Consider the following 68600-nt stretch of genomic DNA (forward strand, 5'->3'; position numbering starts at 1 on the left):
AAAAATATAATAGGAGGGATTTTGCTTATATGAAAAAATGATTAATTTTCACACAGTTTTATATACGATCGATACAATGAATTTGAATAAGGACTTGTGGTGGACTGGTGCTTTGGCGGGCGTCGACTCATCAGATTAAATATTAAATAATTTTTTTAAAAAACAAAATATTAAAGAACATGTCAATTTGTTTGAGAAATAACAATAGTGTCTTAAACCTGCATAAAATTAAAATAACGTAACAGGACAATTTTATATAATGTCTCGTAAAACTATTTTTGAATTTTGATCCCTGAAAAGCCAAAAAAACTTGAAGAAACAGGTGGCAGTTATTGCTAGTTCTATATTTGAATTTCCATCTCATTTTCACTTTCCAATAGAGTTTGCACCACAGAAGCCATTGTTGGCCTCTTGTTTCTATCTTCATCCACACAACGAACTCCTGTTTGAATCAGAATTGCTGCTTGTTTTCTGCTAAATTTGCCCTCCAATCTTGAATCCACGATGCTTTCAATCCAAGATGAGCTTCCTATCTCAATCTTTTTCCTTGTTACCCGTGCAAAATTTGCTAGGGCGGATTCATTTTCGTGTCCACCTTCATCTTCCACGATCCAATTTGACAGCCTGATCCCCCTTACCATTTCCAATATCACCACTCCATATCCAAAGACGTCTACTTTTGCAGTGATGGGATGGTTCAGTGCCCATTCAGGAGCCATGTAGCCTTTTGTCCCACGGATTCTGGTGAATTCTGAGCCAGGTCCTCCTCGTTGTGAGAGTTTTGCCAGGCCAAAATCTGCTATCTTTGGTAAAAATTCAGGGTCAAGAAGTATATTTTCAGGCTTCACGTCACAGTGTATGACCCATTCTAAACACTCATGGTGGAGATAAGCCAACCCTTTTGCAGTGCCTAATGCCACTGCATATCTTTGTTTCCATCCGAGGAAATTTGAGTCGAAAAGATGCCTGTCGAGTGAGAGGTTTTCGACGTATTCATGGACTAAAAGGTGTTGTCTCCTTTCAGAACAAAACCCCAGAGTTCTTACAAGATTCATGTGATTGATCTTTCCAATGGTGCTGATCTCTGCCCAGTATTCTTCTTGTCCTTGAAATACATCCCCTAACCTCTTTACTGCCACGACTCTTTCGTCTGATAGAATGCCCTTAAAAACAACTCCCGAGCCTCCTCTTCCCAACTCCTCCTTGAAATTTCCTGTTGCTTTCTTCAGCTCACTGTATCTGTAACATCTAAACTGACTGGATATCATGCGATATCCAGCCTCAACTGAGGCTGGAATCCCGTGTTTTCTGAATAAGAACCACCATCCTAGTACAACGAAAATCAGTTCAATTGTTCCAATAGCTATAGCAAAAGAGTAAATATACACCCATTTCACCCTTCTGTTGGCAAAATCATACATAGAGGGCGAACCCTCGAGAACAACTGCGTCACTAGATCCACAATTCGTACTTGAGGCATGAAAAATATTGGGGTTTTTCGTCTGCAGTTTTCCTGGGATCTTGATGTATATACTTGCAGGGAAATCGGGAGAAGCATAACCATTCAAAAGTGCACTCTTCACATAACAGTACCCTTGTCCCAATAGCCGATAACTGAACCCTAGACACCGAAAGTCCTCCAAACAGAGTTGACTACACTGCTCAAATGTCACTGGAAATGTGGTATTCAAATCATAACCGTAGAAATCTGTATGAGGGATCTCCAAGAATTTCACCATTCGAGAATTCAACAGGCCTTCATCAAACATGGCCTTGCATCCGAAATTCCAGTCACTCGAATCTACCACCTTGAACCCAGGAGGACACACACACATAGGTTCCGGTGCATAAACACATATGGCGTTTCTCCCACACACGCCTCTTACATTACAAGGTTCTATAAGAGCCTGCCATGTCACATCCCACAAGCCGGTCGAATTAACCAAGCTATAAACTCTTAAATTCCCATCATAATCCATTGTCAGCCTCCTTTTTACTCCATAACCAATATCAGAAGCATTAAACTGTAAAAGATCACTTGACAAAAACCTGCCCATATCATCTAAAACCGCGATTCTGCTTCCGTTATAGTTAGTTCTACCGTTTGTGTAAATATTATTGTCAGGATTTGGCCAATAAGAGATAGATGTGTCAGGGCTATCATATATCAACCTCAAAACGTTATCACTACCAAAGTACAGATTAAAATAGCCCGTTTCATAACTACCATTTCTTAAAAGAGATGTTAATTTTGTAGTCTTGGTGAATCTTTGATACGGTAAAAGCGTATCAGTGGGAGAATCAAAACTTTGCCAGAGGATATCACCTCTAGGATTTGTCAAAACAAGATTCCCTGAATCAAGAACCTGAGCTGCAGCAACATCAGTAGAAGTTGTATTGGTCTGCCACACGATGGTGTCATCGATGTCCGTCAAAACCATCGCCCCGTCTCGTCGAAACGTCACCCTTGAGCCTTTGCGGTTGACTGGTCTGTCACGATTAGCCACCCAAACAACAGTTTTGTCCCTGGAGTTTGTGAACCAGATTGCAAGCCAGTAGGCATTGGTTCCGAGGCCGTAAAATCCACAAGTGAAGGAGTTGTCGGGGGAGGTGATGAAGTCTGATTCTTTTCCGACGGAAAGGGAACCACCTCTTTCCAAAGATACATGCGATCTTGAAGTTGCAGAATGAATAAAGAGCGAGAAAAAGAGAAGGAATGGAAGACAGAGAGATTCAAGAATTGGGCTCTCCATTTTTCTGAAATGTGAAAATGGACAAGGGAAACAAGCGTAGAATAAGTCGTAGGTCGGCTCCATATTTGAGCATGTATTTAGAGAAGACGTTTGAATACTTGCGGACATGGACGATGGACCCGGCGGCTACATGGTCTTGTATTAAATGATGTGTAATTCTATGAAAATAATATTTAATTTACTTCTAATATAATTTACATGTTATTATATTAATTAAAGTTACAATGTTGACTATTATTGTATGATTATAAATATAATAGTTATTACAATCTCGTATAAATAAATATAATAAAAAAATATTGTAGGACAGTGTTATTATTTTAATCGCCCAATAATTCCTTTCAGAGATATGACGGATAAAAAAGTTGACTTGTGATGACAGTTATTTGACTGTAACTGAAAATTTTGACTACTACACTAAATTGAATATTTTAATTTTCTGTAAATTAGACATTCCGTTGACCCGATTAATCAATCACAGTTATCATCAAGAAAATGACCGATCCATCAATCGGGAATTATGCTCGATAGTTGTTCACTAATAATCAATGATATAGTTGTCAGACATACACCAAAAACATATACACCAATTTAAGTTTCTCGGGTACAGATTAAAATCTTGTTTTCAACACTTTTCGTGAAAGTATGATCCAGGAAAGCACTCGATAAAATACGAAAAAAATCAGCATAATCCCAACATTAATCCACCTCGTATCCATGTCCAGTCCTCTACTCTTCAACACATCTTTGCCGGTGAGCAAACAATCCAACTTTTCTCGACTACCTGTCCCAATCTTTGTCAAGAAACATGTGTTTCTTTTACTCCAATACTCATTAACAACAAGAGAATCCAAAGGGTAACGATAAAGAGAAACATAATACATAAACAACCAATACTTTGGAATGAACTCTTTAGGAATAAAATACCCAGAAAATAGAAAAAATGCACCAAGAACAGTGCCGATTAAAGAATTACCAGATATGAAATCTGGCGAAACAACACTTAGTAACAGCACAAGAGAGCTTGCCATGAGAACAATAAGCCAAACGGTGAACGTGAAAAAGGCGAAAGCAGAAGCTGAAGGATTTAATCCCACAATCCAGTATAAGGGAACAGAAAACAGAATAGAAACTAAGAATAAAAAAGGGCAGAAAACTATTGTGTTGGCTATCAAGTATGATGAGATTTTGTATGCACCTCGGGATGCTTCTTTCATTAAAACATGATGTTCTTGAAGGTAAATGGGTAAAGCTTCTATTGTGGAAGAAAGGAGAAAGCTGAGACTAAATGCGAAAAGGCCCAATACTTCGGCAACCCCTCCCCCTTCATTTTTCCTCACTTTTATATAAACACTGCCCAACCCAAACCCCCCTACAAGCGCTTGCATTGTGCGTGCCAACAGTAGTTGCTTTGTTCGGAAAATGATCTTCCAAAACCGTAGGCAGAGGACCGATATTTCTAACAACCACGAAAAAACAGACTCATTGACAGTCTGTTCGTTGGCAAGTTTTAGTTGCAACATTGAACAAGTGGGACGTTGTACAACTCTCTCTACTTGAGATGGAAGCTGTTTTGAGCATGATTCCTCAAGACTGGAGATGATTTCCATGGAGAACTCGAGAGGGTTTATCTGTGGTGGGATTTTGTATCCTAATCTTGTAATGGCTTGTTCAAGTTTCTCGAGGGAGCCGTTATGCACGACAGAACCATGTGAAAGAATCAAGAAATTAGGAATGAATTGCAAAATCCTGTAGCTTGGTTGATGAATGGCCAAGATTATGGTTCTTTGTTTGAACCTAGCTATCGAAGAAAGCAGCTCGATTACTTGAAGTGCCGAGCTGCTGTCCAGCCCTGAAGTTGGCTCATCCAGAAGTAATACAGGTGGATCATGGATCATGTCCACTCCAATGGACACCCTTTTCCTCTCCCCACCTGAAATCCCTCTATTTTCTTCATCTCCAACAAAACTATCTGCAACATGCATCAGTCCCAGTTCTTGTATCAGGCCTTCGATCCTCTCATTTCTCTCTCCAACACTCATTTCTTTGAGCCTAAACTTGGCGCTGAAAACAAGTGTTTCTTTGACCGTTAAAAGAGGGAGCAGAGTATCCTCTTGTGCCACAAATCCACATATTTTCCTCAGCTGGACTTGGCTCGTTATTGCATGATCATTTAGTGTAATGCTCTTAGGATCAAAATCTATGTTGTTTACTCTGCCTGAAACTATTCTTAGCAGTGTAGACTTACCGGTGCCACTAGGGCCGACAATGGCTAGGATCTCAGAGCTCCTGGCTGTGAAAGAGACAGATTTAAGAATATGGAGAGTCTTCTCCTTCACACCGTAAAAACGAAGACGAGAAATCGATGCATCTCTTGTTATAGCGTAGGATAGATTAGTTACATTGAGTGCGTAGACCATTGTGGATTGGTGGTGTTGGAACGGGGAGTAATTACAGGAGGAAGATTGGCTATTGGACTCGTCTGGTGATTCAGATGTTGAGAAGAGTACCACAGAGTCATTTTCAAGGCTCGACCTTGGAGCTTGAAAGCATTCTGCCATTTTCAGCGCAGTCAAGGTTTTGGATGCTGTCAGTTGGTCTACTTGATGGGAGTCTGGATCTATAAGGAAGATGCGGTTGAACTAACCTCGCTGGTTGGTGAAAAAGCTTCCTCTTGTGGTTGAACAAAATTAGGTGAGAGTGGAATTTGATTTATTTAAATCAAAAAACATGGTGCAGATCGACCTAACTCACCAAATAGATGAACGATCCATTCTATATTACAAGATCTAGCGAACATAGGCCAAGGCTTTGCCGTTAAACTTGTCCGAAATATTTCAGCGAAGATTGCAACCATCTTAATAAACCCAATATCAAGAATTTACATTCTGCAGCATATATTTCTAAGAGGCACCATATTTAAAAGTGTGCATCTTGCATACTGTTGAATTACACGTGAATATTAACAACATTTATCCCCACATGTAAAATAATTCACCTAACGGAACCAAAGAATTACAAGATATAATTACAAAATTAAAAAAAAATAAAAAAATCATGTATCATCACCAGTTTCCAATAGGTGTGGCTGATTCTCGGACTTGAAAAGTACCAATTTTTGAGACTGTGAAATGCTATGCCTGTGGTTGAGGACATCAACGTAACTTTGTATACGATATCTATCTGTGTTTGTGAGAGAAAATGGAGGATTCAAAATGAGGCAAGGTGCTTCTGCTAGAAGGAATACAAGTAAATCCACTGCTTTTGAGTAGATAGCCACAGCATTCTCTATATTGCCCATATATTCCTCAACCTGCAAAACACGCACAGGGAAAATGATTTTGATTTTCGTCATGAATGGGTTTCAAATACTTAAGGAAAAGTTTCAAATCTCCGGAGAAATACTTTTCTTATGTCAAGAAGAAGCAACCTATGCAAAGGAAGACAAAATTGAACTTACTGCTCCACGTTTGCCCAAGGCAAGGGCAGACTGATAAATGAGCTCCATTGCATCTGGCATCTCCATATTACCTGAAATAAAGAAACGTTCATATACACCACTGCACAATATACAACCATATGATGCGATTAAATATAAACATTTGCATGTAGAATAGGAAAATGTTGATGAAATAAAACCAAGTGTTGCATTTTAAACATGATTTCTAGAGGTTGACATCTTTGAGAATCAATCTGCAACTGTGAGCACAAGTACATTTCCAGCTTCATGTTCATAAAAAAAGAGTGCAGTGTCACTCTCTTTCACTTCCTTTTCGCATTACTTTTATTTCTAATATGAATACTTTTATTTTTGGTAAGGGTGGTGTTCCTTTTTTTAAGTGTCCTTAAAGTACTTGTAAATGTGGGTTGGCATCATTGTCATACCAGGCTTAACCACTTCTGCAAGTTCCTCGGCCATCCGAAGTTCCCCGAGAAATGCTTGCTCTATCTGAGCACAGATATCATCTGGCCTGTTGCTGTTACTCATATCGAGACACTCTTGCGTATCTGGACTATGCCGCATCTTAGAGAGGTTTTCGAGTTTTTTGGTCTCTTTGCTTGGACTTCCTTCAATAGCAGAAGCTGCATGAGTATGACAAACATGCAATGCTTGCTTCCATATGGCAAGAATTACAAGCTGAATTGAAAATGCTTCCAACTTCTTCCCTCCTCCAATCTGGAAAAAGACAATGGCAGCATCAACTAGGATAAATATCATATTAGGAACCCAAAAACCTGCTAAAAGAATCTCAAAATTCGACTGTTCATACAGAGCACATAATAGATTCATACCAATATTTGAACACTGGCAACAAGAGTTCAATAGGATTAAATCCCAGCTTTATCACCGAAGGGCATTTACAAGAATGAAATTCAACCAAACAAAGATAAAATAAGAAATATACAGCATACATTGGCAGCCGCCCAAGACACATTGACCACTACGTTCGTTATTTTGAATACCATTATTCTAAGAATGACAAATTTTCTAATCAAAGTAGCCCTATAAATGGATTATCGAGCTAAATCAAGTGACTAATTTCAGCAGCTAAACAAGTCAACACATCATTATTACTCACATACCATGGGTGTAAATACAACCTTCAGCTAATTATTATGTACTACCTTTTCAAAATTATTTCATTTCTTCGTGATCAACCATTTGGGGTTCAATGTTATGCAGCTAATGAAGCAATTAGCACCATGTAATGTTGTAGTACCTTTTTATTTGTCAGAAAAAATTAATAAAGAAGGATCCATCGAGAACTGAGGCATAGTCCAGATGAGAAGAAAATTCCACTAGGTTTTAACAAATGGTTTGATTTTGAAAGACCAGGAATCGTTTTGAAGAAGAATTAGATTGTTTAGTACAACAAAGTTAAACAGGATTAAGATACTAATTCTGATAAAATGTTGAGGAACAATAAAAAAGAGCTGAGGCGAACCTCATAGTAATGTTGCTTATGTGGAAAGCCCATAAAACCAGAAAGAGACTACCAAAATTATCGTTAGACAATCATACTAAAATCTAAAACCCTAAAGAGGTTGTTGAAGAGAAATTAGAAAAAACAAATCATGGAGCATCAAAGAAGGAATCAACATTTTAATCTGTGATGGGTCCTTTTTAATCTACAATCCATTGCAGAAGTATCCAAGATCCTAAATGTTACCTTCTCATTTACTAACTCGGTGATGGCAGATGCACAACATTTCAATGAATTGATCCTAGTTGTGCAATGAGTTGACGACTGCTCTGAAGTGTCTGCTACATCCATTGATCCTTGTGAAGTGCCAGCGGTGGACATCCGATTATCTAGATTTCTGATGTACCCAACTCTACCAATTTCTGAAGCATTTATTGGCACTGGAGCACTTGTTGAGGAAGTCACATTTCCAGATTCAGGAGACGGACCCTCAGTTTTAAATGGCAGCTGAGTTGGCATGGAAGCACGTCCTGAAGACGATAGGTCCATTGGAGGGCCCGACACAAATACATAATCCCGGTCGATTGACTCCAATGAATCCATGACTGTTCAGTCAATTCAGATTAGATCACAACAATAAACATTTCCCATCAAGACAAACATTGATCTAAGTACAAAAATGAAAGAAGAGGCACCTTTTGGATGGTTATCTAGTAATCCAAGATCTAGAGATTCTTTCAAGTTTCCTTCTGAAAGTCGCTGGCTGCCAAGACTGGAACTCAAAATTTCTGTTTGTTGTGGGACACTGATATACTTGGAAGGCAAATCTGTTCTATTTTGGAGATTAGAAATTTCCCTCTGACCAGGTTTTGAATTGAGAGAAAACCCATGTATGGGTTTTATGGAAGGTCTCGTGAACGATGGACCTTGATCAGGGCCACCGGAATCACCATCTAAACTGAAGGGTAAGCAATCTTCTAGTGTGTTTCCTTCCGCATTCCTCTCAGCAACAGGGAGACAAGCGGTTACTCTTTGTGGTTGACTATTCATGCACACAACAAAGAAGAGCATTGTTTTAAACAAAAAAAGAACCACTATATGCAGGATAATGAAATCTCTGTTCACCTGAACGATTCATCAGTCTCCCTTTGAGAAAGATAGGGATGGTTGAAAAATTCTTCAAATGTCAATCGCTCCACTGTGAGTAGAAAGTAGCAAACATTATTTTTAGTAGAGAACGATGGCTAAAAGAAACAAAGAATATTCAGATACAATCCATTAACAATCTAGGTTGCAGATCTGTTTAAAAAGAGGGTAAACAGACGGACAAATGTTAAATGCGCATGATGCAACATATGTTTTCGCGACAACCGTGACAACTATCATTATTTAAGGCACTACATCAAAGTAACAGTCCTAGAACATGTTCTGAAGTTAAATAGCAAACTCATTAGAGCTTAATACAATTCGGTAGCTACTTATTTGATGTGACGCAAGAATAGCACCTGGATTTCGCCTCAGCAGTTTCTTGCACAAATCAATGCAGTGAGGATTCAAATTATTTGCCTCAGGAGGAAATTGCAATTCAGTTGATTTTATGATGTTCTGGAGCAGCTGAAAATGCATATTATTTTAACGAGGAATAACTTTTCATGAGAAAAAATAGTACTAAACACAGAGATAAACTGAAATTATATAACAACATCAAGACAAACTTACCTGTATCTGATTGGTTCCCGTGAAAGGAGTTTTCCCAGTGACAAGTTGAAATAGAATTGCACCAACACTCCAGAGATCTGCCTGCATTATTAGCCCATATTTTGCAATGAATTCAGACAGTGAATGACTAATTAATCAGCAAAGAATGGATTTCACCTTGGCATCATACTTCTGAAGCTGCATTATCTCTGGAGCCATGTATAAAGGTGAACCGCACAGGGTTTCCGCAAGACCTCTAGGTTGAAGAGATCTGGCAGAAGAAAACAAAAATGACAATTGAAAAGTTTAAGGTATCGCAAACAATCATTGTATTATAATCCATGCCAATAAAGCAAGTAAAAGAACTTTAAGCATCACAAACTTTGAACAAAAGGTCAAGAACATGTGTTGTAGAGACAAATCTGAAAACAATCAGAGAACATTGAAGGCCGAAAACACCCTAAACATAATACGTTTAAAACTGAGCCAAAATTGCTGTCTAATCCATATGGTATCATACAAGATAATGACGCAATGCGCACTTATTTAATTCTATCATCAATCAATGGGGATTTTGCAGCTTCTGGTCCACATTCATCATGGATAAGCAAAGATTAGGAATCTACATAAGGCCAGAGGATCATTCTTCATCTGGGAGAATGATTTTGGTTGTGAAATACACAACATTAAAAATAGAGTAGTATAATCAGAAACCTAGACTGGATAATGGTCTCAATAAATATGTTTTATCGAAAAACTTAGCTGTGCAAGGACCTACAATGCAGAACCAATATATGATTGAGTTTTGTAAACAGTTTTGCAATCCTAAAATGCATGTGGACCATGGTACAAAACATCGGTATATACAAAAGCATGAACATCTGAGTAGAACCCTTACATACAAGGATCTAAAACAAAATTTTAAGTTTTAACCATGCATACGTGACATTGACTTCCAGAAAATGTCAAGAATGAGGTTCATAAGCCGTAAACAAAATTACATATGTTACAGCCAGTGAATATACCTTGCAAAGCCAAAATCAGCAATCTTCAAGACACTGTTGTCTTCATTTGTGGACAAGAGGAGATTCTGTCCCAGGAATGTAATGCAAAAGGAATGTGTCAGTTCAATATGAACATTTGGCTCTAGAGCAATTATAAATGTCAAACCCAGTGTGAAGATGGTGCCAATACTACTAGAGTTAATTTAGCAATGACTAAAGCTTTTACTTGAAACAATGGAAATTGATGATAGAACAAACGATTTGTAGTGAACAACACCCGCAAAAAAGGGCCAGAAAAATGTATGAGTTCAATCAAGTGAATTAAACATCCAGGAGGTGCATGTTGATCAAAACATAAATAAATATATGTAATGAAGAAACCTATCAAACTTATACACGGAAACATAGAAGTGCTCAAAGGGAAACTATAGTATAAATAAATATTTAATCGTCTTCCAGAAGTTGATATTTGAATTCTGAAAATATAAAGGTTTAAGATTACCATAATTAATAGAAGAGCAAGACACTAAGGCAAATAGATGTCATAGATCCTGGGTGCAAACAGCTAGGTCAGGGATGCAATTAGTTCAAGTGGAGTGAATGATATGCTACAATCTAAGTATCTAAAAAGAGCTTAATCATGTTTAATCCAACATATACTTTACAATCTATTAAATGAAAATAAACAAATAGTCATTCTATATAGCAAATGAATTACTATTGCTATGTACTTTAGTTTGGTTTTATGATCCCCAAATTTGAAGCATGCAGATAAAGCGTCTTGCACGTCAAAAACTCAGAAAGATGGAGCTTTATCGTTAAGGCACGTGCTTCATTGAAGGATTGCACCTTAGCTTGAGTCTTAAGCTCCAAAGGTTAAGCCTTGCACTTAGACACAGACCTCGTGGGGTTTTACAAGCATGTTAATTACTATCTTTTGAGAAAATATTTCTTTGGGAACTCTTTGAATCCATATAAACCATCAAAAGCTTTCCTTCACAAAATGTAAACTAGAGTACTAGACAAAATGAAAACTAGAATAAAAACAACTCTTCCGACATTAAATAACTGATCATTGAAAATTTTGATGATAAAATAGCCACGAAGTGCAAACTCTTCCCATATAAGTCTTCAAGAATAACATCACATTACAACAAATTTCATTGCAGAAAGAGTGCAAGTGGAAAATTAGGGACAAAAAAGTGAAACTTTGATAACTTAGATGGCGCTTGTGGAAATATTGAGATAAATGAAAATACGAAAATAATACCATGATTTTACAAATCAAGGGACAATTAGTTATTAACATAATGAATTATATGTGCGGTACAAGTGCCCACTGTTATTTTAAAGAAAAAAAGGGTATCAATATACAAAGGAAGTGAAAGACTGGCATTCGATGTAAACCTGGGGTTTTAAATCCCGATGTATGAGGCTGCATTCACGAAGAACTTTCAGACCCTCCGCTGTAGTATGTAGTACGCAATTTAGTATATGAATTATCCAACACCTATAACAGAGAAATGAAGAAGAGATACCTAGTTGCTGCATAAAGTGCTTTGCAGTTGCTTCGGGGATCCTTCCTTGGCGTCTTTGAATAAACATTGAAAGGTCTCCTCCTTTGCAGTACTCCAAAATAATATACATCTTTCCGGATTCCTAAAAACATACATGATAACATCTCTGATATAAAACAAGCACAAACCATACTATAAAGTATAAACTACAAAGGGAAAAAAGAAGAAAAGAACAAGGTCTCTTCATGGTTCCCGAAAGCTTTATTGGAACAGATGCATGAGTAATGAGAGTAATTTTACATTTTATGTGATGCACAAAACAAGGTACTAGATGTTGAGCCCCGAATAACATTATGCTTGACACTCTTCAAAATACACCAAAAGCCATTAAGTTACAATCTAAGGTATTCAAGAGAGCTAGATTTCTCAGAACGCCGAATACCCCACAAAGCAGTGATAAAAAAATACAATCTACAGAAAATCAACGCACAGGAATTTTTCATGTAGTGTTGGAGGCTCCAACCGCCTATCCACACTCACGCAATCATGACAAAATACACAAATCACATGAAAGCATAAATACGCAAAGTGGGAAACAACATTTGTCCTTTACAAAGACGGCATAATGCCAACATTAATTGTTATTTACCTTCCAGCTGAGCGTTGGAACCTCTTAAAATCTAATAATCTATATCTAAGTTTGTTCTTACCTTGTTCAATCTCTAAGTCGAGATCTCTATTGTATTTGCACAGTAAAAGAGTGCTAAACAAGAACAAACACAAAAAACCAAATGACATGATTAAAGCTAAAAACCATCCTAGAATTAACTGCTTAGTTTCCGTTACTCAGCTTTTTTGTCCTGTAGTGGTTATGGCAAGACTACTCTGCTCAGTTCATTATCCCAACATGCCCAAAACCGACCGCATTATACTCTAACAAGATGCACATCAATCTCGAAGTTCATTAAAGCCAGAAAGGAAATAACCAACTCTCTTAACTTCTATTCAACTCATTGCGAACAAATTGTTTCAAGGAACGGAAACAGAAGGTTCGTACGTACCTCGATCATGTCGTGTAAGTGGATGATGTTAGGGTGATTAATCCTCTTGAGGATGAAAATCTCGGACTTGAGGCTCTCTTGAAGTTTGGAGTTCAATCTAGCGGTGATGATTTCTTTAATCGCGACTTCAGTCCCGTTCACCCGGTGGCGAGCGTGCCACACCGTGGAGAACGACCCCGCGCCTATCTGTTTACCCACCTGGTAATCCCCTACCGTGTAATACCTCCCAGCGCTACCCCTCGCCGATTGAGCCATTGGGATCGGTGACTGTCCAAACACGCGCGCCCCCAGCCGGTTGAGCTTAGAACAAGACGAAAAACAGCATGAACAAATTGGAGATTCAGGAGTGGACCCTTTGCTGGTCTTAGTTTTGGGGATTTGTAGGGTTTCTTTTATCTTCGATTTAGCTGTGAAGAAGAAGGTGATGGCGATTGACTTGCAGAATTTAAAGGATTAGTTTAACTTGACTGATTATTCCAATTAAGATTTAATTCGATGATTAATCATGTAGGCACAGGTTAAGGACTTTGCTTGACGCTACGTTGTGCCGTGTGCGTGCTGCGCACCACCCCACGGTAATACACACTTGAAACGTGGCGAGATTTCATTGGATTTTTATTTTTTTACTTTTATTTCATTAGTAAAATATTATTAATATATAAAATATCTTTATATATAGTATATAAATAAAGATTTCAAAAAGTTTAGTTATTATCTAGAAAAATGTGCAATTACTGGAAAATAAGTTTAGGTTCCTTAAAAACTAATACGTCCAAAAGTTTTGAGGTTAAATTCAAATTTAAATTTAAAATAATAAAAAGTTTACAGAACTGATCACATTAATTGACATAATTCATTTCTACACTCTTGTCAAGAAGTAAACGAACGAAATGAAGCTGAATATAACAAAAAAATTAAGGTTAGTAGTTGTTTTATTCGAGCTCGATTCGAAGATCGAATTTTAGAACTTTTTACTCGAATTCGGTTCGAATTTGAGATCAGATAGAAATATTCAAATATGTTTGAACTATTTGAACTATTGCTCGAAAATAAATATTCGAAAGACTTGAACTGTATTTATTTAACATATATGTTGTGATGTCGTTGAACCACCAAACTTAAATTACTGCTTTAAAATATAACAAGTGCAATGATAATTAGGATTAAATCCACGAGAAATGAGAAATTATCTTTTGAGTAAAAACAAATAAAATGAGGGATAAGGGATATGAACTATATAGAACATTGAGATTAAAATTAGCACGCTATGAGAAATAATAAATTTAAAACGAGAAATTAATCAATCAAGAAGAGTGGAATAAAATGAAGAATTCAATATTAATAGATTCTGATTCAAGAGAGTTTCATTGTTCAATTATATCATTAGTCATCAACTAACATATTATTTATTCATGTAATTCCAAGTAACTAACCTTAGAATTACAGGGATAGTCGCTAAAATCTTCGTGTTTTCCTAATTTAATTTATCAAACTCAGTGTATAGTCCAAACTGATCATTAATCAATTTGGCACGATAGCATTCAATATTGATTAAAAATAGCATTTTCAATTTGTGAAAACAGTTAATCCTGAAATCTAACAATCGAGATAGATGCAATTGATAAATTTAGTTTCGTCAATTTATTTAGACATTTATAAATCCAGTTTCGTCGATTTATTTAGACTAAATATGTTATGATAACACAACACACTTAATTTATCACTCACGTACCAATTTTTCGTGATGATTACGGATCACTGAATTCATGGATAGCATTAAAAATTTATATATCAAATTAAATTGTCAGATTAATCGACATATAATTTTCATATAAATAAATCATAAACCAACAAATACTTGAATAAATAAGAATATTAAATTAAAGCGCAAAATACTCAGTGGTAAAACTAAATTTTATAAATATCTCTTGAATTTGAAATAAAAACTTGGCTTAGAGTTTTTGAGAAAAGATGAAAAATTACTATGTCTTTCTTCTATTTCTTTCACATGAAGTTGGTGTGGAGTAAAGAGAAGTTTAAAGATAAATCCAAAAACAATAATGAGTGGGTCTCATGTGAGACTGTCTTGCGGATCTTAATCTGTGAGACTGTCTCACGGATCTTAATCTGTGAAACGGATCAACCCTACTCATATTCACAATACAAAGTAATACTCTTAGCATAAAAAGTAATACTTTTTCTTGGATGACCCAAATAAGATATCCGTCTCACAAATACGGCCCGTGAGACCGTCTCACACAAGTTTTTGCCAACAATAATAAAATCCAATAATATTAAGAAGATATTAATTAGATTTATCAATAAGGAAACTATATTTTTTTGGAATAAAAATCTATCAAATTTTTCATTATCTCAATCACATATCTCTCTCTAAAAGTCTTTAATGAATTAAATATCACGATTAAGACTCCTAAACTATAGTATTATTATCATAATTTCGAATTTCACTCATTTCAATTCTCGCCACCTTCAGTTTTTACAGGCAGCTGAAAAAGAGTCACAAGGTGTGCCCACGCATTGTGGAAAATTCGCTTATGAATTTTTCTGTTTCAAGTCATTCACAAAGTTCATCTTTGTAACTTCAAATATGATATAAAAATCATATTTTTAGCCCAAACTTATCCCAAGAATATAAAAATTCTCCTTACAACAAAATAACACAAATATGTATCAATTAAGTATATCGGAAGTGAGAACAATGAGAAATTTAATAACAAAAATACGAACTATTATAATCTGATCAATATAATTATATTATATTAATAAACTATTAAGTCTCGTAAGCGGTTCGCGAACTATCAAACAAAATAATTTGAGCTTGACTTCGGCTTGAAAAAAGTTCGAATATGTTCGAGTTCAACTCGAATTCGATAAACTAGGATACAAATAAATATTTCGACCGACTCGAAAATCTCGCAAAGTGACTCATTTCATTTACACCCCTACTTGTACATCTCCCCATGGTTTTGATCCCATGCCACATTTTTGTTCTAAATCGATATAGTCTTTGAATTTTTTCCAAGTCAAAATCAAACCACAAATGCATGTAAATCAATCCAAAAACGATATCCATATTACGGTTATATCCTTTTAGGTCTGAGCAACGGTCCAATTTTTTTTAAAAAAACTAACTAGATATATCATATGCTTCATTTAACATCATAAAAGAAAATTAAGATATATATATATATTGTGAATAAAGTGCATGAGATCTTACCTTAGTGTAGTATCTCATTCGTAATAGTTTATATTTCAATACATGAGTAATATCAATGTTAATAATGTTAATGTAATAAAACATCATGAATAATTAGATAATTTGTTATGATAATTGTAACATTTTGAAATCAACTTTAAATAAGACCAAAACGTTAATTATAAAACTTAAATTAACATGATCGCTAAACATCAATTTTTACATCGATTTAGCTTAACTAATCCAAATACTTTAAACGTAAAATTCACAAAATCTATGTAATATAATAAACTTCCCGCAGGTAACACGTTTAATTTGCTTTCTTTGGAGATTGACAGAAGTTTGATCCGTAAAGCTGTCGGAATCGGCTTTAATTAGGAAAAATGATTTCTTAATTTTGGTATGCATTTTTAAGTTGGATCCGCAAATCATTATATTATATATATCCACTGAAAGTGACATTAAATTGAACTCAGCTGAGAAGTACTGCATATTTTAGGATTCAGCGCTTTTAAACCGCCGTGCGAATCTTTCTTATACACATACACGATCGAGACGTACTAGCTACATGACATTTAGTTGCTGCATTCCTGGGAGGTTGGGATTGGACTAAGATTAACAACATCCTATGGGAGGTGGATAGGACAGAAAGGAACTGCATTCCAGTGGGTTTTTTGGACATGGACATGGACTTCAAATGGTGGGTATTCGGTTAAGTCTGGATACTAAATCAAGAGGGATCAGGGTGGACGAAGTGCGTATAATATGTCGAACCCAACCGGAAGACATACTACACTCATTTTGGTCGACATGCAAATTTGCACGTGAAGTTTGGAAGAAAGACAGAATTTTGGCTCACACTGGGGGGTTTATGTGTGGATTTGTTTTATTGGCTTGTGGACAATGGAAGAGATTGGAACCTGGGCATANGCCTCCATATTAAATTAAAAATGAACCAAACATGAGATAAGGGATGATTATTTAANTCTTCGATGAATCTGTTCACATATACCAGAAGATGTTCTGGCTCGGGCTGAAAATTAAGACAAGGGAGACATTCAGAGAATAATTTTTATAATAAATTACTTGTTTGGAAATGAGATTGGTCGAGAGTTTGGTATAAGGTAAGAAAATGAATAACAAACATTTTTAAAGTTAATAAATCGAACATGCGGTGTACTCTACATCAACGATCGGGTACTCGGATTTTTTTTATTATTCTTATTTGCATTAACATAATTTGTAAAGTAAGAATTTATGCAAATTTCTTTGCAACTTGGTAAGGTATAATTCAAAATTCTAGCAAGTGTTATGAGGGTTGACTTCAATATGACAGTAACTATTTTTTTGTCATATTTGTTGATGATGATAATAATTCCAAAGTTTTGATATGAGACTTGGCCCTTGGGTTATCACAATGATTTCAAAAGCGAAAAGAAAAACCAAGTGTTATGAATTATAAATTTTATTATTATTATTATTATTTTACTAAAAATAGAAAAACATATTATTTAAAGCAACAGATATAACTTTCGGACAAATAAAAAACAGTGTCGGTTTGTCTAACTGCCCATGTAATAACTGTAGTTGCTGGGCAAAGATTTTACCAGGAAAAGGGGGCACTCTCTTCTTCTCGGCGGTGCTACTGCGCCATTGCCGCTAATTCTGTCTATTCTGAATTTAACTCATATTATCACAAATTCATTGAATATTCAACAATTCTAGTTCTGGGTATCGTACTTCATCCGAAATATGGAAACATCTGAAGAAAAATCATTAACCAGAGACGGTGATCAGGGGTTTTCACGCCAGGTATTTTCTTTTTTCCATTTATTGATTTTGCCGATTATCTTTTCTCTGATGTATGGTTCTGCAATCGTTTTCTTGTTAGTGGGATCTCTGAAGGTTTTTGGTGGGTTTTTCTGGGTCGAGATTTTGAGTTCGTGATGTTCTTGAATTGCAATTAAATATTTGAAATTCTTGGAGATTGTGCTCTAAATGTTTACTGAAATTCGTCTGTTCTGTTTGTTTTTCTTAATATCTTTGGATTCGGTGGCATTTTTTGTTTGTGATTACAGATAGTTGTCAAGATCCCCACTCTCTCTTTTTTTTTTTTCTCTATTTGGTATTTGGTTTCTACTCTTTCTTTTCTTTCTGTATTTGGTGTTAGGTGTTTTATTAACAGTAATAATTTAAAGTAGTTTATACTATATATAAACAATAATCAAAAGTCGTATTTGTTCGCATCAATATTGGTTTCTAATTTTAATTCACTGAGTGGGATTGTGCAAGTTTGTGATTTTTGTGATTCTTTTGACAATTTTTATTCTTTTTATCATTTCTATCAGTTTGAGGAGTCGAGTGAAATAGTAGTCGAGGAACTGGTAATTGGGCAGGAAAGGCAAAATCTTTTTGTGCAGATTCCCAAGACAACAGTAGAGGGATTGGCAGAGGATTCTGTGACCATAAACATGCCAATTTCGCCGATCCAAACACCCAAGAAAGTAAGTTTTTCGCCGCTACCAAGCCCCAGTCAAGCAAAAGTTTTTGGATCTCCAGGTCCTTCATCGTCCTTAGGAAAATCAGCTGTAAAGAATCTCCTTCCAAAGCTAAGCTTCAAATTTCGTAATTCCAGTTCAGAGACGGAAAAGGCTGCCATGCTAATGCTCGGAGCTTCCCCTGACGCACGTGGGAAGCCATCCATTACCAGGGCTTTTTCTCTGACAAAGATTTTTACTCCAAAAATGAAGAGAACGTCGTCTTTACCAACTTCACCTGTTTTGCACTCGAATCCTGAGTCTGTCCATGGAGGAATTAGAAATTTTGTAGTTGACGAAGCTGTAAGTCCCTCACATCGTAGCTGAAGAGATGAGATTTTTCTCAGTCTTATTGTTTAAAAAAGATGGGTGTCATTAATCTGATCATCTCGTTCTACTAGTCCTTGTGAAAGTCTTGTTGCAAAATGTACATTAATTATGATATAACACTATGGATTGTGAAGCTATTCAAATCTTACAGAATCCATCATCTTGCAGAAAGGTGGATCCTTGCTATCCATACATCGTTCTCGATCAGTACCAGTGTTGAATAAACATGGAAGCACAAAGCAACTGGACTATTTAGACAGTGTATATCGTGTGATTCCATCCACTCCACGTGTCCCAGAACAGACCTCTGCAACTGCAACTGCAACGGCTAGTTCAACATTTGATCCAGGTAAAAAATTATTAGTGTACCAAGTACTTGGCCTAAATAGGATTGCAGTTATTGAGACTTCGAGCTCACAGTTTTAAGTCTGAATCTGATGTTTCTTATGAAAAAAACAGTTGAATACAACGTTGTTCCCAAATACTTAATGTCTGGTGACAAAAATAATAATGGACTGGTTTTAATACATTTCTTTCCATTTTTACTTTGTCCCCTCATCTTATGATGAGCCGAAACCTTACCTTTGTCATTCAGATGCGAATAAAAACTACTCAGAAGACATCCCTCAGGAAGAAGCTGTGTGCCGAATCTGCTTAGTGGAACTCGGTGAGGGAACAGACACCATGAAAATGGAATGCAGCTGTAAAGGCGAACTCGCCCTAGCCCACCAGGAATGTGCGATTAAGTGGTTTAGCATAAAAGGTAACAAGACTTGTGAAGTCTGTAAGCAAGAGGTTCAGAACTTACCAGTGACACTTTTACGAATCCAAAACATTCAGTCCAGAGGCTCTGCAACTCGTCCTCTTGAAATAAGCCGATACAGGTGAGTAAATATCCTTTTCTCGGCTGAAACAATGGGGAAAACTCAAAATAAACCAGTGGAAAATTGCAAAAAATTGCAGGGTTTGGCAGGATGTTCCTGTTCTTGTGATTGTCAGCATGCTTGCGTATTTTTGTTTTCTTGAACAACTTCTGGTAAGTCGAAATTTGAGAAACTTTACACTATATCTTTCTTGAGATGAACTCTATACTCTTAAAGTTTAGGTTAACAAAATGGAATCTAGTGCAATTGCCATATCATTGCCGTTTGCCTGCATATTGGGTCTCCTAGCATCCATGATATCGACCACCATGGGTATGGCGCATCTCTTTCTAGTCATTTTAAGCGTTAATTTGTCAATTTTGTTTCCTTAGTTTTTTTCCCCCTTCTGTAGTAAGGAGAAGATATGCCTGGATGTATTCCACTGGTCAGTTTGCGTTGGTGGTGATTTTCTCACATGTTTTTTACTCTCTGGTAAAGACATTCTTCAACTGAGATACTGGTCAGCTACTTTCAAATTTCTATCGTATGAAAACCGATTTTTCTTTGGTTTAATAACATGTAGGATTAATCCAAAATCCGGGAAGTTACCCACAATTCTTGGTTTTTTATATTCGATTTTCTTGACCAGCATCATGTTGAAATTCCTGAAGCTTTTCGTAAAACCTTAAACATTTTGTTGAGGTCAAGTAATGTGCATAGATTATTTCTCACGCAAAACTATTTGATATGGCGATTCTACAGCTTGGCGTGCAAGCGGTTCTCTCTGTTCTTCTTGCCACAGTAGCTGGTTTTGGAGGGGCAATGTGTGGAACTTCCATTCTTTTCGAGATTCTAAAGCGGAGGAGAAATCGGAATTCATTGTTGAATTCCCAACGTGACTCGGCACCAGAAAATCATTCCTCGGATGCTGGGGATATGGCTCAAATGGACACACAACAAAATGGAGCTGTGAATCAAGGGAACAACCTTGGCAGTTAAGCTCAAGCCAAGGAGCCGAGACGAAAACTGTAAGATCAAGCGGGAAAATCATAGTTAAAGATAGGAATGCTTTTGAAGTTTTTTCCATGTGGATGTGAGTTTTTACTATGTCATCTTAGATATTTGTTAATATATTAGGTTATCTCTGCTGAGAAGAAAAATCGAAATGTAGTTTGTGAGTTGTTTAACAATTCAAAATATTTGAGTTAGATTCTTAACACTGGTTATAGTTTTTGATAAAAATGATTTCGGTTATACAACCTACCAATACCAACTTCGGATTTTTTTTCTCATTTCTTCGCTATCTATGAATTTAACCACTTCTATAAAATCGTAATATTTTGCAAATATGATATGATTTTCACGTTTTTTCTATGCTCAACCCGGTGAATGACAAAATTCTAACCATCAGAAAAGGAGTGGGTCCCATGAGAATATTTGAACCCGTTAATTCAATGGTTTAAGATGCATATGCCATATTTGGAACACAAATTAATTGGCTAAGTCGGATCCGTTATATGCTTTTGCATTAAATTCAACATAGTGTAATTATTTTGAAACAATTGTAAGAAAGAATATGTCAATTAAAAAAGCGTATATATGTATATTATACCTACTAAATTTTTTATTTTTATTTTTTAAAAATATTATAAATATAGTATGTGGCAGAATTGGATGGGTTGTTTTTTGCTTTGATAGGTTGGCATGAAGGTGATGTAACCGTTGATTTAATGTGGAAACCAAAGGGAATAAGGTAAGGTTGTCCCGTACCTCTTATCACCGGCAGTCGAGCACACGCAATGAATTTATATTTTTCTACTATAAAATATTTTACTAATATTTGTTAAATTAGAAACTCAAAATAAATCATATTATTAAATTTTGGATATTTTTTGTGGTTGGTTTATATTATTTCCAATTTTTTGGAATTATGAAAATGACTTCACCCAAAATATTATTCATAGTAACTCGTGTTTTACTATTATTATTATTATTATTAAAACATATGTTTGCTATATCCTCATAGAAAACGTCATGCTTTGCTTGTAGAACACTAAAATGTATTTTCAATTTTATTCATGCATGAAATTTGTTATGACCTCTCCAGTTCTCCCAGCTTTTTTCGAACTTCTCCTGAAAATATTGGGTGTACGTACACTAATTGAGGTTACACGCATGCTTATATTTGTATGATAAATTACAAAAATATCGTAAAATCCAATTCGATCTCTTTTATTTATTTTATCTATATTATCTTTAAAAGGAAAAATATATCATGCGTTTCAATCTATATATTGTATGAGCATGTGGAAATTGTGTGTAACAATCACTAATACACATAGAGAGATTTGTTCATGGTATCATATAGATCATAGTGTCTATCTCTTGAAAAGAAAATACATGTTACTGATTATTATCAGTGGAGTGGTTCATCCCCATACCTGATTTTATGGAAGCAAATTTGGCCAGTTGTTGCGGCAGGAACGGCACGACATCGCCGCCATATCCGCCCATTCCAAGAAAATCCCTCGTCAAACTACGGCTCACGCCATGCAAATGGTCCGAATGCAAGATCCGTGAACTCGTTCCTTGTGTCTGAATCATCGATGGTTCTGAGTTATTGATCGTATTAATTTCGGTGGAGGAGTTGAAATTCATGGCTGAACCAGCCAGTCCATTTTCCTGTTGTTTGCTGAAAACCCGATGTAATTCACTTCTGTTTTGAGACGGGGGAGGAGGAGAAGAAGAATTAAGCATCACTCCAGTTGTGCTGCCGAAGAACTGAGGATTGCTTTTAGTTGAGCCCATTTGAGCTGCTTTTTGTAGAAGTGCAGTTGCAGACATTGATCCTGATGAGGATGAATAATTTGAGTGATTGATCTGCTTTTGATCAGAGTATAGTGAATGTAATGAATTGGCCACCATCGTCTTCGAGTTCCCATTGCTTATAATCGCTGGCTCCTCCTTCAGGCTTGGTTGGGGCGGCCACGGCGATAGGGAGAGATTTGCGTAATATCCCATCGATGAGTTTAATCCGTAAATGTCACTGGAAGTTATCGACATCATTTCAGGAAAATTGGTTGAACTTGAAGGCATGAAGAGATCGGGATTATGATCAAACGTCCAAAGAGAAGATCTAGGCTTCTGCTGATCTTGATCCATGAAGAGAGAATTTCCAGTGGTAAATTCTGGCCTAAATCCGCCCGCGGAGGTGGTGAAACCAGTTGGCAGATGAGGTTGAATATTAAACAGATTTGGATTTTTGAGGTCATTTCTGAAGTTGTGATCATTAACTCCACAACCAATTGAAATTCTTGAATTTTCCTCAGCTAAGGCATCACAGAAAGCTCGGTGCGTGATGAAACTATCTTTCCTGTATTAAAAATATATTATATGAAAAAAGAAATTTAAAAATACAATCAAAGAATCTACCAATTTAAATACATGATGTACACTACATGTGCTGAGACAATATTTATTACCCAATCATTTGCTGACAAGAAATCAAAAACTTGAAAGGGCAGCATACATTTAATTCAATTCGACATACTATATGTTCATGTTCCCAAATTACCAAATGTTGTGAGCAAATTTATTACCTGGAAAAGAGTGTGCCACAGTCACACTTGTACTCCCTAGTGCCACAAGTTTTCGAATGAGCTTTCCAGTCGGATTGAACCGCATATTTCTTGGAACATTTCTCACACTTCCACTTCTTTTCGCCATGTTTTCGGCTGAAATGCTTCTTAATTCCGGTAAGATCACCAAGGGCTCTGGACGGGTCGTGGTGGACGCAGGTATTTTCCGGGCATATGTAAACCTTTTTCTTGATTTGATCTTTGTTGGCTCTTTGCTTGAGCTTCCATGGAAGATTGTGGCCTCTTCTATGAAGCTGCAGATTTTGGTCTCTTCGAAAACCCTTGTTGCAGATTTCACAGAAGAATCTGTCGGTAGCCATAAGTGTCTTTGGTGAAAGAGCAATAACTTCTGCATCCGGATCTGTTAAAACCCGAGAAAAATAAAATGAATACTAAGCTTAATTAGAAGAAAGTTAAACTAAAAACATCATCAGCATAATCTAGATGAACAAATATTGGTATAGAGACATGAAATTTAATTAATTATAACCTGGAGTTCCGGGTAGATTTCTTCTCTTCTTGACAACAATAGGTTTGGAGATATTGGAGCTAGGGTTAGGGCTTAGTACTTCAGGTTCTTGATGAAAGAATTTCGCAGAAGCTGGATTAAGAGAAGAAAACACGTCACCAGACATCATTGCAAAAAGGTTGAAGCTCAAGAAATCAAAGATTTTGAATTATCTTTCAATCTGGAAGCTTCGAAACGGTGCAAAAAAGCAAAAGAAACAAGCTGATCAGTCCAACAACTTCTTCAAATACAATCAGATTAATTCTTTGGTGTTATTCAAAAATCCTTCTCATATCTGTATCAGACTGAGCCAAAAGAAGAAGAAAGAACCCAAAAACACAAAGTGATAGAAGTTTGCATCCAAAAAGAATTATACAAACATAAAAATTAGTATTTGTAAATTTGTGAGTGTTGTTATTGAGGAGAGATTTGTTTGATTTGAAGAGAAAACACCAAAAATAATTGAAAGCTAAAGAGAATATTTCCTCTCTTTTTTTCTAACCACCAAACAGTACTCTTTTCTCTCTATCTATTGCAACCTTTCTCATCTGTCTTTTTATCTCTTATTTTCAAAGTCGGTCAGCCATAGATTTAGCTTGCTATACCTACTGGAGTGGGCCCCCTCTGTATCCCTCTCGACTAAATAATTCTTTTTAAAATATAAAATTTGCTGCTTTTTTTAATATTAGTTTTTTTTTTTAGCAAAGAAACCATTGATTTTAGTTCTTCATTGTATAAGGTATATATATACACATTGGCTGTATGCTGCTTGTTATGCGTAAGACTGCTTATTTTTTTATTTATTTAAATATAAAGTTAGAAAATAAAAGTTCATTTTTTTATTATAACTACTTTTACAGAAATGCGGAATCAGTTTTTCCTTTCATTCATATTTAATGAATTAATGTAAAAAGAAGCATCCAAATTGAGTAGATTGTAACTTCGGAGGTATTCTTATTACCCACTTACATAAACAATGACCAGAAATGTAAGATAACTATAAAATGAAATAATCGGAGCATTGTCTCGGTTGCCTTAAAACTAAAAAACTAAGATAACACAAAACCGATACTCGTAGTTTATCTGACATAAATATCACAAGTTCCAAACGAAATATCGGATTTGAGACACAATTATTAACAAAAACAAGTGAATTTATTAATTCAATAGATCATCTAAAATTCGTAAATAACGCTACTACTTTGATTTTTCGCACATAAATCATCGTCACATATACTTTGATAGTCGATCTCTAAAATCAGTTAGACAATAACATATAAAGTATGCGCGTATATATAAAATAGGAAAATATGTTCATAAAAAAAAATAGGGCAATCGATTATTTTGTTTCCAAAGTTTAATCAGCATTTTTTTTCCAACTTTTTGCCTAACACGTTAAATTAATTAAATAAAAAAAAAGGAAACCATAGAGCGAAAGTAGTCATAAGTACTATTTATAAATTGAAAAAGTAAAAAAAGTAAATTACCTTTTATAAGTCCTGCTATCAGAGAATAAAATGATTACACCATAATTAAAAGTTAGACCCTTTTCGTGTATTATTAATATTATGTGTTGGAATCTACAAAATTAAATACTACCTGTCAGCAAACGTGTCATCTATATATATATATATATAACAAGATTTTTGTTTCGAATTTTTGGATCATAAAGATTAAAGAAATTAAATTCACGTTCATTCGAAATACATTTAATAAAAAAAATATTTAGTTTATCATTTTATATAAAATTTATCTAATATACATTGAAAGATAATGATAGTAAATTTTCACGATATAATATTTTTTTTAAAGACATCACTTGTCTGGTAGGATGATAGATTTTTAAAAAATTACATAATTATTATTTAACTCAAATTATTATAAAATTGAGTCAAACAAAGTATGTAACAACGTGACTATTTAGAACAAAGATAATTCTTATATTATATTATATTATTTATATATATGTATACAGATATTATATGTATGTATACAGTGTGTGGAATATAAATTTTGAAATTCCCAAGGAGGTTGGCTGAGCCACCCGTGAACCTCTTCTCTTGTCTCTCTCTCCCTGTGTCACGAATGAGGCTGACTTTTGGGTCCCATTGGCTTTATATATTAAAAAAAATGTTTAAAAAATGATATTTTAATTATAAACCAATGACACTTATGAAAAATTAATGATTAAATACTTATAAAATAATATTTTAAAAGAAAATTAGATTCGATATTTACCAAATAATTAGAAGTGATCAATTTCTAGTATGTGAAATTGGAATTAATAAATTTCGGACAAGGAATATTTGACATTTGTGCTCATCATGTAACTGTTTTTGGCTGCATGCACTTGGATTTTACCACGAACCGAATTTCAAAATCAAAAAATTCATTTAGTAATGAAGGCTAACATATATATATATACACAATTATCTTTATAAAATATAACAATAATATCAAAATATCTCATATCGTTTCTGATTAATTTATCATTTAATCACGACAAATTATTATAATATATATAGTCAATGAAAGAGTCAGAATTATTAATCTATAAAGAAAAAAAAGTTAAAACAATGAAATCTTTAATTTTTAAAATGAATCACCTGAACTAATATTAAATTAATCGAAAATTATCACAAACCTAATATATATATAAAAATGTTACACCGGACTTTATGTAACTCCGCCATTGATTCTTATATATATTTAAAAATAAATAATTTATAATCAAATTGGTAATAGCCGCGCACATGCACACGTAGGGGACATGCACATGGTGACCTAGGCTTTAATTTAGTCTCAAAATAATTATTATACAGCCACTATTTATTTTACGATTATTAGAACAAAATTATATTAAATAACAGTACTCAACGAATTCAAGGAAAATTAGTAAATTGTAAAATAAAAATATTTTACACACATTAATTTACGCACTACTATTACTGTTATTATTATTAAATATCGCCGATCTGTCACCAAAATCTCAAGTTTAAAATTGGCTGAGTATAAGTTACAATCATTGTATGGTTTATGTATTTCAGGTCAAAAAGTTGGCTAAGTTGTATATTATTATTATTTATTATTTTTAATTATTAAAAATGATAATAAATAATAATAATAAGCTTACGATGAGAGTCCATCACAGGATAATAATAAATAATAATAATATACAGTGCTCGTCCACGTAAGCGAGCGTCCGCGCTTACAAAACGCGGATGTTCATTCACGTGGAGCGCGGATTAAAGTAGTTTTGCAAAAAAAAATATTTTTTAATTATTTTTGAATTTTTTTAATTTTTACATTAATTATAAAAAAAACCAGAGATTATCATTTTTTTTATTACAACTCACGCGGAGAGGGGGGATCGAACCCGGAGAAACCGGCTATTCCGACAGGGGGTGAGATCACTGGGCTACAAGCCCGGTCTCTCAGAGATTATCATTTAATTACTTCATGTAGGGAAAAAATGCATTCGTGGAATTAATCGATAATTGGTCCTGATTTAATTGGTTCTATATATTCTTTATCATATAAAATATGTGTGGAGAGAATGAAATTGTAATAGAGACAGCAAGTTGAATCAATGCAGGTCTAATTTACTTGTGGTCATCGTACACGATTCCATTTCCATTTTTTTGGGGCTAACCACACATGCTCGTGTCTATTTTTAGAATAAATAAATATATAATTTTATAATCAATACAGGAGTATCCAATGCAACTTGTTTATCTCAATAATATAAGTTATATATCTTCATTTTTTTAAAAAAGATTAATATGATTTTTTAAAAAAAAATATGAGAATATTGGCCTTGTAAATTTTAAACCTTTTAATTTGAATAAAAACCAATGTTCTACATATGATGGACATTTAATCGGAGAACAAGTCATGGGATAAATATCTCCAACCAATTAATTTGTATCCATGTGTTTGTTTGCGTTTTTTTTTATGACATTTGAACCTTTAGTTATTATTTTTTGTTGTGTATTTGATAAATCATTAAACTGATATATTAGCCTGCAAACCATGAAGACAAACCGTGTGCGACATTTTCGTCCATGAAAATATTGATAGGAAGAATCAAACATATGATCACTAACCAAACATTCACATACTCTATCAACTCAATTATACGTCCATTTGTTTTATTGGTCCCAGGAGACAAGATTCAAAAAAGAGGCATTTATTTAATTTTTCTGCATCTATTTTAGATTTAAATTCTACAATCAGTCAATAATTCAGAATGTGGAGGAGACGGAGAAACACATTATTAAAAACAGTGGCCTGTCAGAATTTTCACAACAGAAAAACATACGCTAATTTATGAATATTTTCTTCAAAAAAAAAATTTGTATGACAATATTTTATTACATTTTAATATTGAACAATTCTTGATTTCGGATTAAATAAATGTGCACTCTCTGATGCAACCAAAGTAACATGGCTATGATTGTGTCTTTGCCTAGAATTGTCTGCTGATATAAAATCCCTCTTGCGTCTGTCCTACTTTTTATTTAATTGAGGAAATTAATAAAAGTATCTTAAATTTGAAAGCTCATATTTTTTTGTTTTTTTAAGACATTATAAAATTTAATTTTTTTTAAATTTGAGATAACGGACTGGATATAATCTAATCGATAACCACTTTCGATTGATTAAATAGAAGTTGCAAAGATACATATTTTTTTTAATTAAAAAAAAAGATTTAAAAAATTAATGTGGAGGAGAATGAGGTTTCTTACTGGATTCGAGTGACCTTTTTCGGCCCAATTATAACTGCAATCGAGCCCATGTTTTTCTGGACCAGGTAGATTCGATTAAGTGGCCCACTGAAAATAAAAGGAAAATGATATATATGTTATTATAGGGGGCATTCCGAGAATTGAACTCGGGACCTCTCGCACCCTAAGCGAGAATCATACCACTAGACCAAATGCCCTGATTCTGAGCACCTACGTCACGTTATTAATATTATAAAGTATATATTAAAAAAACGATAATCTCAACCCTCATAAATCATATTTCATTTCGATTTAATTCGTTAGGAACTCTCACAAATAGTCACGATATATATATATACACACACACACACTTGTTCCTTAAAAAACAAACCGAACATGTATCAGTACTTGTAATACTTGCAATTGTTCTGTGGCAATTTCACAAGTCGGTGGGAAAGGAAGACAAATTAACAACATATTTCGCACGCACTTGTGAATCTTTTTCTCTTTATTGATAAGCTTGTGATCGAGATTGTGAAAGATGTGAATAACCACAGGTTTGTACTCTCCACCACAGCTTCAAGAACCACCTTCACATCTATGGTATATGTCAGATGATGGTCCATCCAAGATTATTACAATAGTAATTTCTTCTGCATATCTTGGGATATATTATAAATAGACTTGACATTTTAAAATTTACCAGCTAATTCTCTTCCATTAGTCTTTCATGCTTACCAACCTAATCAAAAGCTCACACTTTTAATTTATTCTTTCAACATTTTGATTCTTATACCAGATTGTCCAATTAAGTACAGCTCTTTTAGATTTCATGCTCAAGAATCCCTTTTCATGGCTTCTGAAAACTACGTCATTTTCCAGATAAAAGCCATGGACAAGCTCTGGTTTCACCAAATGATCCTATTTCCACGACCCTAGCCATTCCTTTTCCAGGAAATCCCTATAAACGCTGCCCCACACAAAATCACCTGATTATTCATCCAAAAACACCTCCCAGACTTGTGTTATCTCATATGAAGAGGCTTCACCTGTATCATCTGCGGTACTATTGAATGATACAGCTCAGCAGGTAAGTGATACGATATTTCTGGATAAAAACAAATTAAGCACGCATATTTTTGTGTATAATTTTTTTATTCTTTTGTTCGATAATCTGAAGGGAAAATCTAGCATTCAAAGAAGTGATGGCGGTGAAGATATTACACAGGAAACAAGATTGGCTCAAAAAGAATCAAGAAACACCAGATACCCCGATTTCTTGACGAAAAGATTGCAGAAGACGTTGAGTTGCAAGAGCTTGGGGGAGCTTGAGCTTGAGCTCGAAGAAGAGAAGGGTTTCATGTACTTGGGCTTCACTTTCAAGAGAGAAAACCTGAGTAGACGCATAATGAGCTTAATCCCAGGATCACAGAGAATCCAAGCGTACAAAAGCGAGCTTAAAAAATTGAAATTATTGATGAATGATTACGATTATGACTGAACAAGATGAAGAAGGTAGGGAGACAAATGTGGTACTGACGAGGACAGATTTATGGGTGATAAAAAGACCCGATTTTATTATTTCAAACAGCGCCGCTGAAACGCGTCCACTTTATATCTAAGCACTAAGCCATACTGGGAAAGTTTTCGAGCTTTTAAAAAGGCCTGGGCTTGAAATAAATACTGGTCGGTATGAAGAGGGCCAGACTTCAAGTACGCAATATGGGCTAATAGTTAACAGGCTCGTCTTCGTCATTTATAAGAAAGGCCCAAGTTTTAGATCACTCACTGACCCACCCCTTTGCTAGGTCATTTGGCTAGGACTGAGCAAGGCATCATTTCATATTAAAAAATAAATTCTATTAGTTTACCTAAAATTAGTCAAGGCTAATTTAAGATGAGATCTTATTTTAAAATAACTTGTTAAAATATTTGGATGAAATAAAATAATGAATCTTAATTTGTTAATATGTATCAAAAAGATCATAAGACTATAAAAATAATATAATAGTTAATTTTTGTAAATAATGACATGATATATTATATGAGGATATATTTGATATACGATAAATTTAATAAATATAATTTTATCTTTAAAGTTGTAAGCATTTTCAAATGAAATTAGGGTACCCCAAATTTTTCTAAAACAACTTACAAATTAAGTTTCAACGAAGAAAAGGTAATGGAGAATGGGTGGATAAAACTTATGCTTTACTTCACATATACTAACTTTTGTTGTTTATTTAACCAACCGCCAACATAATATTTGTCAAATTTTACATCATAGCTCCATTAAGGAAATATTCCATGTACCACTCACCTTTTTTGTGCGCACGACTTTGCAATATTTATAAAATTTTGTGACCATTAATTGTTGTGTTTAAGATGTACAAATGTAGAAAAGTTAGATGAATGGAACCGAATAAATCCAAAGATATGAAGTTTATAACTCGACAACTTATTCTGTCAATGCCTATACGTTTTAGAAACATCTAATTTTTAATTCCCATTTTAAGTTATGCAAATAAAACAAATAACTCGGTATGTGTTTGTATAAAACAAGATTGTACGTATAATCTCTGTCACTACCCGCAAGACTAATACAAGCCAGGCTTACCTCTAATGGGGAGGCGAGTTTTATGGCACTGAAAACTTCAATGGAACATAACTGAGAATTAGAATGAAGGGTTAAAATCTTCAACAAGATTACACTTCAAACCTACGTAAAGTTAAACCCATTTCTTAGGAGAACTCTACAAATATCGGCTAGGATATAATGGAGGTAATAGACGATTCTAGCATGAAAATATACGATTTTTGGAGCCCATTTGCTTCTCGGTTCCGCTCTAGTAATTGGAGGACAGTATAGCTACCAAGATAAGTGGGTCTGCAGCTTTAAAATCATATTGAATGTGGTAAATTGATCATAAGCATGTTGAGAATTAACCGGAGATTTTGAAATTCAAATTCGTGGAATTCCAAATTAATTATATATTTATACAAATTTCGATATAATTAGTATGCTAGTTATACGAAATATATTAATATTCCGTAACTTTCGGTACGATTAATCACCCCAGCTCAACCTAATACAATAGAAAACCGATGTTCTGATTCAGTGAGTGAACCAATATTCTAACCATATATATCTCTAATTAGATGAACAATTGTCAAGGATTGATATCAATGCACCATGAAAAAAACTATGAATTTTTAGTTGTCATCTGAAATCATTTGATTTTGTATAATGCTCTACTAAATTACTAATCAATATTTTGGCCAGGACATGTGACTGTTATGACAAACTACATTTCTGGTTATATATATTGTTCATGCTATGTTGTTTGTATCGACCTCACTTGATGAGTGTTTTTAGTACAATTTACGTACCCTGTCGTATATAGCTAGTTTCTGATCATACTCCGTGGCAATGTACTTTGTTTTCCATGTCAAGAGATGTTTCCTTGTAGTTTGGCTTATATTTTGCCAGGAAGATAATCTTGTTTAATTTATGAAAATTAAAGACTGATTTAATATTCAGTTTGTTTTTTATATACTCCAGAATTAGTGTTTGAAGATATGGTAGTGGTGGGCGGGGGCATAAACTAAGGCTTGGCTAGTTTTTTTTTTTCAAAAAAAATAATAAAAATAGCCGAAAGGTCAGACTAGGTGGCTTAGTGGAACAGCCTCTCACCCCACCAAAAAACATTGCCTATATATATACACATACACGCACAATACCCTTCGTAACTTATCTATATCAGAATTAAGTTAACCCAACATGGTCTCCCATTGCAACTGTAATTTTAGTTCAACTGTCATCCTTCTCCTGTTACCGTTACTCTTCCAGTTTTATTCTGGTATTTGTCTCCGTTTCTTATTTTATTCATATTAATTAATCCCTTGTTTTTACTAACTAATATATATGTTACTTTTATACTAACTCGTCTTTAAAATAAGGCGAAAGCGAGCTGCAGGTGAATTACTACTCGGAAAGTTGCCCCAAGGCTGAAGAAATCGTAAAGGAAGAAGTCACCAAATTGTACCATAAGCATGGAAACACAGCTGTTTCGTGGATTAGAAATCTATTCCATGATTGCATGGTTAAGGTCATCGTTTCGTTTGGTTTTATAATTTTATTAGTGCTAGCTAGATATATCCAACAACCACGATATATTTGGGGTTGTGGTTGAATATATGGACCTCATGATCCCAGGGTCGTTGTATCTGGCACAAAGATATTACCCTTACAAGCCATGATCGACTTAACCGCTTGTTGTGTATGTAGTCGTGCGATGCATCGCTGTTATTGGACGCTGCAAATGGTATAAAATCGGAGAAGACTTCAACAAGAAACTTTGGGATGAGGAATTTTAAGTACATCAAAACAATCAAAGATTCACTTGAAACCCAATGCCCCCTCACTGTTTCTTGTGCTGATATTGTGGCTCTTTCGGCGAGAGATGGTGTCGTTTTGGTAAGCTTTATTAAGACATTTCGTCTGATTGTGATCATTCTCCAAGTGATATAAGAAATAAAATTTCTATATCAGAGTTTTCAATTTTTTTTTTTTTTTTGGATTGTCTATGATATAGGCCATGACTTCTTTTTTTGTTTTGGAATAATATATTACAGTTGGGAGGGCCACATGTTGAGATGAAGGCTGGGAGAAAGGATAGCAAGATAAGCTATGTGGAAGAAATTGAAAACTTTATCCCTAATCACAATGATACTATGTCTTTGGTTCTTTCAAGATTCCAATCGATTGGAGTTGACACGGAAGGAACCGTTGCTCTTTTAGGTAAATGAATGAAATAAAGATATATCAATAGTTGATGTGATTATTTATTCTTATTGGTAAATTTAATCACTTTCTTGATAGGTGCACACTCGATAGGACGAGTTCACTGCACAAACATCGTCCATCGACTTTATCCAACCATTGACCCGAAATTGGACCCAAACTATGCCGAATACCTCAAAGGGAGATGCCCATCTCCCGATCCGGATCCGAGGGCTGTGGAGTATGCAAGAAATGATCGTATAACCCCAATGACCCTTGATAACATGTACTACAAGAATGTTCTGAATCATAAAGGATTATTGATCATTGACCAACAATTGGTTTCGGATCCTAATACGTATCCCTTCGTGGAGAAGATGGCTTCAGATAATGTCTACTTCCACGAGCATTTTTCAAGGGCTCTACTTGTTTTGTCGGAAAATAATCCCATCACAGGTGATGAAGGAGATATTAGAGTGGATTGTCGATATGTTAATCGTAAATGAAAAACTTTGGTTTTTCTTTTTGGACCATTTCCATTTGATGTCAAAAGCTCTATTAATGTTATTGGGCCACTAATGAATGGCGTGGCTTACATGTCGGGCGAAAGGTCCATTGTATTGTATTTGGGGGTTTTAAATTAAATATATAAACTTTTATCCTACTATATATATATATATACACGTGAATTACAGAGCTTTGACAGTAATTAATTAAACAAGTCTGAGCACATATAATTTGTAATATTATACCAATAATTTGTAATATTATATATAAAAAGAAATGCTTGCAAATTGATTTTCTTGCAAGTGACATGATAGCTGTGTTGCTGTTGACAGTCAGCCACATGCGATCGCTGCGTCACACACTTTTCTTTCTTTCTTATTATTAAGTGGAAAATAATTGAATGGATAGGAGGAGGGATCATACGCTTGGATTGTGCTGTTTGGATTCTGCTGTAAACTAAGGAATTTTTCTCAATTGGTGTTGGGATTATGAAAGAGGGTATAAGTTCACTTTCCAACCTAATCATTCAAAATCGATGTATTTTAAATCTCTCTCACAAATCTAAATCATTTCCACATATAATTTGAGGTAGAAAAGATCTTTGTAATTTCAGTAAATGTTTTTTTTTACGATTATAAAAAATTCGGGAGAGATTAAATTGGGATCAAAATCGAATGTATGATATATTTCCAAGAACCCAAAAAAGTACAACCTCGTAATCTACGGAGCTCGGATTCCGCGTCATAAAAAAACATTGAAAACGCTGGAATCCTTCCTGTCCTAAAAGAATTTTTTTCATTTTTTCCACGACAACGCAATTGTAGGCAGGGGGGAGGGGGCGGAAATATTACCGTTGGAATCCGACACGTGGCATCCACATGTCTTCTTCTATCCTTCTTTGGATTCCCTTTCTCCTCCCACGATCGTCCACACTCGCTCACTGTTCCTTTGTTTCTTTCCTTTTACATTGTTGTTTTGTTAAGTTTCCATAAGATCTCCGACTTTATTGCTTCCTTGATTCAATACTCTCCTCCTCATTATTCTCTAATTCTGTCTGCTTCAAGGCCAAGTTTTTTTTGATGGAGTTGTCCTGAAATCTAGCCATGTCGGTTCTTTCATGTGGGTTTTGTTCCATTGTTGCAAAGATTTTGCTTTTGTCTCTCTTTCTCGCCGGAAATTCCTTCTCGGATACACAATTTGACTTCGGGACGCTGACTCTCACCAGCTTGAAGCTCCTCGGTGACGCGCATTTGAGCAATGGGAGCGTGAGGCTCACTCGAGATCTCACCGTCCCCAACTCCGGTGCGGGGAAAGTGTTATACTCCAATCCCGTCATATTTCGTCGTCCCGGAACTCAGGACCCGGCGAGTTTTTCTTCTTTCTTTTCTTTCTCTATTACCAATCTGAACCCTTCCTCCATCGGTGGTGGGTTGGCTTTCGTCATTTCGCCTGACGATCAGTTTGTGGGGGATGCCGGCGGGTTTCTCGGTGTCATGGACCGGAAGAACACCCAAAACGGCGTCGTGGCGGTGGAATTCGACACCCTAATGGACATTCAATTCAAGGACATCAACGGGAATCATGTGGGTCTGGATTTGAACTCTATGATTTCAACCCGAGTTGGTGATTTGGAAATGATCGGCGTCGATCTCAAGAGCGGCGATCTGGTCAACTCGTGGGTCGAGTATTCCGGGTCAACCCGGATGATCAATGTGTACGTATCGTATTCCAACATGAAGCCTAAAGAACCAATCATATCCTCCACTTTTGATCTAAACGAGTACATACTGAACGATTTCATGTTTGTTGGGTTTTCCGGGTCGACCCAGGGGAGCACGGAGATCCACTGCATTGAGTGGTGGAGTTTCCGTTCTTTTTTCGATGACAATACCGGTTACAACTCAGTGTTTCCGACTGCGAGATCACCCCCTCCGCCGGCTAATCTAATGAATCCAACGGCTGACACAGTCAAACCGCCGCCGCCTTCTTTGGCGCCTGTGGAATCAGACCATAATGACACGGCAGCGGTACAAGAAAAGGAAAAAAATGGTGGGAAATGCCACAACCAGCTATGTAAGGATGGGCCAGGGGCAGTCGTCGGAGTTGTCACCGCGGGGGCATTCTTCCTGGTATTTTGTGCGGTAGCATTGATATGGGTTTATTCCAAGAAAATCAAGGGTGTCAAAACACCCGAGACATTGGCTTCGGATGTGATCAAAATGCCGAGGGAATTTAGCTACAAGGAGCTAAAACTTGCTACGAAAGGGTTCGATTCTAATAAGGTCATTGGACATGGTGCATTTGGGACTGTTTACAGAGGTATATTGCCTGCCACGGGTGACATTGTGGCAGTCAAGAGATGTAGCCACACGGGACAGGGGAAGACCGAGTTTTTATCCGAGTTGTCCATCATTGGCACACTTAGGCATAGAAATCTTGTTAGGCTTCAAGGTTGGTGCCACGAGAAGGGTGAAATTTTGTTGGTTTATGATTTGATGGCAAATGGGAGTCTGGACAAGGCATTGTTTGAGTCGAGAATGGTTTTACCTTGGCCTTATAGACATAAGATTTTACTCGGTGTGGCTTCGGCTTTGGCCTATTTGCACCAAGAATGTGAGAATCAAGTAATTCATAGGGATATCAAGGCCAGTAACATCATGTTGGATGAAGGGTTCAATGCAAGATTAGGAGACTTTGGGTTGGCTAGGCAGATTGAGCATGACAAGTCTCCGGATGCAACCGTGGCTGCAGGCACAATGGGATACTTGGCTCCGGAGTACTTGTTAACTGGCAGAGCAACCGAGAAAACCGATGTTTTTAGCTATGGAGCGGTTGTCCTAGAGGTGGCAAGTGGGCGAAGGCCTATTGAGAAAGAGGTTATAGGGGTAGGAAAAGTTGGGGTGAGCAGTAATTTGGTGGAATGGGTGTGGAGTTTGCACAGAGAAGGAAGGTTGATGGTGGCATCAGATCCAAGGCTTGGGAACGAGTACAATGAGGAGGTGATGAGACGAGTGCTAATGGTAGGGCTTGCATGTTCCCACCCGGACCCATTGGCTCGACCTACTATGAGGGTTGTGGTTCAAATGCTGGTGGGTGAAGCCGAGGTCCCGATTGTACCAAGAACTAAGCCAACTCTGAGTTTTAGCACATCCCACCTTTTGATGACCTTGCAAGATAGCGTGACTGATTTGAATGAGGTGATCACCATTTCCACGTCCTCGTCTGAAACTAGTTTCACCGGTGGTGGAAGCAGTCATGGGCTAGACTTGGTATGAACGCCGATAACTCCGACGGTGTAGATGGATTCGGTTTCAGCTTTATATTTTATTAACTTATATACATTGATTAACTTAAACTTTGTATCTAATATTATTGACTTCATTTTTATCCTACGTACGTACTATGTTCTGAGATTTGAAGGTTCAAGTGTTCCATCTTTTCCAACTAATATCAGGCCATGAAAGAAGAAACTAAAATGGAAGTCATTTTCTTGCATAGGATTTTATTTTGTGTGTTTGTAGGTTGGTTGGTGGTTGCTTTCACAAAATCAAAACACAATTCTTGTCAAAAGCAAACAAAATAGCTTTTAGAGTTTTATTGTAAAGTGCAAGTGATATGATTTGAAGAAGAAAGGTATAATAGTATCTTTTTGGAAATTTCCTTTTATGAATTATTTAATTAATTAAATATTAAAAAGGTCCACTAATTTAACCCGACCTTTAGTCATTTGAACTATTCTTTGTGCCTTACGACATATATATAAATACGATCTTTTTTAATCTTAGAATCCGATCGAGATCGGGCTTTGGTCTAAGTGGTCTCACCCACTTTCTCTTTATAATTGGCTCAAGTTCGAGCTCTCCCCACCCCATAATTTAGAAATTATCAACAAAAAAAAAAAAGAATCCGATCAATCACAAAACTTCATTTGAATACATATTCTAACTCAACCTGACTTTTTCTGCTGTAACAAAGGAGAAAATCATCATATTAGATCAAATAAAGCAAGATGAACTCTGTCACAACATAATTAATTGTGTCGTTGTATAAATATAATCTTTTTTTATTATTGATTATTGCATTATATTTATAAATAGTGAAGGGGTGTGGCGTCTCAAACCTCGTCACGTAATCATACAACATGCGACGTCATATGCATAAAAATTTTCTTTTCAACGACGTAATAATATAATGCATATACGACAAAATGCAATCAACACACTATCTACGTCAATGCAGCAGAAACAATATAATAAATACACACATACAACTCAAGTAAGACAATAAACTATACTGTTTCTATCTACTATCAACGACAGGACTGTTTGATTAGACACACCTAGTCATTCACCACTATCCTGTCTCACAGCAGAGTCCTGTAACATGTCCAACAGAAACAGCCCCCAAAGGGTGAGCATACACAACAATCATCATCGTAATACATAACAGTTATATCATCAACAATATAACATATAACTGGAATGAACAGAAATACTTCCTTCGTTGTCTCTGAACAATCAAACCACCAACGATATCAATGTCATCACTCCCATACTACTGCTACAACAACATCGACGATACGTCGCACCCCAACACCGACGACAGCAATATCGTCGAACGAATAACATCGACGATACGTCTCACCCCTACTCCGGGGACACCAATATCATTGAACGAATAACATCGACGATACGTCGCACCCCAACACCGGCGACAGCAATATCGTCGAACGAACAACATTAACGTGACATCTCCCAACAAACGACAACCAACAATATCAACGATAATAAACAACAACAGATATAATATCAAATCACCCAATACCAGTGATTTATCATCGTTCAACGCAATAGTATTCATCAATACTAAACCATAACAACATATGCTCGTACGTTAACACGTACCTTATAATCGAATATATATATAATCTGGCTATTTCTTTGATCCCGAGGCTTGTGATGTATCTAAATAATTCAACAACAATTATTAGATCATTGTCACCGTATCAACACAATCATAACAACCTCGATATATAACATCAAATAGCCCAACAACAATTACTTCAACAAAATATAAAACTCGATTATAAATTATTCTCGTTCAACAATTTAATATTTTGGTGTATTTAATTCACAATACTACCATCAAATACACATTAATTAATTTAAAATTAAATAATAGGCTATTTTACAACATCCGTCAAATTACGAAACCTTTATATCAACGTGTAGCCTATACTTCGTAGACTCCGAATATATAATCAAAATTAATAACAACTGACAAACAACTCTCCAATCTCAATCCAATGATTAAAAAATCTCTAATTATAATAAATTAAGAATAATTCAAAATAACACCACTATAATCTTCTCTATTTCGTTAAAATCATACACTGTTCAACCATCTTCAACTTCTGTATGATTTAACAATTTATCGGATTTATTCAAGAAATCGACGAATTTCAAACATCACCAAAACTATAAAATTTATACCTCAAATCGAAGACCTCGTGTCAATGATCCCAAAACTGAAGTCAGTTCGTCGATTGGATAAATCGATAAGTCGCAAGATCGAAAAGAAAATCTAAGAACTCTTTTCTCTCACATCTTCATTTCCTCTCTGTTCATTCTGAGAATGAATGTGCTTAACTTTCAATTTTATCCTTCCTTTTTTTTATATTATATTATATTATATTAAAAAAATAATATAATATAATATAATATATAATATTTAATATTTTAATATCGATATATCTCTTTGAACCAGTCAAACGATCAAATTTGTCAAAACTCAAAACATGAAACTTCTATATCTTTGAGTTTTCTACGTTATATCCAAATCTCAAATCATTTGGACTTCATATGAGCAAGATATGTCACTAATTACCATTTTGTCCTTAAAATTAATTCATTACGAAAATGACATCAAAATAAATTAATATTTTTCAACTTATTTACGAAAATGCCATCAAAATAAATTGAATATTTTTCAACTTATTTACAAAAATGTCATCAATACTATTTTATAGTTGTAATATTTACTTCAGGCATTGCAAAGAGAAAATGATAATATATAATTTTCTTGTGGATAAAAACTCATCTTCTTTGTTCATTCATATATCTTAATATTTTTTATCCGAATTTAATTTGGACAAATGATAAAGCAGGCATACCTAACGTAATATCTAATGCACCTGTGTTGTCCGGCTTTCATAAGAAAACGAATAAATCTGCCCATAGAATCGGACAAGGTACTGGAATCGTGTCATTGTTAAATAATTAAATGGAGGACAAGTAAATTTTGGCTGTAGTTTATTCCATAAAATTGGATTTATATATTTTCATTTTAATTAATTGAGGCGGTTGGATCATTGACAAATTTTTTAAACTTCACATGCTCACGGGTTTTGAAACGTTATTATGTCACACAACACAAGCCACCGTTGCTAGACAGATTACTTATGAATATGTCTATACGTATGTGTATCATTTATGTGAGCATCGTTGAGTTAACAAAAAAATATATAATTTTATCACAATCAATAGGTGAACATCACTTCGATGATAATGTCTGGAAGATCAATTATATATATGCCAAGAAATATAATTCCTAAGTAAAAGTAAGTTTAATATTTAAATATAGTGGTGATGATGAAAGAACTTATATATTCCCAAAGGAACAACAAATTTAATCAAATTGATATTTGGGCTTGGGCCTACAATTTCCAGTCTTGATTTGGGCTTAAATCAGATGGACTTGCTTGAGAAGCAGTATAGCCCACGCAACTCTCCGATTGAGTAACATAGATTACGATTAACGACGCAGACTTTCATGCTCATTTTTTTTAAAAAAAAAAATTTTCTTTTACAAAAAATATAAATTTACAATGTAATAAACGACAGTTTGATGTTGATGATAAAAATATAAATATTTACATTCTCACGCTCAATATATACATCATATAATTAATTACAATAAATAAGTTATTTATCATAAGACTAATTTATTTTTCATCTCTCAAATTACATATCAATTTTTATTTTTTTTAATCATCTCCAAAACAGTATTAATCGGTTCCCGGATCAAGCAGTTCTCGCTGGTCCTGATTTACATCTTGTGAGCAGTGAAGGATGAGCTGTTGCAACTCCAAAAATTCCATTCAAATCTTCAACGACACTTTTTGTATTTCCCAGTTCTTTGCAACTTTCGTGACTAATTTCAGAACTGAAATTTCTAAATATTTCCTGAAAATTTTGTTGAGTTTTCGGCTCATTTTCAGTTTTAAGCACTCCTAGTTCACATGATTCCGATGTAGACTCACAAATTCTACCTCCCAAATATGATGATCTGCGAGGAACAGGCCTACACCTAGTCAATGATAAAGCATTTACAGGCACAATTTCTGCTTCAAATTCCCCATTCTTGTCAGAATTCGGATTCGATTCAACCACCAAAGAATCCTCTCTTGCATCCACTTTCTTGCCGTAACCAGCCCTACTACGGCACAGAACCCATCTGAAAAGGAGCTCGCGAAAGGTCCTATACCTGCGAAATCTGCAAGGGAGTTTGTAACCAAACAAGGGTTTCTTCAACCACAACCAGCAGCGGCGGTTTCCGGTGGTGTGGCGTGGATTTAAGGCTGACTCGGAGGTAGCGCTGCGGGCCCTGACTTGGCCAATGCAAGTAACTTTTGGAGAAGATGGTTCTCGAGTGGTTTCATCAATCAATCCAGCAGCATTCTTCTTGCCGAAAAGTGGGACCGCACGCGACCTGGCTCTGCTTCTGCTCACCACACTACCGGTCAAGAATCTCATCAACGGCTGCGGAGGCGTAAACTTCTCCACCCTGCTTGGACTGGATATTGGCAATGATAAAGCTTTCATCTTTATCATCTGGATCAATACAAGACATGCGATTGTACAGTCTCCAATGCCCAGAATTCGTTCTTGGTTATTTTGCTTACTCTGTCTCTCCAAGATTATATATTGTGATCACTATTCTCTTGGTTCAAGCGCCGACTCAGCTCCAACCTTTGAAAGTTTTAGTCTGTACCCGGTAGTTGAGTTATTACTATTTTAATATAAGGACAACCAAAATGTATTCAAAATGATAAATGTTGTGTCCATGATTAAAAATTTGATTATCTCAATAACATTTTATCTAACAAGTTTGTTATACCCAAATTATCCAATATAATTTATTTGACTAAAGTTGTCTGCAAATCATCGCGTTAGTTCAAGATTTACCTAACATACATAAAAAAAAAATTACAATTTTGAATTCTAATGTCATAAAAAAATAGATATAAAGACCATATTACTATATATATCGAGACATAACCAATGTTACTTAACATACATTGATTCAAGCAATAAAAATTCTAAATCAGTTCGGTTAGTATGAACTATCAAGTAAGTTGTTGAACATATTTTATTTAGTAATTTTGTACTTTGTTTCTTTCAATAAATCAATATTAAATATTAATTTTAAATCATTATATTTATACCCTAAATTTTTCAACCCTATATATATTAATCAAAATTCAAAAGTAACATTTGTTTAAAAAACTAAGTCGAAAACATCACTTAATAAAATACATTTTTATTAATTTTCTCAGGTTAATGCAGCACGGGTACGCTTTATATTACGTGCTACCATGTTTGGTAATTTATTGGGTCGACTTTCTCGTACGTGACCTCATGTTATTCATTTATTTTCCCTTCAGCTTTTTTCCCACACTAATATATTAAATAATTTTTTCGGTATGATGTCATAATCATAACTTAATGTTTTATTTTAAAAAATTAGCTATTAGTATTTACAATTTCTCTTTTACTTGTACCCCGATTTGTTAATTTATATTAATTTGTATATTGTAGTGAAAATTTGGACCTTTAATTAATTAAATTGGTTAATTCATGAAATTATTGGTGATTTAGGAGAGTTAATATCTATACTATATATAAAGACTAGAGTATTTATTGGTCCGAGTTTGTGATATCAATTATTCTTTACTAAAACGTTTTATCCATTTAGATAAGTAATATTTTTAATATAATTTATTCATAACTACGATATCTGATATATTGTAAAAATTCAAAAAATTTATTTATTAATCATCAGCTTAATTGGATGTGATTATTCAAATCGTTTGATTTTAGAAGTTTCAACTTTAGCACTTTTTCTACATTTAATTGGCAAATTTTGTGAAGGGACGCCAAAAGATCTGATTATTTGTTTCATATAATTTTCGATTCATTTTCTTTTTTAAATGCTTTTGACTCTACATATATAACGTTGTAAATGTGATGCGTCTTTATATGTTTATTAAGAGAAAATACAAACGTGACAATATGTTCAGGTTGTGTTTGAATTGAAATATTTGGATTTGATGAAATATTTGAATAGGGAATTTGAAATTATGTTATGATAGATTTGAAATCCATTACAATGACAAAGGATGACAATTTTCAATGTGTTCAAATTCTCAAAGAAAAAACCTGAAACGGAGACAATGATCTTCAATTTTTTCGGGTTCGGGTTCGAGATTTAATAAATCTCTGAAATAGTTCGGGATGGTATGATGATATTATTATCATCCCCGAACCCACCCCGAAATAAAATTAATAATATTATTATTAAATAATTTTGATACAAATAATAATATTGATATTAATATTATCATTAATAATAACAGTATAATACGTGTTTGAGAATTTCACAAATTCGAAAAAGTGGAGATCAGGGCGGCAATGGAATTCGGGGCAAATCCCCTCCAGCCCACCTCGTTGTCAGCCCTAACAATGATGTAAAAAATAATTATTTGTGTAATAGATTTGTTCAAACAAATCAATAGATTTTAAATCCTAGCTTCAAATACATTGGTTCAAATGCAACTTTTAAAAAAGTTATAATCATCATTTATTATATTTGTCGGTAAAATATGCTTTTACGGGACATTGTTTCACCATATGCGCTATAAATTAAATCCAAAGTCATAAATAGTTTGACTTAATCACCTTATGTTTCATAAAATGTAGTGTGGACATAAATTTCTTTAAAACATTGTCAAAAACTTGTGTGAGACGGTATCACGAGTCGTATTTTGTGAGAAGGATCTCTTATTTGGGTCATCAATGAAAAATATTACTTTTTATGCTAAAAATATTACTTTTTATTGTGAATATCGGTAGGATTGACCCGTCTCACAGATAAATATTCGTGAGACCGTCTCACAAGAGACCTACTCTTAAATATTTTAGTGTGGACACAAATTGACTTAATCACTGTTGTGTAGAAGCATATCAATAAATGATTTTTTTATATACAAATTTCCATTTCCTTATTTTCAAAAACATCCACTGTAAAATGTCAAAAACCGAATTAAGTGCCAGCGATCCAATTATTTTATGACCTTGACGAATGTATATAATATTGATCACTATTTATTAAATTCAACAAAACAAAATATACATATGTATCGATTACCAAATATTAAATAGGATGATAGAAAGAGTACATAAAAACTCTTTTGATAAAAAAAATGTATGATACCGAAAATATCCTAAATCCGAGCTTCTACTCAAATGACAAGTATTCAAATAGATACAATGAATATTTACACTTGTTATATTGTGTATATATTGTCGTTTGTCAGTATTTTTCGGTGTTACGATAACATTTTAGTAAAAAGTTATTAAAATTAAAAAAATAAGTTAAAAACTGAAATTGTAAATTAATCGATAAAAAATAAAACAAAAGATAAAAATGTGTAAATTATGGTATTGAAAATGTAATTTTCCATGTAATGAGAAAACTAGATTTTATCGTAATACTCGTTGAAATTTATGTTAGCAAACCAGACAATAATATTTTGGTGGAATTAAATTACCATTTACTGACCCACCCAGATTTAAAATTTAATAATTAACTCTTTCGAATTGTGATGATATACAGCGAGTCACTTCAGGTTGAGGTGTAAAAATTTATAATATTATATTAAATTTTTGTAGGAAAAAAATTGCAAGATTGTCATTTTTGTGAAAATTATAAAGGAAAGAAAAGTTAGGGGATCGATCGAGTAATGTGTTTTTTTTCCTTGGATACAAAGGAATTTGCATTATATATATGTGGGTGCGTATGTGTGCAATTTTCCCAACTTCAAAACTGTAAAGTAAACAAACTAAATAAATCTATATATTTCCATATATGCAATATCATATTAAAATTATTAGCACAAAAATCTACCTTAGATAATTATACATTATTATATATAAAATTTACTCTCATATTTAAATCTCTTAAAAACTCGAAGTAACAAAATTCATAAATATGTCAACTAAATTCTCAAGTGACAAACGTTATATCTATTGAAATGTTGTCTATATTAACAAGTTTTCAAATTTCTTTGATTACACTAAGATTTTATGTGTTATTATCGATTGTTTAATGACTCATATTACAATTAATTTTTAAGTTAAATTTACCAAGTTCATAAATCCATTAATGTTAACAATGTCATTAAGTGTGGCACCCTTACAACCACTACCATGATTTAAATATGGATACTCTATTTTTGCATTTATAATAACCTATTTATGGAGTAGATCCTTGATTAGATTTTAAGATGAACAAATACTTTATGCCCAATTTGAGACATGTTATTAAACTTCTCTCATTTGAACACCAACTCAATCTTTTTCCTAACTTTTTTCATTTTTATAAATCCTTGTTTTTTTATATTTTTATTTTGTTAAGCACAATGCCAACGTGAAATATTAATTATATGACTACGGATATAAAATAAAATAAAATAAAAAATTATTGTATTCATAATACTTATAACTTTTAAAATTAAATTATTTAATAAAACTACACAAATACGAACACTTTAGTATAGAGACAAATATAAATGTTCATATGTTAAATATAAAAAGCCACACATTTTTTCATATCATCTTTATTTAATTTTAATGAAAAAATCGAAAATTACTATCGAGCTCCACCAGCCGCCGTAAACCGGACATGGACAGCAAATTTGTTACTAGTGTGTAGCCTAACAAAGATCGGACATTTCTGTTGTCAAATGAACGCGGGGTCCAACGATTATCCTAATTTTCTGATACAAAAGCATCAAATCAATTGAAGCCTCCGCGAAATTTTTTTCGAGCAACCCTGCGTTCTCGCCTTGGATACGCTGAAAATTTCCAAGTCATAAGCTGATAGCTGTGATTTGTGAATAGCGAAAATGGCAGATGAAGCCTCCACGCCTTATAAAAGGGATCCTATCAAGGCATCAGGTGAACCCTTTCCCTCTTTTCTCTGGCGGCATGTGTGTCCTTTCTGCTAATATGCGAAGTATTTCGGCATTTTATTTTGTTTGGAAGTTGGGCTTTCTTTTGGTGTTGGAGGAATATGGTGCGCAATCCCACGAGAGAATCCAGTTGATGTTTTACTGCTTATGTAGCCACTTCAAAAATATGAGAAACAAGCTGGAAATGCTCTATTTTATATGATATTAAGCTTTGAAGATGTATTGGCTTGTGCTTTTAACCAAATGTAGTGGATTGGAGAGAGTTTTACTGTGTATTCTTTTCCTTGCGTTTTTTATAGCCCAAAGTTCGCAAAATTATGACGCCCTTAGTTTTGTCAAGTTTATTTTTTATATCACGTGTACATTGTTTTGTTATATGTACTTGTATCTGCTGGTTGTTATAGTGGGAAGTGTTGCGGCACAGAAGAGACGGGATCAAGCGATTATGGTGGGAAAGGAGAGAAGAGAAGCATTGATGCGTGCAAAACGTTTATGCAGAATCGGAGTTAGTGATCGCGATAATGATGTTCCTGTTGATGACAACATGATGATGGATGGAGAACAATCACTTCTGGAGGATCAGACTCTAAAAGCGGTAGAAGATTTGAAGCATGCTGTTACGTATCAGTAAGCCTAGTTAAATGTATTCGCCTTTAGAATGCGTCTACATTCTTTCTTGCTCCTCTGGAATAGTCTCAAAAGTGAGACAGAATTGTGTAAAAAAAAAAAAGAATCGTGCTTTACGTAGTGTCGTCTGTCTGTTAGGGGAAAAGGTGCCACACAGAAAAGAGTTAATGCACTTCGTGAGTTGAGACGGTTGTTGTCAAGATCTGAATTTCCTCCGGTTCAAGCTTCTCTTGAAGCTGGAGCTTTGCCTACTCTGGTTCAGTGTCTTTCATTTGGCTCAGCTGATGAACAGGTTCGATGAGTGTATACATATTGGCTTTTTTTTTTTTTTTTGCTGAGAAGGATTCTGCTTGTTTCTTCTTCGTGCCTGATGTTTACTGGAATCCAACTCAATTTCTTTCTTATTTGTGTAATGGACATCAATATCTTAGCTGCTCGAGGCTGCTTGGTGTCTGACAAATATAGCAGCTGGAAAACCAGAAGAAACAAAAGCCCTGTTGCCTGCATTACCATTACTTATTGCCCACTTGGGAGGTTAGTGGTCTTGGATGTTTATATCATTTGTCAGCATATTTTCTTTAAGTTCTTTCTTTGAGCGGTGTATTGTTTAATAGAACTTTACAGGACCACTATTAACAACTTACTGCCTGAAACAGTCTCAGTGTTGGTAAATAGTCATTTTTTCTGGATCATTATGATCCGCGATCTTACTAATCCAAGAAGAGGAGAAAGTGGAAATTGGATTACATTACTTGACCTCATCATCACCATCGCGTATATCTCGTGGTCTGAAATTTTAGAAACATAAAAGTTTCGGCTTAATCAGCCCATAAAAGGAAATTGTGGTATCTGTTATGGTCTCCTTAAACTAATTTTTTTAAAATAACTCGATAACTGTGGGAAATTGTGAGAAGTCACGGAAAACTGAAGTAATTTGAATTTTCATTTCGCAGAAAAGAGTGCACTGGCTGTTGCAGAGCAATGTGCCTGGGCATTGGGAAATGTTGCGGGGGAAGGAGAGGAGCTGAGAAATGTATTGCTTTCACAAGGAGCTTTACCACCTCTTGCAAGAATGATGCTATCAAACAAGGGATCAACTGTGAGAACGGCTGCATGGGCGTTATCTAACTTAATCAAGGTAGTGAATGTGTGCACTGATCAAAGGGGATATTAAAGCATTTGCTTTTTACATTCATGGGTTGTTGTCATTCAACTGATTCCTTTTTCCAAGAGTTTGTGCTGCATAATTTCTCACGGAATGCACTGATTTGTTTGAGCATCTTATGGACCTCTAATAATTCTGGAATCATATAATCACACAATAGTAAATTTTTTTCAATCAAATATTCTTTTTGGGATGTGGTATTTATGGATGCAGGGACCTGATTCTAAAGCTGCCACGGAGACGATAAGAATTGATGGGGTACTTGGCTCAATTCTTCGGCACTTGAAGAAAGCGTAAGTAATTTCTCACTATTCAAAGTACTCTTAATCGATGCACAGAGCTATATATGAAAATGTCCCGGTGCCTTAATTCGAGTACTGGGACGTGGGTTTGTAAAATTGATGTTGGATAATTTCTGAGTAGTTTACTTTGAGCAGAAAGGTAAATTATTAAAAATGTTGGATGAGAATTATAGTTGATACTTTAATGCTTTATGGAGAAGCAAATATCATACACATTTCTGATTATATAATTTTATAAATCTCACAATCTTCTGCTTGTTAAATCTTTATTTGTGGTCGAGACTTAAACAACACAATCACATAATTGTCTCAATTTTGTGTATCCAACTTGATTTTTTTATTAGGGACGAAGAACTGGCGACTGAAGTGGCATGGGTTGTCGTGTATCTCACTGCCCTCTCTAATGTTGCGACCAATATTTTAACAAAGAGCGATCTGCTACAAATTCTTGTGGATAGACTGGCGTCGTCAAATAGTTTGCAACTTCTTATCCCGGTAACAAGCATTATAAATCGATGATTATAGTTTTATAAGACTTGATAAATAATATCCTTGATAACTAAGTCCAATAAGCTTTTATCTGCTAAATATTGCACGATTGGTGGTAAATCAACTCCTATTAGTCGTTTGGGTTTATTTCTCGGGAGTTTATTAGCGGATATTAGAGTCGAACGTACGTAGTATAACTTTTCTGCGTTAGCTGAATGCATTAATATTTAATTTTCCACCATTTATTATTATTATCCTAAAAAGTGGTAGTATGATGTAGATTAAGGCTTGTCTAATGCAGTGAAAATTGTATTGTTTTTGTCACCATCATCTTGTCATGACTTCTGTCTGTGTAGGTTCTGCGGAGTTTTGGAAATCTAGTGGCTGCTGATTCGTGTTTAACCAATAATGTCATTTTTGCTAACCATGAGACCACAGGTTAAAATTACATGTATTTTTTCAATGCTATTTGTTGTGATCCATATGGCCTAGCGCCATTTGACACAAGTTTGTCAATATTTTTCAATGTTTTGCAGTAAATGCAATTCAAGCACTGGTCAAATGTTTGAGAAGCGAACACAGAGTCCTGAAAAAGGCATGATATTTGATGTCTTTTACTTGTTATATTCTTTTATATCGTTGTATTGTTCTACCATTTTGTTTCATACTCCATAATATGTAGGAATCTTCTTGGGCACTTTCTAATATAGCTGCTGGCTCTGTCGAGCATAAGAAATTAATACATTCAAGTGAAGCCGTTCCTTTATTGATTCATCTTCTGTCAACTGCGCCATTTGACATAAGAAAGGAAGCGGCATATGTTCTAGGCAACCTCTGTGTTGCCCCTGCAGAAGGATCAGCAAGGCCTTCACTGATTCTTGATCATTTAGTTTCTCTTGTCAGACGAGGAATACTCCCTGGTTTCGTGGACTTGGTAAGATCTGCAGATATCGAAGCTGCAAGAGTCGGCCTTCAGTTCATGGAACTGGTAAGCAAATCTTTCAAATAAGAAGAATGATATCGTTGCACAGAATTACCATACTAAATTTTATTCCATCAAACAAGAAAAAAGGTCTGCTAGTAACTGGCGAGCAGGGAACATTACGTCCCAAAACAAAATGGACTCTTCATTAATCATTTTAGTGGCTTCATTCCCACAGGTGCTAAGAGGAATGCCGAATGGCGAAGGTCCGAAACTTGTTGAAGCAGAAGATGGTATTGATGCCATGGAGAGATACCAGTTTCACGAGAACGAAGATATAAGAAACATGGCCAACGAGCTAGTTGATAAGTACTTCGGCGAGGACTACGGGCTCGATGATTAATAAACGGTTTTTCCAGAACAAATCGATAGCATTTTGCTCTAATTTTTTTTATCCCCCGTCTTTTATATTGTTGTGATTGTAATGTTAGATACGTGAGTTGGATTTGTTGATCTACCTTATTTGTTTGTAATGTTTTAATTTAGAGTTTGTTTTGTTGGAGAAGTCAACAACAAAAAAACAATTATTATTTTTTTTAAAAAAATATTGTTTGGTTTAAAAACTGTTTTAAAAAGAATTTTGTTTAAAAATTAGAATTTCTCGTTTTTTAGTTTTATTTTTGTTTCTATTTAAAAAAAATATTTTTTTTAACCTTTATCCAAAATGTGAAAACTCCTTCTGAAATTCACCCTTAAAATCTTAAATGTTTAAGATTTTAAATTTTAAATTATCATTATTTACAACTTAGAAAATTGCTCGTACTTGTATATTCGTGTATCTTCAATACTTTTACTGTTAAAGGTAAACATAAAAACAATAATATATTTAATCAAAGGTTCTACTTAAAAACCCAAAAAAAAAATTTGTCAAAAAAGGAAATCTGTGTTATCGAGAGAGCCAAAGAATTTTGAAAAAAGAAATTAAATTAATGTACAGGGTGAAAAATTAAAAATTTATGGAGTTTTTGCTACAAATTAATACACCGTTGGACTGGAGTAATGGATTCAAGTTGCTGGGCTACAAACGTGGGCCGGATTCCGTGATCCGAAATAAACTTATCGCTCACCCGATTCCCACATTTTAAAAACAATAAGATTGTAATGTCTTTATATACGGTTTGGTAGAAGCTGTGGTTTGTCCCTTCGGGGACATCCGATAAAATTGGAACGATACAGAGAAGATTAGCATGGCCCCTGCGCAAGAATGACACGCATAAATCGAGAAATGGTCCAAATTTTTTTTTTCCCAATTTTCCTGAAGAAATTAGCCCTAATTCCTTATGTTGCTGTCTCTTTCCTCAGCTGCGGTGTTAATATCTATCCCTGTTGTCTGCGAACTTTAAAATTTTCTCTGCTGTTCAAAATCCTGAGGCGAAGAGATTTATTTGATTATATTACCATTGAATGATTATAGCATTTTTAAAATCTTATTGCCATTTGTGGACATGGTTGTTGCTTGGTTATGTGCTGTTGATTATCTCGTTTGTTCAATGTGCTTGTCAGATCCACGAAATCTTTAGCACTTACGCGTTTCCTGAAAATTAATACACTCCATGAACTATGCGATACGAGTTATCTACTTTTTTTCAGTCAAGTCTGTTACTTTGTAATATCAGAGATACTCTGACAAACTATTTTACTATCGAGAAGATGGATAAAGAAGTTTGATAAATGATTCTTCTTGGGACTCTTAATAGATAATATTATAAAAACATCGATTCCCTTTAATAATTTGATGGTCGTAGGTGGTGTGAGAATGATCGGAAGATCGGATATGGGAGAGAGTCGTACCGATCACCGAATGAATTGAATTCAATAACATAATTGAGCTTCTAATCAGTAGTTCAGAGAATGAAGGTATGCTATGTCCTAAAGTTTGTTTATATATGTTTAGTGGTTCTATGGTCAGGTTCTTTTTGTTAGCATATATATTTTTATAATGCTATTTTTGAACTTGTTATCTAGCCTAATTTACTGATGTTGAAGTAAAAGAGACAATGTACTTGAAGCTTTCCTTTTAAGTTCATGAAAAGTAAATTCGAACTTATGTTGAGGTCCCTCTTCAATGTTATCAATCTGTATGATTTTTTTGAGTCTTGGACTCTGTTTGTTGAACATGAATTCAATAATCCATGTTATTTCTCAGTTTGCTTGACGATGCTGGTATTTGATGGAATACTCACCGGAGATGCAGCTTAAGAACACTTGCAGAGATCCCAAAACAATTATGTCCATGAAAGTTGAGTACGCATTCGTGTTCTGGCCCCAGAGCACAGTTTGAAGTGCTAAGAGGGACATATGCCATTGAAGCAACATGAGAGAGGCATATTCGTTTGATTTTGAATGGAAGAGTTTCATTAGTGAGTAGGATTGGCCCTTTATGATTTCTTCTTTCTGATAATTATATTCCCCTCTATTCTTGCTTGTGTTTCTCTCTACACTTGAGGTGCAGGGTTTTAAATTTATGTTGTGGAAAGTCGTATTTCTTTTCCATAGGAGCTGTGTAATATCTGTATCTTCATAGTTGGCATAGCTAAGAAGACTTGTTTTGGTATGCAAGTTGATCCAACTATTGCAGTTACGGTTCTCGATCATCTACTACTGCAGCGTTCTTATTTGAAAGAGTTTTATTTGCATCTTATTCCCATGGAACAACAATGCAACAAAACATGGAGGTCAGTTTAAGCAGAAGCATATCTGGCCTACCTGGAGAACTTAATCGGGTGCTTTATTCTGTTCTATCTTTTGTCTAACTAGTGATGAGCCTCACAATGACATGCACACAATCTTGTTGAAAATTTCCTGCCGGATAAGTAAGGACTAAGAGTTAAAGTAACTTCTGAAGCCCAAGAAACAAATTAATATAGCCCATTGTTTAAGCCCATAGGATTTATAGAAAGCCCATTTGTTAAGATTAATCTAGATGATTTTTCGGTTACAGAGACTTGTATATATCTGATCTATTGTAAATGCAAACAATCAGAGAAATGAAATACACGTTGCGCATCTCTTTCTTCCTTCTTCTGTTTTTCTAATTTGGTATCAGAGCCATATCCATGACTGACTCCATCTCCGGCAGTGGAGTTACAACACACACCTCTGTCAATCCATCAGCCAATACAAGCTTCTTACTCGTAAACCCAGCTAACCAGATTAATTCGGTTAAGCTTAATGACGAGAATTTTCTTTTGTGGAATCTCCAAGTTATTGCTGGAATTCGTGGATTGGGGTTAGAAAATTTCATAGTCGAGCACCCTCATGTTCCCCCTAAAGTGGTTCATGGTGAAGACACTGCCGACGACATCAACCCCCAGTTCATTACCTGGAGTACGTAGACAGGATCAACTTCTATTTTCCTTTCTATTGTCTTCCATGTCTGAATCTGTCCAAAGCCAAATGATCGGGTGTGATACGTCCTCCCAACTCTGGCTTCGGGTGTCAACATTCTATGCCTCAAGATCAAAAGCCAAGGTGATGCAATATAAGCTACAACTGCAAACTATGAAGAAAGGAAATCAAAGTATGAAAGATTATCTAAGCAAAATGAAAAACATCATGGATACTTTAGCTGCTTGTGGTCACTCAATCAGTGAGGATGATCAAATCCTATATGTTCTCGGTGGCATTGGATTGGAATACGACTCTGTTGTCGTTCACATTACTTCAAGAATTGATACTCTAGCATTATCAGAGGTGAATGCTCTTCTGTTAGCTCATGAAGGACGCCTGGAATCTCATAACATTAGCAATGAAACGTTGCCTCACTCAGTTAATGCAGCTACTTTTGCTTCTACAAAGAGGGCTGATGATTCTGTTTCATCACGAAACTCTTTTCCTGATTCTGTTTCACCACGAAGCTCCTTTCCTCGAGGCCGTGGTCGTGGCAGGAATACTCGGGGAGGCAAGCGCTTTTGGAACAACAACAATGGCAGACCTGTTTGTCAAATTTGTGGAGTGACAGGTCATGTGGCTGGAATATGCTATTACAGATTTGATGCTGAGTATACTGCCAAACCTCCAAGTTCTGTTCGATACCCTTCATCGGGTCCTTTTCGAACACCACAACAAGGTCAATATCGATCTCCACAGCCTCCCTATCCATCAGCAGCTATTGCAACTACCACCTCTGAATTTGCAGGAGATGAGTGGTGGTTTCCAGATTCTGGAGCTTCTCACCATGTTACAAATGACCTTGGCAATCTCACACTTGGTTCCGAGTACACTGGAGGTGGTAAGGTTCATATGGGCAACGGTGCAGGTCTATCTATCTCACATATTGGTGAATCTACATTTGGTTCATCTTCTTTTTCTCGACCTTTTCGTTTGAAAAACCTACTTCATGTTCCTCAAATAACAAAAAATCTTTTAAGCGTTCACCAATTTACCCGTGATAATAATGTCATGTTTGAGTTTTATCCTTCTTATTGTCTTGTGAAGGATCTAGCCACGCGAGTTGTTCTTCTCCGAGGAACTTTACATGAAGGCCTATACAAGTTCAACCTTGGACCACCTCATTCTACTGCTGCATCTCAACCTACATGTCTTCACTCTACACTTTCTGGCGAATGCTCCAGTCCTCATTCGTCACTTCAGCATTCAATTAAGGCCTCTCCAAGTGTTCTAGATCAGTGGCACTCTAGATTAGGCCATCCCCCTCTTTCTACTATGAAGCAAATTCTATCAAATTGTAATTTTCGTTTTCGAAGAAATGAAAGTATGCATTTATGCGAAGCTTGTGAACTTAGCAAAAATCATAAACTTCCGTTTCCATCTTCGCAAACTCAATTCTCCGAACCACTTGAACTCATTTTTGCAGACGTTTGGGGTCCTGCCCACACCCCTTCTCGAAATGGTTTCAAGTATTATATAAGCTTTGTTGATGCTTTTAGCCGTTTTACCTGGATCTACTTTCTAAAATTAAAATCGGAGGTTGTTCAAGTGTTTGCGCACTTCAAAACTCATGTTGAACTTCAACTCAACAAAAAAATCAAAGCCCTTTAGTCTGATTGGGGTGGGGAATTTCAAGCTATGAGCTTCTTTCTTCAAACCAATGGAATAAAGCAACGTGTCTCTTGCCCTTATACTTCGAAGCAGAACGGGGTTGTTGAACGAAAACATCAGTACATTGTTGACACCGGACTTTCTCTCTTAGCTCATGCATCAATGCCTTTATCCTTTTGGGATGATGCTTTCTCTACAGCAGTCTATCTTATAAATAGATTACCTACTGCAGCACTTCAAGGAAAAATTCCCATCCAATATTTGATCAAAAAGCCACCAGATTATTATCATCTTAAAACATTCGGATGTCTTTGTTTTCCATGTCTCCGTGACTATAATACTCACAAACTTGACTTCCGCTCAACCCCATGTACATTAATTGGTTACAGTGACAAACACAAAGGCTACAAATGCATTAGTGCTACTGGTCGGGTCTTCATATCTAGACATGTTAAATTTCATGAACAAAGTTTTCCTTTCTCCAAATCTCATGTTGTGTCTAGTTCCACAGTCACACCTCAATCTTCTCTTTACTTACCCAAAGTTCCTGAATCTCCATCTCTTTTTCCTTCCCATTCCATGACCCCACATGTCAACACCTCATCTACTCCTTCTCCTCCACAATCGACCGATAACCCTACTGTATCATCTTCCACTTCTCTTCAATCCCAGTCAGTCCCTACATTGAGTGATACACTCTCCCCTTCTCCCTCACCCACTCTCACAGCTCCTGTGTCTCCCATATTGAACATGCATCCAATGGTTACTCGCTCCAAGGACAGGATCTTTAAGCCTAAGGTTAATTTATCTTTGCATTCAAATATCTGGGAACCATCTTCTTTCCAGGAAGCAATCACACATCCTGAATGGTGCAAAGCTATGGAAGCTGAATATCAAGCTTTGATGCAAAACCATACATGGACCCTTGTTGAATCACCCTGTAACATACCCATCATTGGCTGTAAATGGGTATTTAAACTAAAAACCAATCCTGATGGTTCCATCGCTAGACACAAAGCCCGTCTTGTTGCTAAGGGCTATTCTCAGACTCCGGAGCTTGATTATACAGAGACATTCAGCCCAGTTGTGAAGCCCACAACCATTCGAATTGTTCTCTCTGTGGCCGTTGCTAAGGGTTGGAGAATTCAACAAATTGACGTCAACAATGCCTTTCTGAATGGAAAACTTAATGTGCTTGTGTATATGCGTCAACCCCCAGGTTTTGAAGTTCCGAACCACAACAATTCTCTTGTGTGCAAACTGAATAAAGCCATATATGATCTCAAGCAAGCCCCGAGAGCTTGGTTTGCACGGCTCTGTCATACACTCAAGCTTATGGGCTTTGTTGAATCCAGAGCTGATGCCTCTTTATTTGTTCAAACTCATGCTGATTTTGTCGTTTATGTCTTAGTATATGTTGATGACATTTTAATCACAGGAAGTGATCATGCTCGGGTTTGATCAATCATCTCAGCCTTAAACAATCAATTTTCCCTTAAAGATTTGGGAGATGTGAATTATTTTTTAGGCATTGAGGTCTGTCGATCATTGGATAAATCAATGGTTCTTACTCAAACCAAGTATGTGCAGGATCTGCTTCTTCGAACCAAGATGAATAATGCCAAAGCCTTGCCAACTCCGATGACTTCCGGCCTTCGATTATCTTGCAAAGATGGGGATCCATTTCATGACAGTACACTTTACCGGAGTACAGTGGGAGCCCTTCAATATCTCACCATTACAAGACCTGACATTGCATTTAGTGTCAACAAAATTTGTCAGTTTATGCATGCTCCCACATATTCTCATTGGAAGGCAGTCAAGCGTATCTTGCGTTACTTAAGTGGCACTCTTGGTTTTGGTATTCGTCTACATCGTAGCTCTGATTTTACTCTTCATGGTTTCTGTGATGCCGATTGGGGTAGTTACCCTGATGATCGTCGCTCCACGTCTGGCTTTTGCTGGTTCTTTGGCTCCTCTCCTATTTCTCGGAGCTCCAAAAAGCAACCTATTGTATCTAGGTCTAGCACTTAAGCGGAATACAGAAGTGTTGCTAATGCCACATCCGAGCTGTTGTGGATTCAGTCCTTTCTCTCTGAACTTCACATTGCTGTCTCCAATCCACCGATTCTTTGTTGTGATAATCTCAGCACCATTGCACTCACTGCCAATCCAGTTTTACATGCAAGAACTAAGCACCTGGAGCTTGATCTTCACTTTGTTCATGAGAAAGTCTTGGCCAAACAACTGTCCATACGTCATGTTCCTTCGATTGATCAACTAGCAGACATACTTACTAAACCATTGTCTACCATGATGTTTCATCGACTTCGGTTCAAGCTTAGCGTGGTTCCTCATCCCCTGCTAAGCTTGAGGGGGCAAGTTAAAGTAACTTCTGAAGCCCAAGAAACAAATTAATATATCCCATTGTTTAAGCCCATAGGATTTATAGAAAGCCCATTTGTTAAGATTAATCTAGATGATTTTTCGGTTACAGAGACTTGTATATATCTGATCTATTGTAAATGCAAACAATTAGAGAAATGAAATACACGTTGCGCCTCTCTTTCTTCCTTCTTCTGTTTTTATAATTCTAAGGACTGCATGCTATCGCTGCAAAGTTATAATTGTCACACTAGTTCAGTCACTGATGACTTAATTATTCTGTTAATGATACATGTTCCAACAAAATTTCATATTCTCTTTCATATACTAATACCAGTATCATATCTTTTGGCCATTTTAGAGGTACAAACACTTTCTAAAAGACTTTGTTTGCCCAATTATGGTCTTTGTGAAGGAAAATTCAATAATTATTTAAAAAAAGTTTGTATTAAAAACATGGTAGTGAGATTGCTGGCCAGTTGTGCATGTTTTCCATCACATCAGCTGCTAATTAACAATATTGGGTTGTCATTAGGCTGTTGTCTACTGTGTTCACCACCAATAGTTTGATCCTCAATCATTGTCATTGACTTCTTTTGAAAGTTTAAGCAGCCACCTTATTGTGTTTGCCTTTATTACAAGTTAAAGCAAAGATTTAATGTTTCTATAATATACTCTTGTACCGATTCTACCTTAAAAAATATTGTATGTTTTATCCTCATATTCCAAGCCATAATGCAATATTCCTTTTTTTGGAGCGGTTAGCAAAATAATCTTGGTCAATTTTTTTTTTTTTTTTTAGAAAAAACAAACCACCTAAGTATATCTATACCATACGTATTTTCGTATTGAGTTTTGGTTCTTTGAAATGTGTCCTCTTCGGCCCACTGGACTTTGGAGTTATTTGGTTGCGTTGGCCCACCATATCCCTCTCTTTTAGACCAAATCCTAACAACCTAACCTCGAACCTCCTGCTTCCGGATTGGGATTCGATTCTTATAAAAAAAAAAAAAAAAAAAACCACACGCATTTGATGAGTTGTTAAATAATTATAGTTATATTCGAAATTATTTAAATAAACAAATTAAGGATTACTTCGAGCCAAATTCAAATTAAACTTTAATCATCTACACATCTCGAATTTTAATATAGTTGCACAAAAATAATTATTAACTTGTTAAATTTATATATAGCAATAGACAGAGATATATGAAATTTAGAGATGATCTAACATATATGAATTTCATTAAATATGACATTCATGTGGAACTCATATTTTTATATCATCATGAAACAAGATCCCATAAAATAATTTTAAAGAACTTATATACTGAAAGAGGTCGACCCGTAGACATACAACGATTACTTACTCGTACAAAAGACTCATTTCTCGGCAATTTGGACAAATAGCTGAGATGCCGTTAAAATTATAGTCGTATTGTTAACATTACTGACAAAATGACGTAGAGTTCAATCACAATTCTCATCTTATCTATCATGAACGTTCATGTATTAAAGCAGTTCATGCCCTATACATGGAAACCACTCTTGAAATTTCCTGCTCAAAATTCCATGACATAAAATTTTTATTTAGAGAAAAATGATTATAAATTTCAAAAAGACCAAATTGATTATGAACAGGTTTTTTTTATTATTATTACAGAACTACTCCATACTAAAATTAAAATATGTAATTGGATATTAGTTGTACTGTACATCTGCATGTTTATAATTTAAGTTTGAGTTTATTTCTGAAATCATACATTTAGAGATTCAAAATTTATTTTTATGAAATACTATCCCTTAATAAATAGAGAAATCTGGGGAGATTGTCCTTCCCATCAATTTGTTTTTTAAAATCAGAACTAAGATTAATTTTGACTAAACAAATTTAGAGTTCCAGATTGCTCTCTTAGTATCCAAAGGAAGATATATAAAAATAATATTTTATTTTTTGAAATAATCACTTATATTTATAAAAATAATATTTTAAAAACATTAAACAATATATATAATAAACTCAATACATATAATTTACATTACCAATTTCTTAAAAAATTATTTTACATTATTAATAAATGAAGATAGCTTTTTCCAATTGGCCAGCTTCCCTCCCTGCCCCTCTCCAGCGTTTGGTCTCCCGAGACTCAATGTCCCATTTTTTTTCTTCACAGCGAATGCAAAACAGGAGCTGTAGGAAAAAACATTGCAAGAATACAACCTTTTTTGAGGCGATCTTGGGCACTTGGCCTTCTTCTTATTTTCTTCATCTCCACGCACACCGGACTCACAATTCTCCACCATTCTGCTTGGTATGTTTGCAGCAACAGCCAAAGAGTTGGTTTCATTTCTTTTTCCTTTGTTAAAGGAATTAATTATTAGTTTTTCTGATCCAAATTCGTGTCTTATAGTGGAGTTCCTCAGGACTTAAATATCCGAGGCTCCAACATGGGAGTTTCATATGTGTGTGTGATTTCCGCGAGGCTCATTTTGTCTAATGGGTTTTTGTGGGAGTATTTTTTACTTATTTTTTCTTGTGTAGATCTATTTGTTTCAGAGGGAAAATGGTTTGGTGTTAATCGTTTTTTTCCATATATTTTGTAGCATGTCATTGTGATATGATGTGGTATCAGTATATTCGGTTGGTTTGATGATACTGTCTGGATATCAGTATTGTAATTAAAGTATTTCTTTATACAGTGTAATTCCAGGAGTAAAAATGAAGTAAAAGCATGGAAATAAATAATTTATTCCACGATAATATTTATTTATGCTTCGAAAGCTACTAGCTTTGCTCTCCTGTCAAATGTTTCTCAAAATTCATTTTCCTTGTATTGTGGGTTTGGTTGGTGGAAGTGGAAGTTGTTTCTGTGGTGTTGCTTTGAAGGAATTTTTTTGCATGATTTAAAGATTAGACTTTGGGTTTCCTCCGTTGAAGCTTTATTTGTGCGTTTCAAAGTTCCCTTCCAGGAAAAGAACTGTCTGAAAATTGCAGGGTTGTGGGTCAGAGGTGGGCCGTTGAAGATATTTAGTTTGCTTCATCTTCATTACCACTGAGCGATAGAAAATGCAGACCCCTACATCAAGGTAGCTTCAATTCATGATACTGCAGTCTATTTTTCTAGTTTGACAAGTACTTTTTGCTCTGTTGTTTTCGATACGAGTTTAATTTTTTGGATCATTGGGTTCTCATGATTCAATCACAGACCGGCAAGCCTCAAAGTGCCCAAAAATCCGTCTCCTGCTACATCTGTTGCATCCTGGAAGCTTAAAACTTTGGGATCAGATTCTGGTTTGGTTTCATCTCCAAATACAGTTAGCAAAACAACCAAAGACAAAAGTTCTAAAGTTTCGGCCTCTGAGGTGTGTATGTGTGAGAGAGCCTTTCAGACATGTATGCTTACAAAACTGATATTAGACCGAAATCAGTTGTCTCTGAGTTATATGTGCTTGTAAATAGTAGTGCTGTGTAGCTCCTTCCCATACATGATGGCTAATGTGAATGTGTTATTCATGATTAAAAAATCTTTTGTTTTTTATGTTTCCTAATGCTTTTCACGGTGAAACCTTGTTGGTGGAGGTGCCTCTGGGTTTCAGTGTGACTTGCATTTGTTTCCCATCCATGTAATTTGGTGTCAATTCATGCTTTTCCACACGCAAATGCCGTGACTTGAACCAAGACCGAATAAGCAAATCTTCTTTGCCAGAACTCGGCTAATTGGTTTGCCGCCGCCGCTAGCTCAAAATTCTTTGAATAAAGCTAGTCTGAATCAATTTGACATATTTTTCACCCAACATTACAGAAGAAAAGATCAAGCCGAGAGTCTGAATTAGAACCCCAACTTTCCCAGCTTCAAGATGATCTGAAGAAGGCGAAAGACCAGTTGAACTCATCCGAGTCATTGAAGATAAAGGCTCGACAAGAAGCGGAAGAAGCGAAGAGACGACTCGCTGCCATGTCTTCTGAACTCGAGGAGACTCGAAAGCAACTGAACGAGCTTTCTGATTCTGAGGAAGCTCGATTCCAAGAGCTACGCAAGATCTCTCAGGATCGGGATAGAGAGTGGCAATGTGAACTAGAGGCTGTACATAAGCAGCACTTGATGGACTCCGCTGCTTTGGCTTCTGCTATGAATGAGATACATAGGCTCAATCTTCAGCTGGACAGGGTTTCAGAGTTGGAAGCTTCTCGAGCAAGGCACGTGGAATCAGCTCATGCCGAGATTCAAAGCTTGAGATTCGAACTCACAGAAACTCTTGATTTGGTCGAGACGTTAAAAAACCAGTTAAATGACAGCAGAGAATCAGAAGCTCTAGCACTGGAAGAAGTTAGTCAGGTACAAATGCAATTGGATGTTATTAAATCTGCTGAGGAAACACTGCAATCAGAGCATGCTAATACCATGGAATCGTATAAAGCCTTGCTGCTGGAGTTGGAGCAGTCGAAGGATAGAGAGAATTCTTTTGAGGGAATTGTGAGCAACCTCCAGGCTGATCTAAGCAACAGATGCAAAATCTCAGCAGCCTCTTTAGATGACATCAAAATATCTTCGGGTCTCAGGGAAGATGATGAATCGGAATTGCTAAAGGCTGAACTCATTGATACGAAACATGAAGTCAGTCAATTAAGAGCTGCCCTGGAGGCTGCTGACAGCATGTACCGAGATGAATATGTTCGAAGCACACTGCAGATAAGGGACGCTTATGAACTCGTGGAGCGTACAAAATCAGACTCGTGTGAAAGAGAAGCTGAATTGGAGGAAAAACTAAAAGCATCCATGGCTGAAGTTGAAGAAATGAGAGTAAAGCTTATTCAAAATGAAAATGAATTGCACAGTGCTTCATGTGAGAACAAGGGACTGAATATAAAGATGGAAGAAACCGAACTTGAAATCGAGCTCAAGAACTCAGAATCAATTATACAAAATCTGACGTCAAACATATTGGATAAAGAAACACGGCTGCAGAACCTCACAGAAGAAAATGAAACGCTGAAATTCGAAATCTTGAAGAGGGAAAAGGAGAAAAACAAAGCAAACGATGAAGCTCTTGCTTCAGCCGAATCGGCAAGAGCTGCGGAACAAGAGGCCCTGAGGAGACTTGCTTATTTGACGGAAGAAGAGGAAAAAAGTCGTAGAAAAGCAGCACGTGTTACCGAGCAGCTCGATGCAGCACAAGCCGCTTGCTCGGAGATGGAAGCTGACTTAAGAAGATTGAAGGTGCAGTCAGACCAATGGAGGAAGGCTGCTGAAGTAGCTGCTGCAATACTCTCAAATGGAGACAAAGACAAATATATCGAACGAACAGCATCTCTCGAGTACAATATGATCGGTGGGAAGTGGGGTTCTCCATGCTCCGAAGATACGGATGACGATTCACCAAAGAAGAAGTATGGTAACATGCTGAAGATGATTGGAGTGCTGTTGAAGAAAGTCCAGAAATAGACATTACAACGTTGGGGGTTTCATTTCCTTTGCATGAAGTTCTAGCATTCAGTTTTTGTAATTGGCTGCTAAATTACCATGTCATTGTTTTACATCGATGTTGGAGAAAATTCAGTTCGGATACATTGGAATTTTTATTTTATGTATGTATAATGTATTGCTATCTTGAAGGTTGATAATCATCCTGTTATCTTACTAAATAATGTTTGGTGAAATCTTTTCAGACTTTTCTAAATAATTAATCTCCCCTTTTTGTTAGCTTATATAATTTTATTTTAAAAGAGATATGATTAATGAAGATTTTTTAACTCATAGAAGACATTCTGACATTTTTCAAAAAATTTATATTTAATTGATTTTATTTTCTTCCACTTGTTTGTTTTCACATTGATTTAAATTTAAAAATATTATATTATTAAAGTATAAAATGATCATACATTATATGCACGTGAAATGCGAGTAATGTGTGTGTGTGTGGTGATTATGAGCGGAAGCAAGAAATTTGTAGACAGGTAGGATACTTTGATTTGAGAAATTTTATTTTTAAAATAACATATATAAANTTAATATGAAGCTCAATACCGTCGTGATATTCTTTCGTGAGGGTTTTAAGAGCTCAAATCGGCGGCTCCGATTACGCAGTTCAACCGGCAAACAAAAGCCTCCCCATTGTTCTCTCTACTCTGCCATCATGGGGTATGCTACTTTTTTCATCATCTCTGTTTCAAAGTGTGTTTTGTTTTGTGGTCGCGAAAACTATTTGCACTCTGTTAACTATTTGCACTCTGTTTTTATTGAAATTTTACCGATTTGCACTGTCTTGTTTCAAATGTCTTTGTTGGTTTTGTATCGTGGGTTTTCTGTGGTATTCAATGTGATTGGGTGGGTGCCTGTCAAATGATTGAAGACCGGGATTCTATTTTGATTGCTGCTAGATTATCTGTTGAAAAAGTTTACACTAATCATATTTTATAAATAAAATTATTCCTTCGTAACTTCCGAACCTAGATGAGTTTCGAACTAATTTGATCAACGAAGACAATAATATAAGAGCCAAAACTTCTATATCTCTTTGTATGTATGTAAGAAACTCCAAATCCGGAAGAGGGCACCTAGTAAAAAAGCAATATCTGTTTCTTTTTCTTTGAAAAAATATTTTATAATTGCAAGTCACCGTCAATATTGTTACTATTTTTTAAAAGAAAAAACAGCCCTTCTGTATATATTAAAATTACTGTGGACAGATGACACAAAAACATCACACGCGAATCCAAATTTTCCTCGAAATCTTCCTACGTTGTTGCTAAGGATTCAGTGGCATGCGGCTTTGTCTTAGTCGGTAAAAATTTTATTTTTAGCGATTTCATTTAATTTTATATTCAAATGTAAATTATATATTTGATGTGATTGGACGACGACATTAACATAGGATAGTGCTGCCGACGGATGGGACATATATCCACGAAGAATTCATTAATTTTGCATTTTGTATTTGGTGAGAAATTAAATATAACGATGAAAATTATAAGCCGTTCAAAAAGGGCTTCACCCATTTTTTTTATTCATAATAATTTTTTAATTTGGCTAGAAATTGATTTTAGAGTAGGTCTCTTGTGAGACAGTCTTATGAATCTTTATCTGTGAGACGGGTCAACTTTAACGATATTCACAATAAAAATTAATATTTTTAGCATAAAAAGTAATACTTTTTCATGGATGATCCAAATAAGAGATTCGACATACGAAATTGTAAGAGTTTTTGTGTTGATTTTATATGCATGACCAAATATATATATTTGTAATATTTTTAGCAAATATATATCAATGACATAACTCATTAACTTGCCAAATCACTATGTGTGACTCGGACTAAGCTATAAATGAGTGGTTGAGGAGCCTTATCTTCTCTTTCGTATTTGTATGTACTTTTAGTCAAATGACATAAATTGGTATTAATTTGAAATCAGTGTTTTTTTTATAATAGAATTTTAGGACCTTTCAAAAAAAAAAAAAAAAAAGAATTTTAGGAGAAAATTGCGTAACAGGAGTTTGAGATTTCGGTCAATTTATCTTTTTTGTATTGTATCTCATTTGTTTTTTATTTAATTTTTTTTTTTTAGAAAAAAAACACAGGATCCTAACTATAATAGATAATGACTTAATCTAATTGTCATCCAAACACATAGTTCTAAATACAGAATTATGTTTTAAGATGAAGAGGAGATACACTGAAAATTAAAATTAGACTCAAACTCCTATGAGACAGTCTCATGGATCAATTTTTGTAAAATAAATCTTATTTTGTGTCATCAATTAAAAAATATTAGTTTGTATGAAAAAAATATTACTTTTTGTTTTAAATAGTAAAAAAATTGACCGTGTCGTAAGAATTATCTTCGGTCGATAATATGCACTTGGTCTTTGAAATATTAATTAGTTGTGAGGCTGTGATATCAATTAGTAATCATTCTAAACGATAAGACAAATTTATGGAAAGTAATCGTTATTTAGAAAATAAAATTCATTTCATACCTTAAACACTAAAATGTTAAGCATTAAAGTTGTGCATCTAACTGTCTTGTTCTGTTTTATGAACTACCTATATTACCCTTCACTCACACAACGTTCTTAGGGTTACCTCCCACCAATTCAGACACTGTTCTTCACTCCCAAACCAAGAGCCGCACAAAATTAAAACGTGATTTCCCGTTTCTCCTCTTCTTCAATTCCTTTTCTCACTTCAAAAAATCTAATCGAAATTTCAGAACCTTCGAAGTCAATTATGTGATCGTCAATGGCGGATCCACGACGAGTGAATAATCGGTGATCGTAGACCGCCGCAACATACGGTTGGTTTGGATCTGAACTTGGCCGCTGTTCAAAAGAATCGGCTGAAGATTGTGGATTATGGGACGAAGAGGGGGCAATGTCTCCTGAAGCTGAGGTATACATTTGCAAACATACTGAAAAGTATTGAATTCTATTTTTTCTTCAATTTGGATTGAATGATCGGTGATTGTAGGATGGAGAAATAGTGGCGACTGGTCGAGTAATGTATGTGAAGATTTACACAGGTTTGATTCGCGATTATCGTCTATTTATTTTTTTATATATTTTTTCTCCCTAAACATTTACACGTTTAATTCATATGGAAATGTTGTCTGGATTTTATATACATATCAATGGACATCATTTGTTGGTTTTGTAGTGATTCCTTTGTTGATTTAGATCATCCAATTTCCGAATTTTCCTCTGAATGATTCAATATCGAATTTGTATTTTATCTCACTTATTTGTTGGTAAAGAATGACAAATAGAGCCATAACATGAGCTCCGAACAATAATCTAATTTTCTGTAATATTTTGTTCGAAAAATAATTAAACTATATTAACACCAAGGGTTCGATACTTGATGTTGGTTTTACATTCATTTTATTGTTTTCTTATTTTGAAATACAATTTTATGCTTGATGAATAACACATTGCTTTTTTTCCAGCATCATTTCTTTTTTGTATTGTGAAGAAATTTTGAAGTTTGATGTAATTGTAATTTAATCATCAAGTTTTATTTGCACCATTAGTCATTGCCCTTAAATGTTTGATAAAATGTGCAAAAATAATCTGTTTGAATCATTGGTAGTGTATTTGTTAATTTCAATAGAATGGTATCAAATTCGACTTTTTTATTCCGTTTGTATTGTGTTGAGTTAGATTTTATAGTTTTCAAGTGTCAAGGATTGATCAAACCAAAGATAGACCATAGCAAGGAAGAAAAGAACAAGAATAAGAAAAAAATTATATTGTGATACATCTAAATTCTGCTCATTTAGGCTCCACAAACTTAAATGAAAAATTAGAAAATTTGCCGTGTCAAGGATTATCATTGATACTGAGGGTCAAGAGGTAGGGATTGACGTGCTTTTCTACCTATGAAAATAAATACAAAAATACTACCATTTTTTTTAAAGAAATTGTCGGGTGTCATTAAATCATACCGTTGGAACTAATATAGGTTTAAAGATTTGAATTTTATCCTTAGCACAAACTAACAAGAAATAATAATTATTGCAATTATTTATTATCAATAATCAATGGTGTGCAACCTGCCCAAAAAAAAAAAAATCAGATCCTCTTCTGCTGCCAGGTATTTGCGTTGTTTCCTTTGTAATCAAGGTTGTCTCTTCTCTGTTTTTACTGTGTTGTGATCGCCGGTTGATTGTTCTTCATGTTGAAATGGATTTCCCCCCTTTTATTGTCTGGTTTTTGTCTCCCATTAGGGCTCCAGGGTCATTCAAGATTTTGGCTTTTGGCCTTCCATCAGCTTTCTTCGTGTTTTGGTGAGTTTTGAATTATTTTGTTCATCATGTGGACTGGTGTAACCCTGATTCTCTCAAATTTTTAGAATGATTTTTCGAGTTTGATTGCCTGAGAATGCTTTTGTAATCAATGATGATCCATTTGGTTCATTTTTCATGTTTTTCGACTTCTTTATTTTCATGGTCCATGGAGTATTGAAGCCGAAGAAACAGCAGTTCACTGGTCCCTGTCTCACCACATGGTAATTTCTTCTTAAAAATTGTGCAATTTTTTTTACTTTACACAGAAATTTAAGACCTCACTTGGTAGCATGTATGTCATCTCAAGAACCAAATTGAATCCAAAATAACACAAATTGAGTTTTTAATATGTCGAATTTGCTTTTGTAATTTTTTTGTAAAAAAAACATCCATATCGTTGTACCAAATTAACTTACAATATCTAAGGCCCCAACCAAAAATTGGATTTTGTGTGCATATAAAGTCGATGAATCGAAGAGAGTGGATTCAAATGAATTACTCCTAATTTTGCAGGGTTTCATCCAATAGGAGATTCAGGATTGTAAAACAAAAAACTATGTGATGTAAGTTGTTCCTTGCTTACTACTCCATGGGATTCAATCCTTTACATCTTTTATCTTTCCACTTGGCCCTTACAGTGAAGACTAACATAATTGGGGAAATTTAAACTTTGTAAGTTTGAATAAATATTTTGTATAACATTAATATTTTTTTTATTTGAAGATGTGTATCATCTTTTACTATTTATTCAATTCTAGCTGAAAGTGAGGGAGGATGGTCAATATTTTATTCATTACTTTTTTTATGTTATTTGGTGTTCAATTTCAACCAGCTCTCAATTGTCTCAACTCATCTACGTTTATCGAATTGTTCTCCTACATTGCAACACCAGGTAAGAATATCTAAATTTTTTTCTTTTATTATCTCATTCATGCATTCAAAATTTTAAATTGATTTTATTTTTGGAAAAAAAAAATCTTTTCTTTTTGTTGTTTTTGGTCTTGCAATCAAATAAAATAAAAATAAATAAAAGATCTATTTTATTTTATGTTTTTGGTTTACTATATAAATTTAAATTTAAATTGAGATCTCAATGATTGTGATGCCTAAAGAGATAATACTTGAGTAAATTTACTATTTAAACTTTTATATAATATTTCACCAAATACTATTTTATTTATTTTCCAACACCTTTTAATTTTATTTCGTGTGCAAAGTTATAGATAATGGAGTTTAACATGTTATTAACTGTATGATTTGTTTTAGTTTTGTTTAAGGATTCTCTGTGAATAGCTTGGTGTATCTTATTTTTTTTAAAAAAAGATGATGGGTCTCCCACTTTGTTTTTCTCGAATAGCATATTGCTTCAGCATGAGTTATTTTCTCATCCTTATTTGGTTTATTGTTTATAAAATTGTATCAAATTCCTCTTACCATCATTCCAATGCATATTTGTTTATTGGAATTGAAGTATTCATATTCCAATT

At 34.9% G+C, this 68600-nt stretch overlaps 11 protein-coding genes, 1 long non-coding RNA gene and 2 other non-coding genes across 25 annotated transcripts in view; 8 read left to right on the forward strand and 6 right to left on the reverse strand.

The window, feature by feature from the left end:
* Positions 1–212: 212 nt before the first annotated feature.
* Positions 213–2877, reverse strand: LOC140961438 (putative receptor protein kinase ZmPK1). The gene has a single exon (XM_073419948.1). It carries the CDS (start codon positions 2859–2861, stop codon positions 342–344), a length of 2520 nt encoding a protein of 839 aa, XP_073276049.1. The 5' UTR covers positions 2862–2877; the 3' UTR covers positions 213–341.
* Positions 2878–3358: 481 nt separating this feature from the next.
* On the reverse strand, positions 3359–5418 carry LOC140961820 (ABC transporter G family member 23-like). Its single transcript, XM_073420538.1, has one exon. It carries the CDS (start codon positions 5312–5314, stop codon positions 3365–3367), a length of 1950 nt encoding a protein of 649 aa, XP_073276639.1. The 5' UTR covers positions 5315–5418; the 3' UTR covers positions 3359–3364.
* A 208-nt stretch (positions 5419–5626) lies between these two features.
* LOC140961453 (serine/threonine-protein kinase ATG1c) lies at positions 5627–13426 on the reverse strand. 2 transcript variants are annotated; one of them, XM_073419973.1, is made up of 13 exons: positions 12959–13426; positions 11919–12039; positions 11788–11846; positions 10402–10466; positions 9554–9647; positions 9398–9478; positions 9184–9292; positions 8804–8876; positions 8374–8678; positions 7925–8283; positions 6639–6930; positions 6214–6284; positions 5627–6066 (listed from the first exon to the last, which is right to left on the reverse strand). In XM_073419973.1, exons 1-13 carry the CDS (start codon positions 13211–13213, stop codon positions 5809–5811), a joined length of 2142 nt encoding a protein of 713 aa, XP_073276074.1. In that variant the 5' UTR covers positions 13214–13426; the 3' UTR covers positions 5627–5808. The 2 variants fall into 2 exon arrangements, with proteins under 2 accessions (XP_073276074.1, XP_073276073.1); XM_073419972.1 differs by having other exon boundaries at positions 8374–8720; positions 12959–13425.
* Positions 13427–17723: 4297 nt separating this feature from the next.
* LOC140962113 (uncharacterized) lies at positions 17724–21101 on the forward strand. 3 transcript variants are annotated; one of them, XM_073420980.1, is made up of 8 exons: positions 17724–17987; positions 18524–19015; positions 19211–19391; positions 19638–19926; positions 20006–20078; positions 20168–20238; positions 20318–20397; positions 20668–21100. In XM_073420980.1, exons 1-8 carry the CDS (start codon positions 17928–17930, stop codon positions 20802–20804), a joined length of 1383 nt encoding a protein of 460 aa, XP_073277081.1. In that variant the 5' UTR covers positions 17724–17927; the 3' UTR covers positions 20805–21100. The 3 variants fall into 3 exon arrangements, with proteins under 3 accessions (XP_073277081.1, XP_073277080.1, XP_073277082.1); XM_073420979.1 differs by having other exon boundaries at positions 20148–20238; positions 20668–21097; XM_073420981.1 differs by lacking the exons at positions 20168–20238; positions 20318–20397 and having other exon boundaries at positions 20668–21101.
* A 1073-nt stretch (positions 21102–22174) lies between these two features.
* LOC140961758 (zinc finger protein GAI-ASSOCIATED FACTOR 1-like) lies at positions 22175–24605 on the reverse strand. Its single transcript, XM_073420442.1, has 3 exons — positions 24034–24605; positions 23505–23904; positions 22175–23278 (listed from the first exon to the last, which is right to left on the reverse strand). The coding sequence occupies exons 1-3, from the start codon at positions 24179–24181 to the stop codon at positions 22309–22311; spliced, it is 1518 nt and encodes a 505-aa protein (XP_073276543.1). The 5' UTR covers positions 24182–24605; the 3' UTR covers positions 22175–22308.
* Positions 24606–28924: 4319 nt separating this feature from the next.
* TRNAP-AGG (transfer RNA proline (anticodon AGG)) lies at positions 28925–28996 on the reverse strand. Its single transcript has one exon. It is a non-coding gene; the product is annotated as a tRNA-Pro (tRNA).
* A 3509-nt stretch (positions 28997–32505) lies between these two features.
* Positions 32506–34232, forward strand: LOC140961773 (peroxidase 21). The gene is made up of 5 exons (XM_073420467.1): positions 32506–32638; positions 32739–32887; positions 33067–33255; positions 33414–33579; positions 33661–34232. Exons 1-5 carry the CDS (start codon positions 32560–32562, stop codon positions 34065–34067), a joined length of 990 nt encoding a protein of 329 aa, XP_073276568.1. The 5' UTR covers positions 32506–32559; the 3' UTR covers positions 34068–34232.
* Positions 34233–34829: 597 nt separating this feature from the next.
* On the forward strand, positions 34830–37615 carry LOC140961904 (L-type lectin-domain containing receptor kinase VIII.1-like). Its single transcript, XM_073420682.1, has one exon. It carries the CDS (start codon positions 35172–35174, stop codon positions 37341–37343), a length of 2172 nt encoding a protein of 723 aa, XP_073276783.1. The 5' UTR covers positions 34830–35171; the 3' UTR covers positions 37344–37615.
* A 3535-nt stretch (positions 37616–41150) lies between these two features.
* Positions 41151–41951, reverse strand: LOC140961095 (uncharacterized). Its single transcript, XM_073419402.1, has one exon. It carries the CDS (start codon positions 41949–41951, stop codon positions 41151–41153), a length of 801 nt encoding a protein of 266 aa, XP_073275503.1.
* Positions 41952–46049: 4098 nt separating this feature from the next.
* Positions 46050–50441, forward strand: LOC140961997 (importin subunit alpha-9-like). Its single transcript, XM_073420829.1, has 11 exons — positions 46050–46367; positions 46786–47008; positions 47147–47300; positions 47440–47542; positions 47962–48146; positions 48387–48466; positions 48820–48970; positions 49321–49402; positions 49501–49559; positions 49647–49952; positions 50125–50441. The coding sequence occupies exons 1-11, from the start codon at positions 46316–46318 to the stop codon at positions 50287–50289; spliced, it is 1560 nt and encodes a 519-aa protein (XP_073276930.1). The 5' UTR covers positions 46050–46315; the 3' UTR covers positions 50290–50441.
* Positions 50442–51083: 642 nt separating this feature from the next.
* LOC140962208 (U6 spliceosomal RNA) lies at positions 51084–51186 on the forward strand. Its single transcript, XR_012172488.1, has one exon. It is a non-coding gene; the product is annotated as a U6 spliceosomal RNA (small nuclear RNA).
* Positions 51187–51668: 482 nt separating this feature from the next.
* Positions 51669–52478, forward strand: LOC140960891 (uncharacterized). Its single transcript, XR_012172272.1, has 2 exons — positions 51669–51803; positions 52093–52478. It is a non-coding gene; the product is annotated as an uncharacterized lncRNA (long non-coding RNA).
* A 6959-nt stretch (positions 52479–59437) lies between these two features.
* LOC140961571 (interactor of constitutive active ROPs 2, chloroplastic-like) lies at positions 59438–62949 on the forward strand. Of its 4 annotated transcripts, none has more exons than XM_073420185.1 (4): positions 59438–59644; positions 60292–60419; positions 60539–60695; positions 61136–62949. In XM_073420185.1, exons 2-4 carry the CDS (start codon positions 60400–60402, stop codon positions 62774–62776), a joined length of 1818 nt encoding a protein of 605 aa, XP_073276286.1. In that variant the 5' UTR covers positions 59438–59644; positions 60292–60399; the 3' UTR covers positions 62777–62949. The 4 variants fall into 4 exon arrangements, with proteins under 4 accessions (XP_073276286.1, XP_073276287.1, XP_073276288.1 ...); XM_073420186.1 differs by having other exon boundaries at positions 60303–60419; XM_073420187.1 differs by having other exon boundaries at positions 60328–60419.
* A 2455-nt stretch (positions 62950–65404) lies between these two features.
* The window catches only part of LOC140961474 (mediator of RNA polymerase II transcription subunit 4-like), a 6107-nt gene continuing 2911 nt past the window's right edge, over positions 65405–68600 (forward strand). The window contains exons 1-6 of one of the 6 annotated variants that reach the window (XM_073420019.1): positions 65405–65720; positions 65799–65850; positions 67054–67113; positions 67286–67334; positions 67627–67676; positions 67946–68005. The gene's annotated coding sequence lies outside the window, so the exon portion shown is untranslated. Of the gene's footprint in view, positions 65851–66177; positions 67335–67626; positions 67677–67945; positions 68006–68600 lie in introns of those variants that run through there. The other 5 variants (XM_073420020.1, XM_073420017.1, XM_073420018.1 and 2 more) reach the window with 5 other exon arrangements.

The sequence above is a fragment of the Primulina huaijiensis genome, chromosome 16 (assembly GCF_012295235.1).
Source record: "Primulina huaijiensis isolate GDHJ02 chromosome 16, ASM1229523v2, whole genome shotgun sequence".
Taxonomy (NCBI): domain Eukaryota; kingdom Viridiplantae; phylum Streptophyta; class Magnoliopsida; order Lamiales; family Gesneriaceae; genus Primulina; species Primulina huaijiensis.

Excerpts from the sequence above, each read along its gene's own strand:
- LOC140961571 (XM_073420183.1), top strand. The coding sequence starts at position 60,400 with ATGCAGACCCCTACATCAAG. Across the intron at positions 60,420-60,538 it reads ATGCAGACCCCTACATCAAG|ACCGGCAAGCCTCAAAGTGC; the intron begins GTAGCTTCAATT and ends ATTCAATCACAG. Across the intron at positions 60,696-61,135 it reads CTAAAGTTTCGGCCTCTGAG|AAGAAAAGATCAAGCCGAGA; the intron begins GTGTGTATGTGT and ends CCAACATTACAG.
- LOC140961773 (XM_073420467.1), top strand. The coding sequence starts at position 32,560 with ATGGTCTCCCATTGCAACTGTAATTTTAGTTCAACTGTCATCCTTCTC. Across the intron at positions 32,639-32,738 it reads ACTCTTCCAGTTTTATTCTG|GCGAAAGCGAGCTGCAGGTG; the intron begins GTATTTGTCTCC and ends CTTTAAAATAAG. Across the intron at positions 33,256-33,413 it reads CGAGAGATGGTGTCGTTTTG|TTGGGAGGGCCACATGTTGA; the intron begins GTAAGCTTTATT and ends AATATATTACAG.
- LOC140961997 (XM_073420829.1), top strand. The coding sequence starts at position 46,316 with ATGGCAGATGAAGCCTCCACGCCTTATAAAAGGGATCCTATCAAGGCA. Across the intron at positions 46,368-46,785 it reads GGATCCTATCAAGGCATCAG|TGGGAAGTGTTGCGGCACAG; the intron begins GTGAACCCTTTC and ends TGGTTGTTATAG. Across the intron at positions 49,560-49,646 it reads AACACAGAGTCCTGAAAAAG|GAATCTTCTTGGGCACTTTC; the intron begins GCATGATATTTG and ends CATAATATGTAG.
- LOC140961453 (XM_073419972.1), bottom strand. The coding sequence starts at position 13,213 with ATGGCTCAATCGGCGAGGGGTAGCGCTGGGAGGTATTACACGGTAGGG. Across the intron at positions 9,293-9,397 it reads CGGGAACCAATCAGATACAG|CTGCTCCAGAACATCATAAA; the intron begins GTAAGTTTGTCT and ends ATGCATTTTCAG. Across the intron at positions 6,067-6,213 it reads CCTTGGGCAAACGTGGAGCA|GTTGAGGAATATATGGGCAA; the intron begins GTAAGTTCAATT and ends CGTGTTTTGCAG.
- LOC140962113 (XM_073420979.1), top strand. The coding sequence starts at position 17,928 with ATGGAAACATCTGAAGAAAAATCATTAACCAGAGACGGTGATCAGGGG. Across the intron at positions 19,016-19,210 it reads ATTTTGTAGTTGACGAAGCT|AAAGGTGGATCCTTGCTATC; the intron begins GTAAGTCCCTCA and ends ATCATCTTGCAG. Across the intron at positions 20,079-20,147 it reads GTTTTCTTGAACAACTTCTG|GTTAACAAAATGGAATCTAG; the intron begins GTAAGTCGAAAT and ends CTTAAAGTTTAG.
- LOC140961904 (XM_073420682.1), top strand. The coding sequence starts at position 35,172 with ATGTCGGTTCTTTCATGTGGGTTTTGTTCCATTGTTGCAAAGATTTTG.
- LOC140961095 (XM_073419402.1), bottom strand. The coding sequence starts at position 41,951 with ATGAAAGCTTTATCATTGCCAATATCCAGTCCAAGCAGGGTGGAGAAG.
- LOC140961820 (XM_073420538.1), bottom strand. The coding sequence starts at position 5,314 with ATGGCAGAATGCTTTCAAGCTCCAAGGTCGAGCCTTGAAAATGACTCT.
- LOC140961438 (XM_073419948.1), bottom strand. The coding sequence starts at position 2,861 with ATGTCCGCAAGTATTCAAACGTCTTCTCTAAATACATGCTCAAATATG.
- LOC140961758 (XM_073420442.1), bottom strand. The coding sequence starts at position 24,181 with ATGATGTCTGGTGACGTGTTTTCTTCTCTTAATCCAGCTTCTGCGAAA. Across the intron at positions 23,905-24,033 it reads AAATCTACCCGGAACTCCAG|ATCCGGATGCAGAAGTTATT; the intron begins GTTATAATTAAT and ends GGGTTTTAACAG. Across the intron at positions 23,279-23,504 it reads TGTGGCACACTCTTTTCCAG|GAAAGATAGTTTCATCACGC; the intron begins GTAATAAATTTG and ends TTTTTAATACAG.